Below are 57,531 nucleotides of genomic sequence, written 5' to 3' on the forward strand. Positions count from 1 at the left end.
TATACATAGCTAATTTTTGCGTGGGCCCTAAATGTTTTACAGCACCGATAACATGCTTTACTTAAAAACAGAGAGTGGCAATATAGATTTAGGCATAGTAGTTTCAGAATGAGACTATCTAATGTTCTAACTGTCTCAGTGAAAGAAAAAAGGAAAATATTATTTGCTTTTCTATATACACCATTTTTTAAAAGGTTAAAAAAAGATCAACAAATGCCAGATAAATAAATATTAATATAAGGTTATGCCATATGATCACTTTAAAAAAATGTAGGAATTACAGTTTGTTTGTTTTTTCAGATGAAGTGTTTTCCACTTGTTCATACACATCCTCTTTACCATATAGTTAAGCAATTTTGAAAATATGCTCAATTTAGGAGAAAAATGGTCATTGGGGCTCAGCATATGCCCATGTAGTTCAAAAGGATTGTCATACTGTAAAAAACAACAACACATATCATATTATAATAATGCAGTAACACAGTGTGATAGCGTCAAGGTCGTTCCTACCTTGGATAGTTTACTCCAGTGTCCACTTTCATCAGTCATGAAATGAGACTGAAATCTGTTTGATAGCTTTATATGGAGCAGGATGATGCATGAGACCTGCATCATGTCAGAGAATGTAAGGTGACTGGACGATGACCTGTCAAAACAAGAACAAAACTTGTTTGAACATTAGAGTTGGGCAATATTGAAATTTTCTACTCATGATATATCTTTAAGAAAAATCATATACAATATCATCGGAGATGATATTGTATATGATAATAACAATATCATCGGAGATGCAAAGTGCACATACAAACAGATGTGGACTGGAGAAGCAGCTGTTGTCATGCTCTTAAATGGCCACAAAGTTGCCCCAGTGTATAGGCAATAAATGCTATTTTGCACGAGGCCATGCTGAGACCAATAAATCAGATCAATGGATCAATGGTAATGGTTATTTTTATTCAATAACACGTTTATCAACATTGATATATGGAATAACACAGGCCTATATTATAAAAGTCAGAAACTCACTGTGGTGAGATTTTGCAGTTGCAACCAAACAAGCAGTGGAGTGGCATGTTTCCAAATCAAATCAAATCAACTTTATTTATGTGGCACTTTTCATACAACAGTAACACAAAGTGCCTAACAGATGTTAAAAACAACAAAGAACAAAACAGGAAACACAAAAGAAAAGATACACACACACACACACACACACACACACACACACACACACACACACACACTAGCTATCACTAAACAGACATGGCCGAGCACTGAGCCCCGAGAGCCACAACAATCACCAGCAGACAGGAGGCTCCACACCGAGGTGCAGTGCCCTGCAGCCACCCAGGTCAGAGTTATCCACGGGACGGCACCCCCATCGGTAGACCAGGAACAACTCTCAGAGTGGTAGGCCCCCATGAGGAAACACTGGAGCTAAAAACTGAGGGACTAAATCAGTAGGATAGGATAAAAGGTATAAAATGAACCAAATAAACAAAAAGCTATTTAACTCATAAAATTAAGTTAAAGGGAAATTTCCCTTTAATAGCTAGGTAAGAATGATCTAAAACAGAGACATAAAATGCAAGAAAACTAAAACCTGTAACTAAAACAACAAAAAATACAGATTAATTGAGATAAGAACGTAAAAAGAGGACGGTTAAGAGCATTTTAAAAAACGAAAAAACAAAGAAAACAAACAAAAAAGGAATTTAAAATAGATAAATAAAGAGGTCAAATAAGCAATCCATTACTTTTAAAATATTACCGTCACTGTTATTTCTCCGTGTCTTTTGTTTCCATTAATTGCATGTTTGTTGAAAAATGTTGTAGTGTTACTGTAGCTGCCTCAGCAGAATCAGTGAGAGCTGTTGGGCTCTCAGAGCAGCGCTTTGCTCATGCTGAGTTGTCCCATGGTATGTGCGCTCTTCTTGAAGTCAGCCAGAAGTCCCTCTCCAAAGCCTCCGTGATCTCAGTCACCAAAGCAAAAGCCACAGCTGCAGCCCGTCTGACTCCCCAATAACTTGTTTGCTGACTCAGGAGACCCCTGGGCCAACCAAGCGCGAGGCCTTGTTCTTCAACTTGCCGGCCTCCTTCACCTCTGCTGTCCACCACTGTCCACTGCTGGGTTGTTAAGTTGCCTGCAGGCACTGACAACTTTCCAACAGCAACTCCAAAAAGCTGCCTCCACAGTTGAAGTTTGACCATAGCACACTCAGATTTCATGTCTCCATCCTCCCCTGGGATGCACTAGAAACTCCTCTGCCAGTGGGAGAACTGGATTCTTCCTGGGGTAAAAAAAAAGGAAAAAAAAAAAAAAGGCTTGAACCGACCATCATCCAGGCAAAGCTCCCAGACCAGCTGGTGGTACTCCCTGTGATTTCTTTTTTTATTTTAATGTGAACTGTGTCATCACTACATGACATCTATGATTGCTGATGGAGCATGTGAAGTGGAATTTCATGTTCTCTGGCATATAATATTGATCTAATAGTTGCCAAACTTAGCTCAGCTAGTATTAGGTCGTTAGCATCTCATTATCTAGCAAAGAGTTGCCAAGGAACACCATTCAGTTAGCCTAACATCAACAGGTGTTGGCAGAAAATGAGATTTTTTTTTAGCTTATTTACTGAACCAACCGACTCACATCTGTTTTCTTCCTTTTCATCCAGTTCATCAGAGACTGTTGTTGGTGCTGAGCCTGCTGGCATTTCATTTTTCAGCCACAAAATCTGCACGTGTTTGTTTGTAGAATGCAAATTTGAAATGTACGCTGTGCACACGACATTTCAGGACCATAGACAGTCACAGATCACTGGCGCACATTCACACTCGGCGCTCTGGTGTGGAGCGCTAACAGTGACACGCATGTATGTGTCGTTCCCTCACGAACCGCCGTGAACTGTACGGTGACGCGCACCCACAAAGTCAGTGGAGAGAGCGGCGCTGGGGAGGACCAATCACACGTTACCAAAATAACGGTAGAGCCAATCGATGAGCAATACGAGGGTAGAGGCGGGACGTATGGTAGACAGCAACGATTGTGAACCCTTTGTGTACCATATTGAGCAGACGCCGACAGCGAGTGTTTATATTGGTAGGGACATTACAGAAGGGGCTGAATATTGGTACCCAATCCTACGCCTATGGTCTCATGTACTCACAAGGATTTCCATTCTTCTATGTGCAGTCTCTAATGCCCTTCGCCTGTCCTTTTTTATACAGATTTTAAGGTACAGATCTGTGACTTACTTACTATATTGCAAATATTGAGTACAAATGGTCACGTCATTTTTTAAGCCACTGAGAGGAGACTTGGCGATTTGGTTCTCTTGCTCTCTCCTGTGGCTCTCTTTCTCTCACACACACACATAGAGTGATAGCGTGAGCAAGCAAGATGTTTATTTCATCTGCAGTGCTCAAGACTGCTACTATTTAGTGGCATTTTGTGACTATGGAGCACCAGTGCCACCCTCAAATACAGTTATCATATAAAGTGGAGAGCTGTTTGTGTTCTTCCAGCTCACAGTGAATAAATACTCACGTTTGAAGACGCCACAGCAACAGTTTAAGTTTGAGCTAACTGCTTATATCTGACTGTTGAGCAGAAGCTTTAAGTTCACAGCAAAAACATCAACACTTCTGGCCTGAGATGAGCTGATGCCTCAACATAAAAGCACCACTGTGTCTGCTTTGATTTATTGAATTATAACAATGCTTTATGTAACTTTATTATACCAGTATTTTATTCATGTTTATTATAACAGTACTTAATTTAACTTATTACAACAGTACTTTACTAAACTTTATTGTGACAGTCGCTACTTCATTTACTTTTATTGTAACTATAGTTCATTGACTGATTTCGTCTGGTTGAGCCATTGTACAGCATTTTTTTCTCTATGTACAAAACAAACTCTTCATAATCAGACCCTTCACACTAAATGATATGTATTTGTAAAGAGGACTTTCTAGAACCTTAAAGCATGAAAGACCATGCAAACATACAGAGAAGTCCTCTCAGATATCTGACTGGACCCAATGAAGCAGACGATTACAAATGTTTGAACCTTACATATAAAAAACTGTATTATATAAACATGATCTAGTGAAGTTTGTAAAGATCTGAAGTATTTTCAGACAGCAAGCAGTGGATTTGCAAACTGCAATGCTTGTTGGTGCTTAGTGTAACAGGAGGGCCTAATCTAACAGCGGTGGGTGGTAGGCCTTGATGAAAGATGTATCTACAGCAGGGCTGTCTACTTGCTTTGTTGTTTAATAGAGTAACATGACTTTTGCTGCAGTCAGTGGTTTAATGCTTGTGCTCACTGTACATAGCAGATACTTTTTCAAATGCTGTCTGAATGTCTTGTCTCGTAGTCCGTACACAATAGGACTGAGAAGCCTGGGAAGGATCTGGACAATGATATAGGAAGCAAAGACTATTTGTACACGATGTTTAGGAAACCAGTAAAAGAGAGCCTTTCTCAATGTAGGGGCTATATAGGTTAGCATACACAACAGTAGCTGAAAGCCATGGAGAAGGATTGTATTCCTGGCCTTCTTTGTGTCTCCTTTAGCTGATTTAACTGATTTAGCAGCTAAGAAGATCATGATGTAGGTGTAGAGGAGAGTGAGCCAAACACCAGTCAGGTAAATCATGTAAGAAACATCCCTCTTTTTTAAGTGTATAGGATGTCGAAACAGATTTTCATGTTTGCAGAACATTGTGGAATAAAATAACTGTACAGGCTCTGTTGCCAGAAGAATAAACAAATCTGGCAGGGCTGAGGCTGAACTCATGACCCAAATCCAACCAATCAGAACATAAGTTCTTCTGATGGTGCAGAGCTCAGCGTGTCGCAGTGGTAAACAAATAGCAATGTAGCACTCCACTGCCATGACAGCCAAATTTAATGGAGTGTTGAGGGTGGTGAAGATAGATAAGGTAATAATAAGGCAACATAAAGAAGTATTGATTCTGTAGAAGACGTAACTGAAGACAAACAAGCTGATAGTTGAAGTCAGCTGGATCATGTCGTTCACCACCAGGTGGATAAATAGGATGTAACGGGGATTCACATAAAATATCTGAAAGAGGAGAGAAGAAAAGAAAGGAATCAGTCAGTTGAAACATCTCATCTTTCTTCAGCTTCAGCTTCAGTGGGAGATATTGCAGTTAATAAAAGCTTCCAGACATTTGACTTTTTTGACATCTTGCTTGGGTATCTGTAACCCTGTCACGTGTGATGAAACTGTCACAGTTTCAGTAGTGCTTCCAACACTAGAGTTAAGATAAAAATATTCACAAATGAGAAAACACTAATGGTTGTTGATAAGTAGTGTTAACATTTGATTGAACACTAAAGTAAAACTCTCGGCGCATACTGCAGCAGAAGCAGAGCATCAGAAGTGTCTCTGACACCAAACTCAGAGCGGACCGGTGGAACTGGAAAATGCATATTTTACATCAATAGAATCTATTTTATCATTATTTTGAGTCACATTGTTGAAAGAATTTAGTCGTCTGTGTTCAAGCAGGATAATAGCAGGTCTCTATTGTGCGTCGGGCTTTCTAGTTCCTTGTCGGAGATTTTTTCTTTTTTAATTACTACTTACGTTTTTCAAGTGATTTCCCAAATTTGTTGTTGAGTTGTGATATGCCAATTGCTTTTGGCAAATCTGGCACTCTGCTTTCTGGGGGTTGTCGGGGCATATTTTGAAGTGCAACCGCACATCTGATGACCTCTTGTACATGTCTGCCAGCTCTGAGTGCGCTCGTTGTCAGTATCGGTCTGGTGGGGGTTAGTGTTGCGTTTAAGGCGGAAAATGGGGGAAAAAAGCGCAGAAGCTTAGAATTTTTTTTCTTCCATAGTCGAATCCCGTGCCATCAAACGAAGCTTCGAAGCTTAGAATTTTTTGGGGTCAGCCCTATTGATTACCATGGCAACAGCATTTGGGTCAGCCCTATTTCTTTCTATCTATCTATCTATCTATCTATCTATCTATCTATCTATCTATCTTCTCCTAAGAACAATAATACGATAATATTATTATATAGTATAATACAACAATAATAAAATAAGATAAGCCTTTATTGATCCCCAAAGAAAATAAATTAATGCTAAAAAACAGAGATATTAAGAAAATAAATGGAGATGTATGAAACTAGAAAAAGGACAGAAGTAAAAATAGAAACTATACAATTAAAAACAAAACAACACTGAAAAAGTGACAGTAGAGTTCAATTGTCAGTAGCAAAAATTTCAGCAAGGTATAGTGATATGTCAACAGCATACAACAAAATGATGTAAAATAGATAATGACACTTGGTGTTAATCTGTATTAAAGAAATACTTCACTCCTGAAATGACCTTTTAAACAGTTGCTTTAGATCAGCATTATTGTAGTTGACTAAAACTTTGCTAAAATTTAAAATTAGGTGTGGGGGAAAAAAACATTTAACAGAACTGAAATAAAAATTAAATCTGTACTTTGGAAAAAAAAATTGAAAAACTAATTAAATGATATTGTGTACTTAAAAAAAACCCCACTAAAATAAAATAAAGATGAAGATATAGACAAAATGTCTGTAGCTTTAGTCTTTGTCAATTTGGTGAAATTTGTCCATACAACGAGCGTGAAGCCACATGGGTGCAAATGTTTACTGAGATTGGGATGTCTACATAACTGTGAGTCAATTGCCTTCAAAAAAGTGTTGTGTTTGTAACTGTTCTTAACTTCTTAAATCTTACCTCTGAGAAATACCCCCATACTTTAATAAAGAAAACTAATTTTGAAATAAAAATAAAAAAGAACAAAAACTTGAATTAAACATTTTTAAACGATGACGACTGAACCAAGCAAACCCATGAAGAAAACCAACTGAAACGAAACTGCCTTTGAAAAAAAGAAAGAAAGAAAGTACAGGTCTAAAAGAACTCTGGTTCAGTTTCACCAACGTCACACAATAACAAACTGACTACCAGCTGAGGCAGTGGTGAACCAACAGCTCTGTGTTCAGTGAGGTCAAATTACTTAAGTTTCACCTTTAGTTCAGTTCACCGTCAGAAACGGCTGTCAGTTTGTGAAGTACTGAGCATACGACCCGATAAAGGAGACTTGGATGATACTGCATGAGTTGTTTGAGAGTCTGTAACGGGATGTTTTGATGTAGTTTTGCTACGGTTAAACACAGACACTTATGACTTCAGTTCATCAAGAATTTTCTGTGTTTATGGATTTTTTGTTCATGCAGGCATGCGAGAAAAAGTTTATTTTTTATTGTTTTTCCTCCCAAAATTCAATGTATTATTGGTTGAGTACCTGTTGTGCAAATGGTCATTTGTGGATTGAAGTGTTCTTTTAGTGAAGAAATATATAACATATATAATAAAGTAAATAATGTGATAAAACATAACATATTAACATAATATAATATAATATAACATAATATAATATGTTATAGTATGACTACAGTATAGTAAATAATAAACAATAAATAAAGTGTAATAACAAAATATACAAATCAGTCCAACAGAGGTTGCAGCAATAATGATTATGATATTAATAACAACAAAAATAATGAAGAAGTCTGACCTGGTGTTTTCTGAAGGTGTGAATCAGAGTACCATTGATATAGTTGATGATGAGGCCGAGAGCCACAACAATCACATTTTTGGCTACAGCTGGAGCAGCTTGGATGATACTGCATGAGTTGTTTGAGAGTCTGTAACGGGATGTTTTGATGTAGTTTTGCTACGGTTAAACACAGACACCTATGACTTCAGTTCATCAAGAATTTTCTGTGTTTATGGATTTTTTGTTCATGCAGCCATGTGAGAAAAAGTTTATTTTTTATTATTTTTTCCCCCAAAAATTCAATGTAGTTGAGTACCTATTATGCAAATGGCAGCAATAATGATTATGATATTAATAACAACAAAAATAATGAAGAAGTCTGACCTGGTGTTTTCTGAAGGTGTGAATCAGAGTACCATTGATATAGTTGATGATGAGGCCAAGAGCCACAACAATCACATTTTTGGCTACAGCTGTGTTGTAGGCGTCTCGATAGCTCAGACCAGTCGACACGTTATAGCCATGAGATGAGGAATTCATTGATCTGATGAGCAGCCCGTCGGCCTCTGTTACAAAGATTTAAAATGTTTTTAATATGGCATTACTGCAATTTTAAATTTTATTTATTTGTTTTCTATTTTGAGAGTTTTCCCATGATTGCAGGAATACCATGGGTAACAATTCAAGGAATTATGTACAGAGAATAAAGTAAATATACAACCATGAACTCATCTGTACTTTCTCTGGAGAAAGCATTTGTCTATATACATAGCTAATTTTTGCGTGGGCCCTAAATGTTTTACAGCACCGATAACATGCTTTACTTAAATACAGAGAGTGGCAATATAGATTTAGGCATAGTAGTTTCAGAATGAGACTATCTAATATTCTAACTGTCTCAGTGAAAGAAAAAAGGAAAATATTATTTGCTTTTCTATATACACCATTTTTTAAAAGGTTAAAAAAAGATCAACAAATGCCAGATAAATAAATATTAATATAAGGTTATGCCATATGATCACTTTAAAAAAATGTAGGAATTAAAGTTTTTTGTTTTTCCAGATGAAGTGTTTTCCACTTGTTCATACACATCCTCTTTACCATATAGTTAAACATTTTTGAAGATATGCTCAATTCAGGAGAAAAAAGATCACTGGGGCTCAGCATATGCCCATGTAGTTCAAAAGGATTGTCATACTGTAAAAAACAACAACACACATCATATTATAATAATGCAGTAACACAGTGTGATAGCGTCAAGGTCGTTCCTACCTTGGATAGTTTACTCCAGTGTCCACTTTCATCAGTCATGAAATGAGACTGTAATATTTAAATGTTTTACAATGATAATGAAATGCTTTACTTTGAAAGAGGAAATATAAGCAGAGTAGATTATCTCATAATGAGACTGTCACACTTTCCCAACACGCAAAAGATCATTTATGTGAAAGAGAAAAGGAAAATGTCATTTGCTTTTCTAGAAACACCATTTTCTAACAAGTTCAAAGTAAGATCAACAGATGCTACATAAATAAATATCAATGCAAGATTATGCTGATTGATCACTTTTAAATATATAGATATTAAATGTTTTTTCTTTTCAGATGAACTGTTTTCCAGTTTTTAAATCGCATTGTTTTTACCATGTATTAAATTGCATTGAAGATTTGCTCAGTTTAGTTAGAAAAGAAATTACTGTGCTTCAGCATATGTCCATACCATTCAAAAGAATTGCAATACTGTAAAACACAAACAAACATTGTAATATAATGCTGCAGTAACACAGTGTGATAGCGCCACAGTCTTTCCTACCTTGGACAATTTATTCCAGTGTCCACTTTCATCAGTCATAAAATGAGACTGAAATCTGTTTGATGGCTTTATATGGAGCAGGATGATGCATGAGACCTGCATCATGTCAGATAATGTAAGGTGACTGGACGATGACCTGTCAGTCAAACAAGAACAAAACTTGTTTGAACATTAGAGTTGGGCAGTATTGAAATTTCCTACACATGATATATCTTTAAGAAAAACAATACATGATATTATTGCCAAAACAAAAAGAGAGGGATGCAAAGTGCACATAGATATGAATAGATGTGAACTGGAGAAGCATGGCCACAAAGTTGCCCCAGTGTATAGGCAGTAAGCGCTATTTTGCACGAGGCCATGCTGAGACCAATAAATCAGATCAATGGATCAATGGTAATGGTTATTTTTATTCAATAAAACGTTTATCAGCATTGATATATGGAATGAGAACAACACAGGCCTATGTTTTGATGTGTAAACAAACCATCTTGCAGCAATTGTTTGTGACTTGCAGTTATTTCCCCATGTCCTTTGTTGCCATTAATTGCATGTTTGTTGAAATTTGTTGTAGTGTTACTGTAGCTGCCTCAGAAGAATCAGTGAGAGCTGTTGGGCTCTCAGAGCAGCGCTTTGCTCATGCTGAGTTGTCTCTTGGTTTGTGAGATCTTCCTTGAAGTCAGCCAGAAGTCCCTCTCCAAGGCCTCCCTGATCCCCGCCCATAACTGGCTTTTGCTTTTGTGACTGTCACGGCTGCAGCCCGTCTGGCTCCCCGATAACCTGTCTGTCTATTCATGAGACCCCTGGGCCAACCAAGCCCGATGCCTGGTTCTTCAGTTTGAAGGCCTCCTTCACCTCTGCTGTCCACTAGTGGGTTGTTAAGTTGCCTGCAGGCACTAACAACTTTCCAACAGCAACTCCAAAAAGCTGTCTCCACAGTGGAAGTTTTGAACATGGTCCACTCAGATTCCATGTGCCCATCCTCCCCTGGGGTGCACCAGAAATTCTTCGGCAGGTGGAAGTTGAAGACCTAGCAGACTTTTTGAATTCACTCTATTACACATGGGTTTAACCAGGTCTGGCCAGCAGCCTCCCAGGCTTCTCTCCTTACCCAGAGTGTCCAAGACATACGGCCGCAGATCTAATGATATGACCACAAAGTTGATCAACATTCTCTGGCCCAGGGTGTTCAGATACTTGGTACACTTTTGAATCACCATGTGCTCAAACCTTGTGTTTGTTATGGCTAATTGTTAACTAGCTCAGAAATCTTATATTTTAATTAACAAAGGCTGTGTAGCCTGAAGCATATTTTTACACTTTTACACGTACACAAATTGCATACTATGTCCAGTGAAATATTAAAGTATGCAAACACTGGATAATACGCTGGCATAAATAGCTCACAGTGGGTTGGTGTGAGAAACTGTAGACTAACCAATGATGCAATCTGACTGCCCCCCCAGTTTAAAGACTTGAGTAAAGAAGCATTTTGGCTCCTGTGAGGCTGAAGGGAAAAGGGACTTTGACAAGAGCCAAACTGTGTGCGAGTAAATTAATCTTTTAATTTAATTATGTGTCATTACAAATACCTTAACTACGTTTTAAAAGTCACACAGTGAGGAGAAATAAATCATGTATAGAATTCAAAAAAAAAAAAAAAATTGAAGCATAGAGATACATTGCTAATGATTTAATAATGGAATCGTTGCTCTCTGCTTCAGAATCAAATCGTGAGCCATGCTAATTATGACAAAATTTTCCATGAATGTTTAAGAAAATTCAACAATGAAGTGATAACATTTTACGTCACCTTCCCTGTGACATTATAATGTTCATCCAAACCACATTTCTAGCCATTATACAACACCATATCTCGGGAACAGAGGGGGAGACATATTGTCAGTTACTGAATTTGTTAATTTAGAATTTGTTGCATCAGTGCAGCAACATCCACATTTGAAGAACTGTCAACTGTCTTGGCTCCATGTGAGTGTTGACAGATGTGGATGTGAACTGCAACTGCAGCCTGACTGGTTTAAGGAGTCACACGTCCGTGAGGTGGTAATACTAGTTTTATAATGTTAGTGCTCTGTATGCAAGATCTAATAATCTGCAAATAATCTCCTCGTTTGTATGATGCAACCACATTTTAAAACAGGATAAAACTCTTGTGTTCTTAGCAGGCTTTTATAATTGCTCAGTGTCGCAAAGTGTTGGTCTTTTTTTTTTTTTTTTTTTTTTAATCTATGTCATACATTTTTCAATGTGGATACAACAAAAGTCTGACTTTCACTCACCAACAGCACGAGGGGAAACATTAGTTTTTGTGATGTGGCATCTTTGGATGGCTGTTCACTGTACACAGATACTTTTTAATGTACTTCCTGAAAGTCTTGTCTCGTAACCCATAGACAATAGGACTAACAAAGCGAGGGAGGATTTGGTTTATGATAAAGACAACAAAGTTAATGGCTGCTACACCTCCTGGGAACAAGTATATGAGCATTTGCCTTAACATAGGTTGCACATAGACCATCATACACAACAGCACCTGAAAGCCATGAAGGATGATTGTGTTTTTTGCCTTTTTGGCGTCTGCATCAGCAGCTCTGGCCGCAAACAAAATTCTGAAGTAAGTGTAGAACAAAGTGAGCCAGACCACTACCAGAAACAATATGTGGGAAGCATCCCTCTTCTTTAAACTGTAGGTGCTCCTAAACACGGTATCCCTTGCGCAGAACACTCTTGAATTTAAGAACTCTGGAGGTTCAGTGGCCAAAAGGATGAAGACATCTGGCAGGACAGACAGTGAACTCATTGTCCAGACTATTCCTATTACAATATATGTCCTTTTCACTGTACATATGGAGCTGTGGCGGAGAGGAATGCAGACAGCAATGTAGCACTCTGCTGCCATAAAGGCTAAGTTCAGAGGGGTGTTTTGAGTGGTAAAGATTGCCGGCAATATAAAGAGGCAGCACAGGGAGACGTAGATGGTGTGGAAGGTGTACGTGAAGATGAAGAGGCTAATGCTGGTTGTCAGCTGGATGATGTTGTTGATCACCAGGTGGATGAAAAGGATAAAGCGAGGGTTCATCTTGAATATCTGAAATAATGGGCAGAATCGAGGGTTAGATTTTAGTGTATTACACATCTCTTTTTGCAGACACATTAATCAAAAGAATGTTCTTACACCAACACAAATATTTTTAACAGTAATTACTTGTATTTCTCTCCTTTGTTAATTGACTTCAGCGTCTTGTCTACCATCAGTGTTTGTTTTGTACAACTTAAGTGTCATTCACATTTATCTTAAAGGGATAGTTCACTCTATAATCAAAAACAAATATTTTTCCTCTTACCTATAGTGCTATTTATCTGCTATTGTTTTGGTTTGAGTTGCCGAGTGTTAGCGATATCAGTGTCATAGAGATGTCTGCACTCACTCCAGTATAATGGAAGTAGATAGATAGCACAAGGCTTGTGGTGCTCGAAGCACCAAGAAAATACAGCAATGTCTCTTTCCAAAAATCATTTCTGGAGAAAGGCATTGCTCTTACATTGGAGAGAAGGCAGACATCTCTACGGCTGATATCTCCCGACACTCCAACATCATCACACCAAAACAATCTCAATGAATAAAAAACACCACAGGAAAGAGGAAAAATATTTGTTTGTGATTTAGGGGTGAACTGTTCCTTTAAACCACTGGTTCCCAATCCAGGGGTATACAGTTGGCCTATATCTCAGCATTTTAATTATCTGTGAAGAAAACAAAGTTTATTTTTATTATTAATAATAATTAATAAGAACTATTATTAATAATAATAATAATAATAGTAATAATATATGATTTTTATTTGTAAAGTTTCAGTTATTATTTAAGATATAAACTTAAAAAATTTCACAGGACAAGGGTACAGTGAAGACCTAAATTTAAGGTTCATTCTCACTGCTGTGATGCAGAAATGTGGGACGGATTTGCGGAATATTTGCGCAGCGCTTACATGAGCTAGAAAATGAATTGGTGATGCAAAAACTATTTTTAAAAAAAAAAACTAGAATAAGAAGAACACCTTTATATAAGCGTTAAACCAACTGTGTGGAAGAGTAGCAGGTATAAAAAAATTAAAGAAAGCTTCAAAACACTATACACTAATATTTCTTTCTTTTGTTTAAGTAATTAACTTTCCCCTAAGCTGGAACAATATTTTACATACGTGATGCTTGTTGAATGTGTGGACCATTGTGGCATTGATGTAGTTGATTGAGATGCCGAGGACAACAACGATCACATTCTTGCAGACAGCCATAACAAATGTGTCCCTGTAATTCACAGCTCCTGTCATGTTGCTTTCCCCTGGTGTGAAATTCATGTCAGCAGCAGATTAACTTCAAAAGGAAAAAACAAACAATATATGATGGAAAAATACTGCATGTATCACTGTTGTATTAAATATGTTTATGTAACATATAGCATTAAAAACAAACATTCTCACAACTGTGCATGCTAAAACAATCTGATTTTCTGGAAGAAGTTAAGTGAAGCAAACAAATCAATACTGACCTTTGTGAATTATGATCTGGAGAAGAATCTGCCTTCATATGATAGAGCTACTGCAGGATAGTTTTATTTATACAGCAGGTTCATGTGCACGCTTCTGACCTGAAACACACCCACACTATTTGCATGTGTGGTTTGTATTTTAGATCAAGCCTCGTATTTAGTATGTTTATTACTTTTACTATGTGTATACAGTTTACCACAGTGTACAACATTAGATGATTTTACAACATGATGAGCTCAAAGAACATCTTTTCTATTACAAAATAAAAACTCCTTGCTGCAGAAAACAATTTGCTGTTTTGAAACAACCCATCACTTTTAACTCTGTCATCATCCTGTCATTTCCATTATTTTTGATCTCTGCAACAGAATAGGAACGATTGCAACATCAGAGGATCACACATGAGCATACAACTTAGACTAAATCATATTAGGGCTGGGTGGTATACTGGTTCGTACCGAAAACCGGTATTTATTTTCATTATGATATGAATTTTTCATATACCGGGATGGTTAGAGTGAGAGCATAGAGGAAAGTTTAGAGGCGAGAATAGCTACTAAAGAGAGCCCTGAAAGCGAAGCAACTGTACACGTTGCTGAAGAAGAACATGATGACCCAGAAGAACTCATACCAAAAAGAGCAGTGTTTCCCCTATATGCAGCTAGCAGCGACGCACTGCTGTTTACAATTGACCTATGGCTAAGCCACGCCCTCCTCCACTCACTCGGACAAACTATCAACATTCAGTGACCGACGCTATGGCAGGTGTCACAGTACACGGCATTTTACAGGAGGCAATTGATGATTTTTGACATAACGATCAGATGTCATTGAGAAGAAACCAAAAGGGCCGAAACTACACATTGGAGGAATATATTCATCATTTTATTGTTGAGAAGGTCGATGAAAAGCTTAAATTACAAGCCAAAATTTACAGGTCACAGTGTACGCTTGTGAACCACATCTGGTTGCCGTCATCATCAAAGACAACAAGTTAAAGTGCCACTGAAGTTAAGGTTTTTGGCTCAGAATATGAGAAAAGGATAACGGCCTTTTTACCATCTTTACCAAGAGTGTCTCTCCGTTAGTTTGGTGCTACAGTATTTACACTGAATCATTCAGCATAACGTTTGCCAACCTTTGTTATCTCTGCCATTACAGATAAGTTAATGAAGCTAAGCTCCAGAAGTTAACGTTAGCTTAACTAGAGCCCTTTGGACAACAGCTAACAATGATGTACGATCACCAAAGTACAAAACTAGAACAAAATAGGCTAATGAACTCCCAGCAAACAAGGTGACATGATGAACAACGCAGCTAGGAGCTAACGTTAGGCTAACTTTAGCTAACGTTAGCTAGAGATGTTAAAGATAACTTTATATTTCTTTCCAGCAAAGTGACAATATGTTGCCTCAAACACAATGTTGACTTACCTTAGAACAGATGTAGACATCATTGTTAATCTTATTCACGTTGAGTTGATGTTGTGGTCTAACGTTACCACACAACTTTATCCAAAGGAGACACTTTTCTCGGTTGAGATGTGCTTTAAAGTGTAAAAATACACCTGGTCGCCAGGCCTCTCAGGATACCTTGTGTCAGAGTTGCATGTACCCCATGCACACCGTTTGACCATTTTTAAACTTCAAATCTCTGAAAAAGCTCATAAAACTGAACAAACTGACTTTCTGTAATGCATTTCAATGGACGTCCAGGCAGAGAATGTCCGAGTGTATGGGAATGGCTATACGCACTGTGATTGGCTCATCACATTTGAGGGTGGGACTTAGCCATAGGTCAATTATCCTCTGCTCTCTGTATTGCGCATGGCAGAGTTTCGCCCCGATGTGCACGCTCACACACACACACACACACACACACACACACACACACACAGGTGAGCACACTAGAGCACGGCTCGGGCCACATTTTCCTGACAGAAGCCGACCCGAGTCCGAGACAGTTATAACCGAGCATGGCACTACTACTGTAATGGAGCGGAGCCTGTGTTGTGTTCAGTTGTTGTCACGTAAATAACAAATTCCAGCACTTGAATAGGCCACAACACAGCAGCATGTCAAGTGGGCTGAACCTGAGCAAAATCTTGTCAAATACCGTAAAACTGATGTGATTTTAAAAAAAAAAAACAAAAACAAAACGTGATAGGAAAATTTTGTCATGCCGCCCAGCCCTAAACCATATAACCTAATAACTGCAGTTGAGGAAGTCAAGTGAATTACAGGGGCAGAGCAGTACGTGATGGTGTTTGCCACATTAGAGTTGGGTCGATTCCTGGTTTTGCTGGTCTGGTATATGAACTCAAACCGATTTGATTTGTCATTGTGACACATTCTGGCAAATGAAAAAGTAGCCTACATCAGCAGTCTGTGCTGACAGCATCATGGTGCTAAATCTAACTTGTATTGCATTAATAATAATAATTAAATAATTAATAATAAGCCATATGACAATGTGATTAACACAATATTATGTTTATAAATACATTATTGGAGCCACTAGAGTCTGACAGGCTGTGAGCCGAGCATGCGCCATAAAGATCAAATTTCTTTAGAGGTGGGAAGGGGGAAGAGTGGCGCATGTTATGTTTGTTTCCAAGAAAGTTCATGTATTTTTCTATGCCTTTGCGCTGGCAATAGCCATGGCCAGAGGCATTATGTTTTTGGGTTGTTTATAAATCCGTACATCCCATTCTTGTATGATACGATCGTAAGTCTTTCACTACTTCTATTTGCAAGGAATTTATGTCATCACTCAATTTTGACCAAATGATATTTTCTGTCTTGTATAGTGAAGTGGCCAACACTTGATGAACAATAAATGTAACTTGACTTCACTGATATCTGGATCAGTATGTCAGTGTCATGTCGGTGTCGTGGACATGTAGTTTTATAAGTATTTAATTACACAGATGTGTAACAGCTATGTGTTTTACACTGTCTGCGTGTTACTTGGGAGGAAAGATTGGAAGAGAGTAAAGCCTGAAGACGTGTTGTTTCCTTTTTCTTTCACTTTAATTGAAGAGACCTTCTCAGTGAAGTTTTACTGTATACTGACTCTACACAGATACCTTTTCAAATAATTCCTGAAAGTTTTGTCTCGTATGCCATAGATGATTGGACTGATGGATCGAGGCAGGACCTGTACAATAATATAGTAAGCGAAGAGGTAGTCATTGTAATTCTTCGGGAACCATCCCCTTAGGACAGTTAATAACTGGGGGGCCACATATGTCATCATACAAAGCAGCAACTGAAACCCATGGAGGATGATTGTGTTTCTGGCCTTTGTAGCATCTTTGCCAGCTGTTTGTGCAGTGAACAGAATTCTGAAGTAAGTGTAAAAGATAGTGATCCAAACCAGAACTAGAAACACTGAATATGTGATATCTCTCTTCTTGATGATGAGGGGATTTGGAAAGACAGTTTGTCTGAGGCAGAAGACTCTGGAGAGAAAGAAGTCCAGTGGCTCTGTGGCCAAAGTGATGAAGAGATCAGAGATAACAGACAACGTGCTAGTAGCCCAGATTAAACCAATCAGCATCAAGGTTCTCTTGACTGTACAGAGCTGCACATGGCGAAGGGGGAGACAGATGGCGATGTAGCACTCCACCGCCATGCAGGCCAGGTTCAGAGGGGTGTTTTCAGTGGTGAAAAGAGCAATCAGGATGAAGATGCAGCAGATGGAGACATTTATTTTGTAGATGGTGTAGCTGATGACAAACAGGATGACAGTCAGTATCACTTGGATCATGTCGTTGACCACCAGGTGAATAAAAAGGATGTAGCGTGGATTCATGTAGAATACCTGGATGGGAGGAACCACAGTATTTGCAAGGGTCGGAAAGGTTTAAAAACAGAGGGGAGATTGTTTCAGGGTTGACCTTATCAAATATTACATTGATGTTCGTGGTAACTTTTGGCCCATTTATGGTTGGTGTTAACGTGATTTATGTCTGCACATATTATCTGGATGTTGACTTTTCCACCTATTGCCAAGCTTTGAGATCTCAGTATTTTAACTGGCTTTGCAGGGCTGGCTAACTTGTCAGCAGACAAACAGTGTCCCAGATCAAGGAAAAAAATGCCACAGATGAGTCTCATTCACTTTTTGTGCAGAAAGACTTTCCAGCTGCTGTCACAACTAGAGGTGTACCCAGTGGTTGGCGGGTGACCGGAATTGTCCAGTTTAAAGCTTGATTGGCCATGACTGGTGACGAGCCAGTCAGTCTCAAATATAGCAGATCCTGTGCTGATCAAATTTACATGCATGCGCCACACAATTTTTCACGTACACAGCTGCACAGTAACTGTGACAGTAACTAACTATAGTCACAGCAGCTGCAGCCTATTCTCATTCCCAGGTCGTCAAATACGGACTCTTTTCACCTCCCCTCGTTTATGACTTTTCAGCAGTTGAAGTTATTTCGACTAGCAACAAATTTTATTCACTTATTTAGACAGACCGGAAAAATTTGTGACTGTTTCCCGTGCTGCACCATGCTGCACATGGTTTGAAATAGGGATGCACAGATTTATCTGCTGAACATTGGTAATATCTGCTGATATTCGTCTTGGTAACTGCCATCAACCTATCAGCAAATGAGATGGAATTCACTGATGGCAATGGCTGATGTTTTTCTGTTGTGTCATATCAACTTTGCGCAGACTAAAAAGCAGGGCTTGAAACTAATGGTCACAAACTTAATTTATGAGCAGGTACAAGAAGGACACAGTGACTGTGTGGCAAATGGCTCTGTGATCTCTAAAAGCAACTGCGGAAAATCTTGGTCAATGGAAATTCTACCTACTCGTCAACCAAATGATTGGTTGATGGGAGATAGAAAAATCTGCATGTTATTTCTAGGTTAATTAATTCACCACAGTGCACTCTACCTGGTGGCGTTGTGTGTCCAAGAAAGCGTTCTTTCCTGCCTCTAGGGTTGTCATGAGAACCCATACGTCTGTACCTGTTTTTTCGGTACCGTAAGTACTGGATACAACTTTGCCCTCAGCGGGCTGTGTCAATTCTTGTCGGAACTGACGGGGGCAGTATACGCATGTCAGTCGGTGTTGTGAACCGTTTTTGCTAGAAACAATGGCTTTTACAAGTGCTGCTGGAGACACAACACCTGGGCTTGTCCAAAAGTCAGATAGTAGGAGTTGTGTGTGGAGAGGGTTAGGGTTAGGCCTCATTTACACCGCAAGCAATGCGTTCGTGTCGCGCTCGTGAACAGTTGCTATTTACTCGCGTTTTCATTTCGGTGATCATGTTAACAGGTCAGAGCATTCACACCGCACTTGTTCTACACGTTCCTCAAGTCGCACTGCTTTTGCGAGCAAGCTCGAAAATAGAAGAGACGGCAATATTTTTGCGCTTGTTGTGAGCGAATGGTCGCGGTATTCAACAAAAAAGTTTGCATGTGTTGTGACCTCTCTCGGCCACCGTAGACATCTCCCCCTTAACCAAGTGAGACCTGACAGGCACATGTTTTATGTACTTACCCATTTGTAGTGCCAAATATTGATTCTTCAAACGTTGGAAGAATCACTGGCGCGCGAACCTGTCCACCCTGGGTTTTGGGTCCAAACTCACTTCTTCTTTGGGGTTTATTGGAGATTTGCAAACACGGTGCACTACCGCCACCAACTGTTCGGGTGTGGTTTGTATTTTGACGGGACAGCAGCGGCCGCTGCGCGACACGTCTGTTCAGTTTTGGTGTGAATACACGTGTGCTGCCACACTGGTATTGGTATCGACTACTGAAATTCTGGTATTGTGACAAGCCTACCTGCCACAGAGCTCAACATTCCTCTGCATAGTTTTCAATATGTAGACAAGGGTTACATTGGTTATATACCTGTTATTGTTATTTATTGCCGTCTCTTCTATTTTTATATTTATTTGCATGCCTAGTTATTTAAGTTTTTTAAGTTTAATTTTGAAATCTTTTGATCTGACTCTTTCTCCTTGACTGCTGTAACACTGAAATTTCTCAATTATGGAATCAATGAAGGTGTATCTTATCTCTCTCTTATCTTATTGTCACCACTACAAAGGTCAATGAGTGAATGTTTTGGATGAAAGACGTGTTGTTTTCTGTGTTGAATATACTTTGATATTGCAATGTGACTCCACTCAGTGACGGACTGTAGCTCTACTTGAACTTTGTTCTATTTGTACTTGTTGAGAATCATCCCTAATGTTTAGCTGTATGTGTTTTTGTTTAAATGCTTAAGGATGGCTGGTTAGCTTTCATCAATGCACTTCCAGGTCCAACAGGCAGACCGGGTGATGTCACAAATCCTACATCCACAGTTTTGGTCTTCTGTGGTTCCTATAGAGCTGATGATGATTCATTCATTCATTCATTCATTCATTCATTCATCTTCCAACCGTTTCATCCTCTTGAGGGTCGCAGGGGGGGGCTGGAGCCTATCCCAGCTGACATCGGGCGAGAGGCAGGGTTCACCCTGGACAGGTCGCCAGACTATCGCAGGGCTGACACATAGAGACAAACAACCATTCACACTCACATTCACACCTACGGACAATTTAGAGTCACCAATTAACCTGCATGTCTTTGGACTGTGGGAGGAAGCCGGAGTGCCCGGAGAGAACCCACGCTGACACGGGGAGAACATGCAAACTCCGCACAGAAGGGCTCCCACGCCCGGGATCAAACCGGCAACCCTCTTGCTAGCTGATGATGATGTACTTATTCATTTTCTACCTCAAATCTAAGAGAAATTACTTATCGCTGGTAGCATGGCATTAAAGGAATATCAGACCTGGTGTTTGCAGAAGGTGTGAATGAGGCTCGCATTGATGTAGTTGATGGAGATCCCGAGAACCACAACAATCACATTCTTGGTCACAGCTTTAGAGAAGGAGTCTGCATACCGACCTGTCACGTTGGCAGATGACTCATTCATCTCTTGAAAGCCAAAGTTTAACCTAACAGAACATAAGACAAATGCTTTTGAATAGAGGAAGCAGCTCAAGTCAACACCTAAAGAGTTACGTTTAGGTTAAGTTTCTGTTACAGACAACCAAGTGGTGTCAGTAATCACTCCAATGTCAACACATCCAATGAAATCAATGTAAAAACAGTTGCTTGACTGAAATACTGTTGATTTGCCATGAATTATTTTAGTTTTGTGCATTTTTTTAAGCTGTGTTACAAACATAACTGACACTCTTACAATTAAGACTCATGCACTTTATTTGTAACATCGGACAGCATCCACTTTTGGTCTAATTCCTCACGACTTTTTCTAGCACTCCAAAAAAACTTCAAGTGGTTTTTGATAGCAGACATATGTAGGTCATTTGCCTGGAAATATTACACATTTGGGTAGAACAATCTGTGAGTAAAAGAATGAAAAGTTAAAAAAAAATTACAATTGTAGTGATTCTCCCTGAGCAGTAGTAGTTTCATCTGACGACAGAATGAAAATGTGCAACAATATTTTTGGCAAACACTTGATATCAAACAAAAGCCAGAGACTGTATCATATTAAGTTGCTCTGAAAACTTACTCTCTAGCTAACTCACTGTCTAAGCCTGACCATTAAAGCCTCGCATCTTTTCTCAGTTTTTTCTTTTCATACTGCTTTATACTACAATTAGAAGGGAAAATGGTACTTTTTACTCCACTACATTTATCTGTTATCTTTAGTTACTTTACTTTTTTTTTTTTTCTCAGAAAACATTCAAAGAGTTTATAAAATATGGTATTTAGTTATAATGATTAGTCCATTAATCAATTAGTTGGTTGACAGAAAATTAACTGGCAACTATTTTATGTTTAAAATCATTTGTCATTTATAACAATTTCATGGTTGTGAAGATTTGCTGCTTTTCTGTTGAATAATGTTAATAATTGTAATATATTAGTAATAATGTTGAGGTTTGGACTGTTGGTCAGACAAAAAAATTATTGTGAAGTTGTAATGTTTGGCTCCGGGTCATTGTTATGTCATTTCTCATTATTTCCTGAATTTTTTACAAACCAATCAGTTGATTAATGGAGGAAAAAATCAGCGGATGAATCCATAATTACAATAATCAATATTTAATATTTAAAAATGAGCACCACCTCAGCCAACAACAGTAAAATCCTGTTGTCAGATTGACTAAAAAGCATGAATCATAATAATCTAATGATATACTGTAATATATAATAACGTACGAGTCACAGGCAGGGCTCAACAATAAGGATTGCCCGATTGCCCGGGGCAAGTAAAACTCACGGTCGGGCATGTAAACTAACAACTCACTTGCCGGATCGGGCAAGTTGCTAAAAATAGTAAAAGTTAATAACTAATTGATAAAATAAATGTATTTTAAAACGTGCTCCTTCTGCTCTGATGCAGCGGTCTCTCTGCCTGAAGTCACAGGCACACGCTGTGTAACAATGTCCTGCTCACAGCCCCCATTGATTATTTTACACGATGGACGCTTCATATAATAACATAACAACATACTATTTCATCGTCATCGTGTCATTTCTGTCTCTACATGGTCACGCGTTAACAATTCTCCTCTGCTCTCTGTATCGCGCACGGCGGAGTTCCGCCACACACACATGTGAGCACGCTAGACCGGCTCAGGCCGCATTTTCCTGACCAAACCTGACCCGAGCCCGGTGCAGTTTGTCAGCTGACGAAGTTATTGAAATGGACAGTGTGTAAGTAACCAACAGACTGCTGTTAGGCACAGACAAACATGCTGCTCGCACAGCAGCTCAATAAGGCACTCATGCAGAGCTTGTGTTGCGTTCAGGCGTTGTCACGTAAATAATAACTTCCAACACTTAAATAGGTCATAGCACAAAACAGCAGCATGTCAAGTGACTTTTTACTTTATTATATTCAATACAACTGTATGTTCCTAAATCTTGAGACACCTCATATGTAAGCTAGACAGACATTTCACCTGCTCATTACTGTGCACACATGTACTGTATGTACTTAGTCCTAAAGAGCCCTTCTGGTGCCAGTAGATACACAGAAACATCCCAGCAGGCTGTGCTTTGCAAGCATACAAAAAAGTTTCACGCATGTGAAAATTATTTTTCATGCGTGTGCTTCACCTCCGCTGCTACAACTCCATTCTAGGGGAAACACTGCTGTGTGCGTTTTGTGCAACAGGTAGATGTGGTAGTCTACTGGTAGAGTAGAGAGAGAGCTAAGTAGCGTTGAAGTAGAGTAGAGCAGGGCAGAGAGATGGAAGCAAAATAGATTAAACCTGGTGTTAATACAGCAGGAGAGGGGTGAAAAATAAATAGAGGTGGGCATGGCTCAAGTAGGGCGCAAAATTATAGACGGAGAACAACTGACAAATTTTTCACTTTAAGCCCTGACACTGTCATATTTGTGTAGGAATTAAGCTACAATACATGACATATGTTGTTTTAATTAATAAATACAGTGTGAATAAAGATTACATAACATAAAAATAACTGCAGTCTTTGTTAATTGATCGCCGCTTAAATTAAACAATTTTTATAGGGCAAGTAAAAACTGACTTCGGGCAAGTAGATCTCTGACCAACTTGTCCGACCGGGCAAGTGGAAAAAAAACCTTAGTGTTGAACCCTGGTCACAGGAGATACTTCTCTGCATTGAGTACTTTTACTCTTAATACTTAAGTACATTTTGTTGATTATACTTACTTTTACTTTAGCAACATTTCCAGTGCAGGACTTCTACTTCTAACAGAGTATTTGTACAGTGTGGTGTTAGTACTTTGACCTAAGTAAACCATCTGAATATTTCCCCCAGCTCTTTCTGCACTGAATAATGATAAATGTGAAACGAGTAATGTTGCACATAGACTGTAAAAAAAATAACAGGCTTTGAAAATAGTCTTAACATCTTCCATTGATACCACATCTTGTGTTTTTTAATCAGCTTAATCATCTGGAGAAACTGTGTGTCAGAGAAGATTAATTCTGCACACAGATATTTTATGATAACAGCATGAGAGACAGAATAACTCACCTCAGGCAGAAGATCAAAGCATCAGTCTAAAATATAAAAATCAATGCATTAATGTCGATTCCAGTGAGTAAAATATTAACACTAATGGAATGAAAGTGTGATAATGGAAAAAAGAATAAAAGATGATGAAAGAAGTTTATCATTAATTTAGATCTTTTGTTGTGAGTTTTATCAATGCAGGATTTTTGAACTTGTTCTCGGTAGATATAAACAGTTATATAATTTGCAAAGAATTTGTCATTGTCTCATCCAACAGTCAGAAAGGTGTCCTACAAATGTGAATGAGGAATTTGAAAAAAAAAAAAATACAACAGGAAAAATTAATTACCTACAACAATCCATTTTTAAAAAGTCATCACAAACAGACCTATGTACATGTAACCAACAACAGAGCTGGTGACTGCCCGATGATAAACAGAATCAGTTTTACAGTTACAGGAAAATGAATTAACTGACAACGACACTTCAGTGTCAGAGTTTGGAATACTTAATGTGACATTTTTGGATATTTGACTACAGTGTGCAGCAGATGGTACTTACCTTAGTTAATGCATTGAGACATGGACACCAACAAAAGGGCTCCAGTAAATCTCAGACTTTATATGGGGTGTGTTCAGGATTCAGCAGTGTGTGTATGTTTGTTGAGGTGTTAGATACACATGTCGTAGATAGGTGTGTGTATTTGTGTCTACAATTACAAGTGTGACTGTGTGTGTGTGTGTGTGTGTGTGTGTGTGTGTGTGTGTGTGTGTGTGTGTGGTCACATTTTACTGTTGGGGTCATGTAAAAATGTTAAAGCGCTGCCTTGTCTTGAGATCAATCAGGGTATCTACAGGTATAAACAAGTTAAAGCTATAGTGCGTAACTTCTACAGGTCCGTAAATGTCCGTTTCACCCAAGCCACTACTAGAGGAGATGACACAATGCTGATTAAGCCGATCGGCTCCTCTAACATCTCGCAGTGTTTTTCAATATATATCATTTTTAGTATGCGTGTTGACTGGCGACATTCCCGCGCTGGCGCACAGGAAATGCTTCCTCACAACAAGAAGGGAGGGGGAGGAAGAGTGGAGAGTGTCATATAGGGGTAGAGCGCAGGTAGAAAGAGAAAGCAACATGGTGGAGAAGCGGCTGAGACACAGTTCAGAAGTGGATCCTACCACAAAGGCAAGTGTTACTCTGTGTACGGTGTGTGGCGACTGCTGAGTGTTACTCTCTGTATATGGAGGTGCCGCCGGCTTATTACTTGTAATAACGCATTATCCGCTGGGAGGCGACAGAAGTTACGCACTATAGCTTTAAATTAAAGACTTTTTAAGGCAAGGTGAGACAAGTTTATTTATATAGCACATTTCAGCAACAAGGAAATTCAGAGTGCTCTACATAAAACATCATAAGCATCAAGACAAAATGCAAAAGAAGCACATTAAAAAAAGGTAAATTAATTGATTAATAAAGTGATTTAAAAAATCTTAGAGTTGCAGCAGACCTGCAGTTATCTTGGTTTTTTCCCCCCAGATATGTGGTGAATAAAAACTAAATGATGTTTGGACTCTAAGCCATTCAGTGCTTTATAAACCAACAGTAGTATTTTTAAATTGCCAATGTAAAGGCCTCAGAACTGGAGTTATGTGATAAGTCTTTGTGAGGACTTGAGCAGCAGCATTCTGAATCAGCTGCAGCTGTCTGATTATTTTTTTTTAGGGAGAACTGTGAAGACATCGTAGTCTACTGAAGACAAATGCATCAACATGTTTTCAAAATCCTGCTGAGACATAAGTAATTTTAATTCTTTCAGTGTTCTGAAAGTGACAGGAGGCTGACTTTGTAAATGTCGTATTAATGTGGCTATTAAAAGTCAGGTCTGAGTCCATGACTACACCAAGATTTCTAGCTTGTTTTGTTAAACTAGTTTAATTGAAGAAAATTTTGACACATCAAATTGTTTATTTGTTTAGTGCACTTAGTCACAGCTCGTCTTGCACCATGGTCCCCTGGTGATATGGTTATTAAAATTAGTTTGTCTTCTGCATAATTACGGTAACCTATTTTATTGTTTTCTATAATCTGAGCCAATGGAAGCATGAGAATGTTAAACACAAGTGGCCCCGATATAGAGCCTTGGGGAACTCCATATATCATTTTTGTATGCTCAGATGTATAATTAGAAACCTATAGAAACAAAGTAGTCCCTTTCCTTTAAGGAGGAGTTAGACCAGTTCTGTACTGTGCCAGAAAGTCCCACTCGGTTTACAGTCGGTCTAATAATATGTTTTGGTCGACTGTGTCGAAGCGGCACTTTGTTAATACCACTTTAAATGAAACTCAAGACCAAACAGGTAATGGACACCAAAAGTGAAATTATACTCTCTCCAAGTAAACATATTAATGTCAGTTAGAAATAAACAGCAAGTTAAGCTCTGTTTATCTCGGGGTACCGCCATTCTGCATGTCTATGGCCCCTCACAGTGCACAAGTTAAAGGAGCTGAAGGGATCACATTTCACTGGAGTTGTGCATTGTATGATTCCATGTGACAAATAAATATTGATTGATAGATAGTTTAACAACACAGACTTGTTGTTCAATCTAAATGTGTGTGTGGGGGGGGGGCAACAATAGGGCACGCAAAGGTGTTGTGTCGAAGTCTGTTCCCCTGCCAAACAGTGCTTCCCTCCTGTTAAATTGATGTTTCCTGTAGTGCCTCCTCCTGACTAAAATGCATTTAAGACCTATCTGATTTGAATATAAGACGATTTACAACTTTGCAAGACCTTTTATTAGTAAATGTGTATTTAATACATTTAAACACTTTTTAAAGACCAACGGCCACCCTATCAAAATAAAGCAATAGCAGATAGTAGAGGACACTAGATATTGGGAAATATTTCATTTATTTTAAACATCATTGGTTAAAATGTCTTTGGTTTAAATGTCCAGAGTGTAAGATTTAGGGGGATTTAGTACTGTCTAGCAGTGAGGACTGCAGATTGCAACCAGCTGACACTTCTGCAGGTGAGACTTCCTAACGTGTCCATTATTCAGGAGGTTTTTACCAGGAGCCAGATTTTCTGAAGAGGTCTCTTCCTCTCCAAAAAAACAGGCCAGGCGATTGACAACACTGAACATAGCAGTTTCACTTATGAATCAGTGTTTCTCTGACGCTGTTAGGCATGTCAGAGATGGACTATTAGTATAGCACCTGCTAATGTGTGCTCACTTTTGTTTTTATCAGATAACTTAAGATTCTTACATTCAGGAGGTTTTAATGGGAGCTGCAGAAGTCTCAAACGGACCTGCTGATTTTAAATGATAAAGTCAAAGTCAAAAGTCAAAGTGCCTTTATTGTCATTATATTGAGAACAATACAACAAAATTTAAAAGTGCTGCTCTGTTAGGTGCCAGATTCACATATCTCATCTCAGATCATACATACATAGATAAATAAATAAATAAATAGATAAAATCAATCAATAAAACAAGAATATTGCACATGGAGAAGAAGAGTCAATTATTTGTATTGCATGGAAACACTGAATAAAGCAGTTTAACATAAAAAAAAAACCTCGTCATAAAGCGGCTGCTAACGACGGTGGCTGACGTTAATGTCAATGTAGTGTTTTGCTGCAAAAATGGCAGGTAATCATATTCACAAACAAATAGCCACCTGTACCTCCTCAAATGACAAAACACAGGCCACAGCAACTTGACAACAAAATGAACTGAAAGAGTTTTGCTTTTGCATGAAACCAGCAGTAGACAAACTTCATTTAACCCTTTTCACTTGACATCACAAATGCAAAACACACCTTCAGTCACAAGCAGAGCAGGAATTTCACGAGGGCCATGGCTCTCGTGCCCTCCTCATTTGGCCCTGTGGCCTTGAAAAAAAAATCTCCCTGAGAAAAGTAACCCAAGCACTTTTAAGTGAGTATTCTACATTTCCCTTCTGGGCAATGGACCACTGGGCGCTTAGCCTACATTGTTTTGTCTCCAAAATTAAAGTTATGGACCACTTGCCCTTCACTGAGATCCAATTCTCCCATCACAGCTGTCACTTTGACCAGTAGAAACACAGAACGATCTGCTGCCGTAGACAATCTAGGGCAACAACACCCCAGCATTTTTAATATTTCCTCTAGGGATGTTACCACACAGAGTAAAAGGAGGAAATGATGGTGTGAAACAGCAGAGGCACTTTGTCAACCCGCTGAGTTAACGTTACTGTCATTAGCATCAAGCTAGCAAACAATGGTACATCCTCACGGCCGGACATAAAGTAATAACATTAACAAATAGCGGCGGGGCTTTTACTCACCACAACTGCAGAGGCTCCCAGCGTCATTTGAAACAGACTACATTATAGACGCTCCGTTATTTATTAATCCCTCTGTGTGTTTATATATTTACTTTTTATCCGCTCCGTTGTCTATGTAAAGTTAACATATCGCACTGTCATTTCAAACTCAACACTTGTTTCAAATTAAAAGCCCCTTATAACCTCGGCTAGAGAATCCCTCCATTTTCTAAATAGGCTTTTATTCTGAAACATTTGTCAGAACTTCCTGTGGAAGATACAGTAACTTGACAGTTTACGTGTGGCGCTTCAAATGTAGCTCCTGCCATCTGCTGACACTTTTAGGTGACTACAACAACATGTCAGCTGGCACATGAACACACACAGTGACTCAAATAATAGTGAAAGTGATAAAAATAGGACAAGAATAACCCGATGACATCACACACGCCGTGAAAGACGACCGGGGATAATTGGTGAGTACCAGCGTGTAGCGTGTACCAGGCATAATGCAAGTCCTGAGTCTGAAATATGTCTGTCAGCGAGTCCTGCTCCACCTATTTAGACTCCACCGTAGACAACGGCAGCATTTCTCCGACCACGTAGCGAGCCACAAGCTCCGTGGCTTCTTTCAGACTGATAGGTTTAACGTTATCTCCGTTATTAGAACCAAACGACAGCCGTTGCTGTTTCGGAGCTGAAGGACCAGTGTTCTAAAAGTAACGGAAGTAATTGATGTCTTGTTTGAAAATGTACTTAAGTATTTGATTACTCAAACAGCAAACTAATGCGTTAGGTTACTTGTTACTGCAAAAAGTAATCAAAGTACTCTAATGCGTTACTTTGTAACGCGTTATACCCAACTCTGAGCTCAACGCGATGACAAAGAAAGGAACTGAAAAAGCTAAAAAATGTATGGAACCTAAAAACTAAAAGTAAGTAACTATTGTAATTGTGTGAGATGGATTTACAGTCACACAATTCAAGTATGATAATGAAAAGAACAAGAGATGTCTTTATTTAATATTTATCCACATAGTATTTGTACAGTCTATACACTTGCCACAAACTCATAAATGCTAACTTTAAAAGTAAATACAAATTCCAAAATAAGATCTAGTTATTTAAACAGGATCCTCGGTAGCATTACATCTTTTGTTATCAATACTTTTTAAAGCTTTGAGTTTGAAAGATGCTGCGCTTTAGCCAATCACAATGGAGGGGGCGTGGCCGAGACGTGCAGGTGTCCCCAGGAAATGTGTACCTACAGAAACAGCAAGCTCCGCGTCCATAGCGACTGCTCCACCCAAAACGCCGTCTCGTCAACGTGATTTTTTTTTTTTTTTTCCAGCGGATGTCTTAGTTACAACATGACTGAGCTAACTGGAGTAGTTTCATGTCGTATCCGACAACGGGAGGCTTTAAACAGATGACATCCTGATGTTAGTTTTGCTAACTGTCCCTGTCAGCTGCAGCCACTGATGCTTTCTAGACATCGTGATTTCTGAAAACTGAATAAATACCACACAAAGCAACACAAAACTGCTTTGCTAGCTCAATCATGTTGTAACTAAGATATCTGCTGGAAAAAATATTTTATTCATGGACTGTTTATTGAGTTATTACCTTATTTTTATACAGTCTGTGGTTATTACAGACACCGCTAACGGCTAACGTTAACAGCTAACGGTTAGCCCAGCTAAACGTGCACACAGAAATAGTAACGTTTGTTCAGTTATTGTGTTTATAGACTTAACAAACATCAGATTAGTCTACGCGGTGATATAGTGACATGAAAAATGTCATAAATAGCTAAACTCTGCTGGTTTTCTACCCGAAGTATTTGTAAACAACACAGCGATTCCCTGGGGGCACCGCCGGAAATGAAGGGCATGAGCGATTGCCGAGGCCCCTGCACTTCCATTAGTCGAAAAACTCCGGGCTGTGCCTCCAGAGGTAAAGGAAGGGGGAAAAAAAGTTTGGGTTTTTTTTACTGATGGATTTCCAGTTTGTCAGTAGTGTGGAATAAACTGTGGCGTCCTGAATGTTTTATGAACAGACTCTTTTAGTGACTTACCACTCAGAGGGAACTCATTCAGCGGCTCCTCTGGCAGCAGCACAGCATCTCTCCCTCTCCTCTCTCGTCGTGCACACACGATAGTCAGTGTCATCAAGTGATTTTGTCATCAGCGTTTGGTAACGTAAACTTAGGTGAGGAAATCATTTGTTGATTCATATATATATATATATATATATATATATATATATAGATCCCAGGGGACATTTTTTGTTTTTGGGAGCTGTGTAAATGTCTAATTTGTGGTAGATTTTGTTTAGTTCATCTATTAATATTGTATACAGAATCTGAATCTCACTCTGAGTTACTGTTGTTGTTTACACACTAAAGAAATTAGAAATTAAACCCGTTTCACATGTTGCTTCATCAGATTCGCTCATATACATATCTATATGTACATATATGTGTGTGTGTGTGTGTGTGTGTGTGTATATATATATATATATATATATACACACACACACACATATATATACACATGTATGTATGTATGTATGTATGTGTATATATATATGTGTATATGTATGTAGTCATATATGTATGTTTTTTTGGTAATTTGTCATATCGTCAATTGTTAACACAACACATACCTTTTCAGATACCTCCTGAAAGTCTTGTCTCGTATGCCATAGATGATGGGACTAAGAGATCGTGGCAGGATCTGTATTATAATATAACAAGCAAACATGGAGTCTATATGATTCTTAGGGAACGCTTGCCGCAGAGCTTGTTTTAAAGGGGGTTCTACATATGTTACCATACAAAGCAGCAGCTGAAACCCATGGAGGATGATTGTGTTTCTGGCCTTTGTAGCATCTTTGCTAGCTGTTTTAGCAGTGAACAGAATTCTGAAGTAGGTGTAAAAGATAGTGATCCAAACCACAACTAGAAACGTTGAAAACATGATATTTTTCTTCTTGATGATGAGGGGATTTGGGAACACAGTTTGTGCAACACAGAAGACTCTGGAATGAAAAAAGTCCAGTGGTTCTTTGGCCAAAGTGATGAAGAGATCAGGAAGAGCAGACAATATGCTCGTTGCCCAGATTAAACCGATCAGCATCAATGTTTTGTTGACCGTACAGACCTGTGGGTGGCGAAGGGGGAGACAGATGGCGATGAAGCACTCCACTGCCATGCAGGCCAGGTTCAGACGAGTGTTTTCAGTGGTGAAAAGAGTAATCAGGATGAAGATGCAGCAGATGTAGACGTTTATTTTGTGGAGAACGTAGCTGATGACAAACAGGATGATGGTCACCGTCACTTGGATCGTGTCGTTGACCACCAGGTGGATGAAAAGGATGTACCGAGGATTTATGTAGAATATCTGGAAGGTGGGGAAAAAAAGCACACATGAGGGGAAAAATTAGTTGAAAAACCTGGAGGTTTGAGGTCAGAACTCTAAGCTTGAAATAGGGACACAGTGCTCACCATGTTGGGGGTTCAGTATTTGCCAGTTGTCAATCATTTACATTTGACAGTGACCTAACATAGCTCGCTGCTTGATACCTTTGAGAAAAAATTGTGATTTGGTCATGAAGATTTATCAGTGGTTCTGCTTGTTCGCTGTTTCAGTTACCCGGCTCAGCTGCTAGCCTGGTTCCATACCTCAAATTTTTTGTTTTGGTTTTTGTGCTGAACTGTCATGGTGGGGGGTCACATTTTGATGCATGCAGTGGCACACGGAGTACACAGGATGTGGACTGATGTACATAATGTGGGACCAAAGCTCACAACCAAGAGTTCCCTCTGGAAACTTTTGACCGCGCACAATTCTCAAAATTTAGCATAACATGCTGACTGGCGCACAAGTCAGTTACACTATGGCGACTTCAAATCAAACACTCGAGCAGAAAGACCCACGGCTTCACGCAGCTAAAACAGCCACGGAGAGAGAGTTGTGTAAAAGATGGGCATAGTGTGTCCATGTTGCTCTACTGTTATAGGGTTTGCATGCAACCACACCTTTGACGGCATCGCCCAGACATGACAATCACTTAAATAAGGAAAAAGCAACCTGTATTTTGTTGTATTGAACAAGAAATACTTTTTAGTTTTATTGCCTGTTTAGACTTGTTGCCTCTTGGAAAGATGTTGGTACAGTGTTTAAAAAGTTCCCTTTTTATATATATATGTAATTACAGTAGTTTACAAAGTTGCTAGTGGGCAAAATGCTGCCTTAGTCCTCAGCAAGAGTCGTGTCCATCTTTGACACTTACTCTACAGTTGAAAATCAACGACAAAAAAGTATCCCTTTATATGTGCTTTGCTTCTTTCTGTTCTGAACCGTGATTTCGAGCTGTGGCTTTTGTTTACTATTACATGCTTAGTTCCTAAAAGTCTGTGCCCACTGATGGCAAGTTGGAGAAACAAACCAATCTTCTGGAGATGTCATCTTCCTGTCACTTGCTAGCTGCCTAGATGCATAATTGGAAAATAGACAGAAAAATGGGCAGAAAAGTCTTTATAAAACTGATATAGCTGTACAGGTAAGTTGACTCACAGAAATAATTACTTCAAGATTTCTTCTACAGTCCAGAAAAAGCATTAAGTTATCTCCTGTTACCAACCACTACTGCAGCTTCAGTGTTTACTGAAAGTGTTGCGATGGATGTGTCACCTGCTCCTGATTGGTTAGGACAAAACAAAGCAAAAATAATCCCACACAGTAAAGAATATGAGTATGATGTAAAGTCAAATTTCTGAAGTTCAAGGAAATGGCAGTTTATTCTGATTATCAGACTTACAGTTGTTCACATTCAGATTTTTGATTGAACTACACTCAAATCTAATCCAAACTGTAGTCTTACAGGAAGAACGTCTCTATTTAAACATATGTAGAATTTAAAAGACCTTCACATTTGTCTACAGCCTCCTGTAGAGCTGCTGAGAACTTCTTTAGTAACTCATTGTTAGTTCCTACATGTCAAATGAATGTCAGACCTGGTGTTTGCAGAAGGTTTGAATGAGGCCTCCATTGATGTAGGTGATGAAGATCCCGAGAAGCACAACAATCACGTTCTTGGTCACAGCTTTAGTGAAGGAGTCTCGATATGGTAAAACCACGGTCACATTGGTAGATGATGTGTTCATCTTTGGTAACTGAAAAGAAAAGATAAATATTCCTCAATTATAAGTAGATGTTCTCAGCGATTAAAGACAATGGGCCTTATTTCAAGGATCTATAGCTCATGGTCTAAAGTGCACAGCGCAAGTGCATTTAGGGTGTGTCTAACTCCACTTTACTAGTTCAATTGTGCATAATTTGGGCACAAAGTAAGGAGCCAAGGGGTTGTGTTTAGTCCCTAAATTAATAATAGGAGTGCTTTGGGCGTGGCATTAAATTAACCATCTCCCATTCACTTCAAAAGCCAGGTATGCATGCACCTGGTGCACTGCTATTTACATGACACATTTGACAAAAAAGAGAAGCAGATTACTGCATTAAGTGATGTCACTGCAACACATATCTTGGGACATTATTGCAGCAAAACAAATAACTGTGGTTATAAACTTAATAGAAAAAGACAGGACAAAGCTTTTAGCTTCCTAAACTATCAGTAAAATTACTCAGTTCCTCATGTGTAAATGTGCACAGTGTCTCTCTTAATGTGGAGTCTGAAAGCAGCTCTGCAGCTCTGCTCTGATCTCTGCTATGTTCACATTTTACAAAATGTCATGATGTGTAGATTCAACCACCCTTAAGATATTTGCTTCCCTGTGTGTGTAACAAGCAGAGTGCCTGTGCATTGTAAACCCACCTGTATAGGAGCATCTAACTATCTGAAGAACGCGTCCTTTAATTAGCGGCATAGTACTGCATTATTCTGACTTAAGACCTGGTGGTTGTTGGTCATAAGCACAATTGCTTTCCACTGCTTGAAAATAGCAATATGCCAACAATGCACCTGACCATACCTCATGTTAAGACCTATATGCCCATGGCTGCACAGATGGGCGCAATTACATTTGCTACTTATGAAACATACTGTAGGTACCAGCTGTGAAAATGACCACTGTGTTGTCTTTAAACTAGCAAGAGTTGAATCGGAATAGAGGAAATCAGCAGTCATTGAAAAAAACAGAAAAACGGAAACTAAGAATCAAAATGTGTACAGCTTTGAATAAGAACAGGTTCCTGTTTCACTGTCAGGAGCACAATAATGCCCTTAACACGCTGGAATTACCAGGCCTCTTCAGACTTCACAATAGAGAAAGGACAGTAGACTGGAGCCACATATTTGAGCCTTACAATTAAGGTAACACAGTCTGTTCAGTCTAAATTTGCCTATCAACATTATTAATTGATCTAAATGAGCATTAATTAATGTTTTAGCAGAAGGTGGCTACTCAACAGGGTGCTTTGTTTGATTGGTTGGTACTTTATCCTGTTGGTGGTGAAAGCAAACAAATTATGGAAGAGGCACCAGGTTGCAGACATACGGCACACATTTTAGTTGATGAAATGTTAAAGCAAGTTTTTTATTCCGCATATAGGCTACTCCTTTTTACAATTGGAAAATTTGTATCAATCACTTAAGGCATACAACAGTTATAAATAAAAATTAAAATGTAAAACAAAATTAAATGTTATTCATTTCTATACATTTTTCTATTGTCTGAGACTCAGGGAGCCACTGGGTGGGGGTTAACCCTATGGGCCCGAACGACACAAAGTGCGTCCAAATTTACACCTGTTGTTCTCCATGGATTTTCTCCGCAACCGTTCATCATAGTGAGAAAACCATCATCACGTGAAACAGTGGAACCACAGCTTTCTGACAAGACCAAGCACTTGATGGTAGTTCAATGTTTTGACAACGCAAAAAAAAATGTATAAAGTTACACGAAAATTATGTATAACAAAGCTTTTATACAGCTTTGCACACACATTACTCTTAAATGGATTACTCGCCAATGTTGTCGCACAGAAATGCCACGCATATTATATGAAACCGCAGGACCGGAGCTTTCCGATGACACCAAACACATCATTGTGCTGTCATCCCATCACGCTGTAAATACAGATCAATTGTCTACAAAATCAAAACCTGACGAATTTCTTTACAATCCGTTATACAGATCTTGTTATCAGTCACTTCATATAGTGAGGAATAATATTACTATTTTTCTATGATCTTAGATGTAAATATTGCATGTTTCTTTCGGATAAAACACATTTTTGACTTCTGAATGAGTCAGTGGAATTTTTTGCAATAATGGAAAAATACTGGCAATCATGTCCGCCTGGCACAAACCACATGTTTTGGACAACTGTCCCATGTCCCAGCATAATGGTTCTTTTATTGCCAGATTCCAGAGAGTCTCCCCTCTTCATATATGGCAGAATATGTCAACTTCCAACTTGCTATGGTGAGATACATGTCAAAATGTAAGAATTTAGTAACACAGATTTTTTTTCCCCCATTGATATAAAAATTAAATAAAATAAAGGCACATAGTATGACATGTAATGATAGCAAATCTGGATAGCCCGGATAGCCCACAAGATATAGCATGTGTATGTAGCCTTTATAATGACTGTGATATGAGCTTTAAAGTAAAGGCAGTAAAAATACCCCCAAAAAAGGCCTAGGGCCCACAGGTTTAAGAGCTGCATGTGGCTCCAGAGCAGCAGGTTGCCTCTCCTGGTCTATGGTTAGCATTGATGGAATATCAGCTGAACAAACTATGGACTGATAAATCACAGTGTAAACCTCTTTAACCACTGAGTGGACTGCAGAGGGGCCAAAGAAAAATAGACTAACTCAGTATTTAGAGCCCAGTGGCATCGTTGCAGTTCAGTAATGGTCGAGAGTCACTGAAGCTTTTCTGGACTGGACAACAAATTTCACATCCAAATTCCAACAGTATTCTCTATCATGCAACACTGTAGGGACATCAACTAAATTGAAGTTTGAAACATACACTTATCATCTTTTCTTTAGGCCATAACAATTTCACTTGTATCTTTGATGAAATATCCATTGCTTATCAAAAGAAAAACATCATTATAACAGCTGATATATAACTTTTTAATCAGTCGTGTGTCTTTATATTTCCATCATAACATTGACAGTAAACAGAGATAAAGACAGGAAGGGTGATAAATCCATAATGCCGTTCATGTCTAGTTTTTAAAAACCCCTGAAACCATAGTTTACAAATCATACTTCCTTTGTGTTTCATCATCTAACATCAGAAGCTGAGACATCAGACTCACATCTGGTGTTAGCTCTACAATTACTAGAGCTTCATTACAGCCAAAGGTAGATAGTTTAAACAAAACAGTTTCCCAAATTATTCAAAGGAACAAGACACTGTCGGACATTCAAAGCTGGTGTTGTGAGTTCAGTGTTCTTATGGATAATCTTGCATTAATCCACGCAGTGACAACAGTGACACAAGAAAGACGTTCTCACTTCATCGTCTGATTAAAAACTATAAATTAATAAGTAACTATTGTAACTGAATTAGAAACGTTAAAAATCATACAAATAAAATGTGACAATAAAAAGAACAAGATTTGTCTTCATTTAAACATTTTCCACTTAGTTTTCTTGCAATCTGTGCAGTTACCAAACACTCATAAAATGTTCATGTGAAACCTGAATAAAAATTACAAAGTAATATTTTGTTTTTTTAGACAGGATCCTCAACAGCATGACTTCATCTGTTATTAATACTTTTTTAAATAGGATTAATCATAAAGTCATGTCTTTGAACTGTCCCTGTTTAAGTTTAGAACAATTTTACTTTTCGTCCATTGAACTGATTTAAAACTGTGCTGTGAGAATCAGGGAAGTGAAAATATCAAATGTCAGCAGGTAGAAAAGGATCACATTGAACAATCCTAAAAAACACAGGAGAAAAATTCACCACGGACAGGCCTGTGTAGTGGAGTCAGAACACAGTTCAAAGCTGTCAAGTAGTTCACAGCAGGTAGTGCTTACCTCAGTTAATGCTTAGAGACCAGGACACCAACAATATGACTCCAGGAAATCACAGACTTTAAATGAGGTGTGGTGGCAAATGACCCTGGACTCCCTGTGTGTGTGTGTGTGTGTGTGTGTGTGTGTGTGTGTGTGTGTGTGTGTGTGTGTGTGTTAACATGTTGAGGTGTTCATGCAACCAAGAGTAGTTGGTGTGTTTTATAAAAAGTTGCAAATCTACAGTGGCCCCATCATAAATATGGGAAACTAAATGTAAAAGTGTCAGCTTCAATAAACAAACACAGCTTTCACATGTTTATGTAATATTCAACATATTGGTGACTAGATTGGGTGATTAAACAGCACATTCTCACTCTGACTGCGTCACATATCAACTTTGGATCATTGACTTTCCATGTTGACATATGACCTGCAAGGTACCCTGGGTGCATTTGTTGTAAATGTTCTGGGGCACCATGTCAACTTCGGCCAGTTAAACATCGACTCCACTCGTCTGTTCTCGTCAGTACTCGTTTTTTCACTTCAACAGGTCATTTTAAACATGGGTAAGTCCATATTTCAATTGTTTTTTATAACGTAATAAGTTAATGACAATTTGTCATTCAATGTCCATGTATTGAGCATGTTGGATAAACACTGAATGAACGGGCATATTGTTCTGACCATTTTATTTATGTAGTTATGTCTGTAGGCTCTGTGACACAAAATTAAAATTGTAATGAAATGAGTAGGGTATTGAAAAATGTGTTCGGTTATGCACTGTTGTATTATTTTAAATTATAAACACAGTATTTTCTCCTCATGTTCCTCAGTGCGTGCTGTTGTAGAGAGAGTCCTTGCTTTCTACTTGTAGGAAGCAAGGACTGTAGATCCACCGAATGTAGGTCCACCCAATCAATCAAAAAAAGGAAGGATCATGGTGTTTTTCATCACCTTGTGTCTGAACTACACCAGGACAGTGGTCGCCATGGAGATGTAAAAGGATGACTTTTTTTGTGGTTGTCTAATGCTTAAGTCACAGCCCAGGCCTCGGTATTCAGTTTCGCAATGAGACTGGTTTGGATTGAATTGTAGTAGACAATATTTAAAAAAACAAAAACAAAAAATCAATTTCATAAATTAATTCAGAAATACCAAACTAGCAGTAAACATCAATTGTAAGCATCATTACACTGTTGATATTGTAACCAGTTCTGGGTATTAATGTGTTTGAAATGAATCTGAGTCACTTTACTTTCAGGTATATGAACATGTTTTTCAACAAAACCCTTTTTTCATTTACGTTGTTCACATTTCAGATTGGGACAAATTTCTTTTTTCATTGAACAGATTTAAAACAGTTTTGTAGGACTCAGAGGTTTTTGAGGAAAAACATTTCAACAATCATAAAAAGGCAAGTGAAAAATAAAAAGTATACACAAACAAGCCTGCATTAGCAAAACTATGATTGAAAGGGTCTGTTGTTAACTTTTTATCTGTATGAACTATTTTTATTGCCAATGGGTGAACCGGTTGAAACGCAACATTAAGACTGAGACTTTAATTTTATATCATGGCACGTTTCAGCAAATTACGTTGCCTACATTTGCAACCTGTGCTGATGGTGTCACAGTGCTCAATCTCATATTGCATTAGTAGTAAGCAATAATGACGTGATGAATGTGATATTGTGTTTATAAACAAACTAACAGAGCCACTAGTGTCTGACCAGCTGTGTGCAGTTTACTGCCGAGTGTGAAGCTTTGCAATCATCAGATACTAGTCTTCTGTCAAAATGTTCTTCTGAGGAGATTTTAGTGAGTCAAGAAGGACATCTGATAAAATTCGCTGTACCCGTCTGGTACGGGGTTTGGCATTGACCGTTTGTACACCGGCCCAACCCTAAGCATTAGTTAATGAATTGTTTTGCCATATTTTTATTCCGTACACAAAAAATTACAATTCAGTCGTGGAAATTAAATTTCGACCAAACGTGTAGTTTCTAATTTGGACAGAGTAAAGTCAAAGAACTCATCAGTTTTAGGATCTGACTCCAAGTAAAGGTTTCAGCATTTTCACATTATTCTCCAGGAGCTGATTCTTTCTGTGGGGTGATTTTCCACAACACATACTTTTTCAGATATCTCCTGAAAGTCTTGTCTCGTATGCCATAGATGATGGGACTAATAGATCGCGGCAGGACCTGTACAATAATATAACAAGTGAACAGGGAGTCTAAATAATTCTTAGGGAACGCTTGCAGCAGAGCCTGTTTGATCAGGGGGGCCACATATGTTACCATACAAAGCAGCAGCTGAAACCCATGGAGGATGATTGTGTTTCTGGCCTTTGTAGCATCTTTGCCAGCTGTTTGTGCAGTGAACAGAATTCTGAAGTAAGTGTAAAAGATAGTGACCCAAACCAGAACTAGAAACACTGAATATGTGATATCTCTCTTCTTGATGATGAGGGGATTTGGAAAGACAGTTTGTCTGAGGCAGAGTACTTTGGAGAGAAAGAAGTCCAGTGGCTCTGTGGCCAAAGTGATGAAGAGATCAGAGATAACAGACAACGTGCTAGTAGCCCAGATTAAACCAATCAGCATCAAGGTTCTCTTGACTGTACAGAGCTGCACGTGGCGAAGGGGGAGACAGATGGCGATGTAGCACTCCACCGCCATGCAGGCCAGGTTCAGAGGGGTGTTTTCAGTGGTGAAAAGAGCAATCAGGATGAAGATGCAGCAGATGGAGACATTTATTTTGTAGATGGTGTAGCTGATGACAAACAGGATGACAGTCAGTATCACTTGGATCATGTCGTTGACCACCAGGTGAATAAAAAGGATGTAGCGTGGATTCATGTAGAATACCTGGATGGGAGGAACCACAGTATTTGCAAGGGTCGGAAAGGTTTAAAAACAGAGGGGAGATTGTTTCAGGGTTGACCTTATCAAATATTACATTGATGTTCGTGATAACTTTTGGCCCATTTATGGTTGGTGTTAACGTGATTTATGTCTGCACATATTATCTGGATGTTGACTTTTCCACCTATTGCCAAGCTTTGAGATCTCAGTATTTTAACTGGCTTTGCAGGGCTGGCTAACTTGTCAGCAGACAAACAGTGTCCCAGATCAAGGAAAAAAATGCCACAGATGAGTCTCATTCACTGTTTGTGCGGAAAGACTTTCCAGCTGCTGTCACAACTAGAGGTGTACCCAGTGGTTGGCTGGTGACCGGAATTGTCCAGTTTAAAGCTTGATTGGCCATGACTGGTGACGAGCCAGTCAGTCTCAAATATAGCAGATCCTGTGCTGATCAAATTTACATGCATGCGCCACACGATTTTTCACGTTGTGCACACAGCTGCACAGTAACTGTGACAGTAACTAACTATAGTCACAGTAGCTGCAGCCTATTCTCATTCCCAGGTCGTCAAATACGGACTCTTTTCACCTCCCCTCGTTTATGACTTTTCAGCAGTTGAAGTTATTTCGACTAGCAACAAATTTTATTCATTTATTTAGACAGACCAGAACAAATTGTGACTGTTTCCCGTGCTGCACCATGCTGCACATGGTTTGAAATAAGGATACACTGATTTATCTGCTGAACATTGGTAATATCTGCTGATATTCGTCTTGGTAACTGCCATCAACCTATCAGCAAATAAGATGGAATTCACTGATGGCAATGGCTGATGTTTTTCTGTTGTGTCATATCAACTTTGCGCAGGCTGAAAAGCAAGGCTCGAAACTAATGGTCACAAACTTAAATTTTCTTAAAAATCTTGGTCAATGGAAATTCTACCTACTCGTCAACCAAATGATTGGTCGATGCTGTATGTTATTTCTAGGTTAATTAATTGGCCACAGTGCACTCTACCTGGTGGCGTTGTGTATCCAAGAAAGCGTTCTTTCCTGCTACAGAGCTCAACATTCTTCTGCATAGTTTTCTATATGTAGACAAGAGTTACACTGCCACCACTACAAAGGTCAAAGAGTGAATGTTTTGGATGAAAGACGTGCTGTTTTCTGTGTTGAATATACTTTAATATTGCAATGTGACTCCACTCAGTGACGGACTGTAGTTCTGCTTGAACTTTGTTCTATTTGTACTTGTTGAGAATCATCCCTAATGTTTAGCTGTATGCGTTTTTGTTTAAATGCTTAAGGATGGCTAGTTAGCTTTCATCAATGCACTTCCAGGTCCAACAGGCAGACCGGGTGATGTCACAAATCCTACATCCACAGTTTTGGTCATCTGTGGTTCCTGTAGAGCTGATGATGATGTAAATATTATTTTCTACCTTAAATCTAAAATAAATTACTTATCGCTGGTAGCATGGCATTAAAGGAATATCAGACCTGGTGTTTGCAGAAGGTGTGAATGAGGCTCGCATTGATGTAGTTGATGGAGATCCCGAGAACCACAACAATCACATTCTTGGTCACAGCTTTAGAGAAGGAGTCTGCATACCGACCTGTCACGTTGGCAGATGACTCATTCATCTCTTGAAAGCCAAAGTTTAACCTAACAGAACATGAGACAAATGCTTTTGAATAGAGGAAGCAGCTCAAGTCAACACCTAAAGAGTTACGTTTAGGTTAAGTTTCTGTTACAGACAACCAAGTGGTGTCAGTAATCACTCCAATGTCAACACATCCAATGAAATCAATGTAAAAACAGTTGCTTGACTGAAATACTGTTGATTTGCCATGAATTATTTTAGTTTTGTGCAGTTTTTTAAACTGTGTTACAAACATAACTGACACTGTTACAATTAAGACTCATGCAGTTTATTTGTAACATTGGACAGCATTCACTTTTGGTCTAATTCCTCACGACTTTTTCTAGCACTCCAAAAAAACTTCAAGTGGTTTTTGAGTGTAGGTCATTTGCCTGGAAATATTACACATTCAGGTAAAACAATCTGTGAGTAAAAGAGTGAAAAGTAAAAAATCTTACAATTGTGGTGATTCTCCCTGAGCAGTAGTAGTTTCACCTGACGACAGAATGAAAATGTGCAACAATATTTTTGGCAAACACTTGATATCAAACAAAAGCCAGAGACTGTATCATATTAAGTTGCTGTGAGCTGTAAATTCACCACTTGTAAGCAGAAAGTAGAAGATAACTTACTCTCTAACTAACTCACTGTCTAAGCCTGACCATCAAAGCCTCTCATCTTTTCTCAGTTTTTTCTTTTCATACTGCTTTATACTACAATTAGAAGGGATAATGGTACTTTTTACTCCACTACATTTATCTGTTATCTTTAGTTACTTTACAAAAAAACAATTATTGCAGAAAACATTCAAAGAGTTTATAAAATGTGGTATTTAGTTATAATGATTAGTCCATTAATCAATTAGTTGGTTGACAGAAAATTAACTGGCAACTATTTTATGTTTAAAATCATTTGTCATTTATAACAATTTCATGGTTGTGAAGATTTGCTGCTTTTCTGCTGAATAATGTTAATAATTGTAATATATTAGTAATAATGTTGAGGTTTGGACTGTTGGTCAGACAAAAAAATTATTGTGAAGTTGTATTGTTTGGCTCCGGGTCATTGTTATGTCATTTCTCATTATTTCCTGAATTTTTACAAACCAATCAGTTGATTAATGGAGAAATATGGATGATGAATCCATAATTACAGTGATCAATATTTGATATTTAAAAATGAGCTCCACCTCAGCCAACAACAGTAAAATCCTGTTTTCAGATTGCATGAATCATAATAGAGTCACAGGAGATACTTTTCTGCATTGAGTACTTTTATTCTTAATACTTAAGTACTTTTTTCTTTTTTATTATACTTACTTTTACTTTAGCAACATTTCCAGTGCAGGACTCTTCCTGCACTGAATAATGATAAATGTGAAATGAGTAATGTTGCACATAGACTGTAAAAAATAACAGGCTTTGAAAATAGTCTTAACACCTTCCATTGATACCACATCTTGTGTGGTGAGTTAATGTCAGAGAAGATTAATTCTGCACACAGATATTTTATGATAACAGCATGAGAGACAGAATAACTCACCTCAGGCAGAAGATCAAAGCATCAGTCTAAAATATAAAAATCAATATTTTACTCACTGGAATTGACATTAATGCAAAAGTCATCACAAACAGACCTATGTACATGTAACCAACAACAGAGCTGGTGACTGCCTGATGATAAACAGTATCAGTTTTACAGTTACAGGAAAAATGAATTAACTGACAACGACATTTCAGTGTCAGAGTTTGGAATACTTAATGTGACATTTTTTACAGTGTGCAGCAGGTGGTACTTACCTTAGTTAATGCATTGAGACATGGACACCAACAAGAGGGCTCCAGTAAATCTCGGACTTTATATGGGGTGTGTTCAGGATTCAGCAGTGTGTGTATGTTTGCTGAGGTGTTAGATACACACATGTCGTAGATAGGTGTGTGTATTTGTGTCTACAATTACAAGTGTGATTTGACACAGTATCGGCGACCGGCCTCTAGCCGCTGTAAAAGGATGGCATTTTTTGTCTGTCTAATGCTTAAGTCACAGCCCACGCGTCGGTATTCAGTTTTGCAATGAGACTGGCTTGGATTGAATTGTAGTAGACAGTATCAAAAAAACAAAAAATCAAATTACACTCAAATACACTTTAGTGTCGACGATGCCGCTGTGCGCCGCTGCCAGTGTGTGTTGGGGGCGGCACTTGATGGCCACAGCGCTGTGCTGGCGACAGTGTGTGTTGCACTTAAGTATCATTACACTGTGTTGATATTGTAACCAGCTTGGGTATTAATGTGTTACAATTTTTTTTACAACAAATGTGATACAAGTGCAGAATCTGAGTCATTTTACTTTCAGGTATATGAACATGTTTTTCAACAGGACCCTTTTTTCATTTACATTGCTCACATTTCAGATTGGAACACATTTCTTTTTTCACTGAACAGATTTAATACGGTTTTGTAGGACTCAGGGTTTTTTTTTTTTTTTTAATTTTCTAAAGATATTTTTGGGGCATTTTTGCCTTTATAGATTGGACACTTAAGCGTGAAGGGGATGGAGAGAGAGGGGAAATGACATGCAGCAAAGGGCCACAGACTGGAGTCGAACCTGGGCCGCTGCGGCAACAGCCTTGTACATTGGGCACCTACTCTATCCACTAAGCCACCGACGCACTGGACTCAGGTTTTTGAGGAAAAACATTTCAACCCTCATCAAATGGCAAGTGAAAAATAAAAAGTATACACAAACAGGCCTGCATCAGCAAAACTGTGATTAGCATTTCTTAAATTATACTCCAGGAGCTGATCCTTTCTGTGGGGTGATTTTCCACAACACATACCTTTTCAGATATCTCCTGAAAGTCTTGTCTCGTATGCCATAGATGATGGGACTAATAGATCGCGGCAGGACCTGTACAATAATGTAACAAGCAAACAAGGAGTCTGAATGATTCTTAGGGAACGCTTGCAGCAGAGCCTGTTTGATCAGGGGGGCCACATATGTTACCATACAAAGCAGCAGCTGAAACCCATGGAGGATGATTGTGTTTCTGGCCTTTGTAGCATCTTTGCTAGCTGTTTGTGCAGTGAACAATATTCTGAAGTAAGTGTAAAGATAGTGACCCAAACCAGAACTAGAAACACTGAATATGTGATATCTCTCTTCTTGATGATGAGGGGGTTTGGGAAGACAGTTTGTGGAACACAGAAGACTCTGGAATGAAAGAAGTCCAGTGGCTCTGTGGCCAAAGTGAAGAAGAGATCAGGAAGAGCAGACCACAAAGTTGTTGTCCAGATTAAACCGATCAACATCAGTGTTCTCTTGACCGTACAGATATGCGGGTGGCGAAGGGGGAGACAGATGGCGATGAAGCATTCCACTGCCATGCAGGCCAGGTTCAGAGGGCTGTTTGCAGTGGTTAAGAGTGCAATCAGGATGAAGATGCAGCAGATTGAGACATTTATTTTGTGGAGAACGTAGCTGATGACAAACAGGATGATGGTTTGCGTCACTTGGATCGTGTCGTTGACCACCAGGTGGATGAAAAGGATGTAGCGTGGATTTATGTAGAATATCTGGAAGGTGGGAAGAAAAGCACACATGAGGGGAAAAACTATTTTAGGAAACCTAGAGCTTTAAGTTTGAAACAGGGACACCATGCTCATGTTTTTTCGGGCTTTTCAAATACTTGTGCCAGTTGTCAGTCATTTGCGTTCAACAGCGACCTTACTTAGCTAGCTGCTTAATACCTGAACACAATAACATTGTGATTTCATCATAACAACATATTAATGGTTCTGCTTGTCTGGTACATCAGTCCCCCAGCTCAGCTGCTGCATCCACTTTCATCTGTTTATCCAGGGCTGGGTCAAGGAGGCAGCAGGCTGAGCAAGGAACTTCAGACCTCCCTCCTCCCAGAAATACTTCATCACTGTTGATGCGGCACTAAACTGCCTATCCATCTCATATGCAGACACAGCTTTTACTTTGGTTGTACAGGGACCAGGTGGCTTGTAACACAACCCTGGTACCCTGTAAACATGCAGTACCCCCACCAGGACTCCCAGGGGGACACTGTCATAAGCCTTTTCCACGTCCACAGATCACATGTAGAGTGGATGGGCAAACTCCCATTACCCTTCCAGCAACCTGGTTCACTGTTTCGTGGACAGGACTGAATCCACATTGCTCCTTCAGAATGTGAGGTTCGACAATCGGTCAGAGCCTCCTTTTCAGCACCCTCAGCTGCAGACCTTTTGGCCAACCAGTATCTGTCTGCTGCTTCAGGAGACCCCTGGGCCAGTTAAGCCCAAAAGGCCTCTTTCTTCAGCCTGACGCCCTTCTTCACCACTGGTGTCCACAAGTGGGTTCTTTAGTTGCCACCAGGACAAGCACCAACGACCTGACCACAACATTTAGCAGCCACCTCCACAATGTAGGCTTTGAACATGGACCACTCAGATTCTGTGTCCCAAACCTCCACCTGATGATACAACCACAAGGTGGATCATCAATTTTTGGCCCATGGTGTTCGATACCAACTACGGGTCAGGTGCTCCAAATTGCTGTTTGGTGCACAAACAGTAGTCTGAGACCTATTCTCAGCAACTCACAGTCACATTGAGGTGACCCTCTCGTTTCCTGGGGAGAACTCCCAACACATCAGTGTTAAGTTGGGGGCTTGTGAGTTTTTCCACGCCCACTTGGTGCCTCTCACTCTGGTCAACCCCAGAAAAGTTTCAAAAGTGCTACACACAGTGCTGTGTGTAGAGGTGAGCCCAACCAGCTTTGCTTCCTTCCCTGCCAGATAAATGATGTTCCACATCCCTGGAGTCAGTCTTGGGTGTTAGGGGGCAGCACGCCTTGGTTCCCGCCCCTGCCTGCCACCTGGCACACACTGCAATGTGCTGGGCACTGCGAACGGGCCCCATGACCCAAGGTCATATTTTGGTGCACGCAGTAGTACACAGAATACCCAGTATGTAGATTGATGTACATAATATGGAGCCAACGTTCAGAAGCAAAAATTCCCTCTGGAAGCTTTTGGCCATGCACAGTTTACAAGATAAAGCTTAATGAGCTTATTGGCGTGTGAGTCAGTCACACTTTAGGGACTGCAAATGAAACTCCCGAGCAGAAAGACCCACGGCTTCCAGGTCAGATAAAACAGCAACAGAGAGGTGTTTTGTAAAAGATGAAGATGGTGTGTTGGCGTTGCTCTACTGTTGTAGAATTTGTGAATTGAAACACATCCAACATGTTAACGTACCTTTGACAGCATCACCCACACATTCCTATGATCTGGATGAGGACAAAGCAAACTGTATTTTGGCTTAAAGAGCAATAGATGTTTTTCAGTTTTATTGCCTGTTCAGGCCTGTTGCCATTTGGAAAGTGTTTGTATTGTGTGATAAGTCAGTGTTTGAAATGTTCTTTGTTTTTATAATTATAACAGTGGTGTGATGGATACGTCACCTGCTCCTGATTGGTTCGGACAAAACAAAGTAAAAATAATCCCACACAGTAAAGAATATGAGCATGATGTTTCTTTTTCTTTTTTCTTTTTTCTATCTATATCTATATTTATATCTATGTATCTAAATATATATACATATATATATATATATATATATATATATATATATAGATATAGATATAGATACATGTATATATGTATATATATGTGTGTGTATATATATATATATATATATATATATATATATATATATATATATATATATAGCGGCTGATATCTTCCTCAGTAATTCATTGTTAGTTCCTACATGTCAAATGAATATCAGACCTGGTGTTTGCAGAAGGTTTGAATGAGGCCTCCATTAATGTAGTTGATGAAGATCCCGAGAAGCACAACAATCACATTCTTGGTCACAGCTTTAGTGAGGGAGTCTCGAGACTGTACAACCACAGTCACATTGGCAGATGATGTGTTCATCTTTCGAAGCTGAAAAGAAAAGATTTTAAAAAAGCTTCAGAGATAAATAGATGTTCACAGCAATTATAGACAGTGGGCCTTATTTCAAGGATTTCAACTCCACTTTTCTCGTTAAACGGTGCATAATCTGTTCACAAATAAGGAGCAAAGGAGCAGAGGTTGTATTCAGGTGCGTAATGGAATGATATTAACACTGTGGAATCAACAATTGGAAAGCTTGCAGTTTTCTGCAGAGAGTAATGCAGTAAGAGCAGTGATGTCACTGCAGCAAATATGGTGGGACATTATAGAAGCAAAACTAAAAGCTGTAGTTTGAAACTTGACAGAAGAAACAGAACTAAATTTTCAGCTTTTAAAATAATTAAGTTCCTCTTCTCCTTGTTCATAAATGTGCGTAGTGTCTCTCTTAATGGGGAGTTTGACAGCAGCTCTGCTCTGATCTCTGCTATTTTCACAGATTTTAATCATATTAATATTTTCTTTATTAATGATGTATTTTTTTTAACCTTTCACAACATCCATGCCCCTGTGTGTGTAAAAAAGTAGAGTGTACGTGTGTTTTGAACCCTCCTCTGTAAGCAGATCTTACTATCTGAAGAATGTACCGTTTATGTCGCAGGAAAATACTGCACCATTCTGACTTTAGACCAGGTGTTTGTTGGTCAGTAGCACAATCACTTTCCACTGCCTCAAAATAGCAATATGCCAACAGTGTGCCTGACCACACCTCATTTTAAGAACTACATGCCCGTGGACACACAGATGGGCGCAGGAACATGGAATAAATCTATGAGAAAATCAATTTAAATTGAGTAACAGTAAGCATGATAACGTGTAGGCTATTTGTACTTCTCTCTCAATTTTACAATCTCAAAGAGTATCAGCACCAACTAGTGGGTTATTGTTTGAGACTTCTTCATTAACATACATCATTCAAAAATTTGTAATCTCCTGCCACAAAAGCTTGATCGGGTCCAGTCAGATGGCTTCGAGGACTACACTATATTTAAATGGTCTTTGATACTTTTAGGTTGTAGAAAGTCCTTTTTACAAATACCTGTTGTTTTGTATGAAGGGTTTGTTTTGTATATGGAGAACAAATTGCTGTACAACGGATCAACCAATCTGAAATGGCAGAAAGAGACAAAGATCCCTCTGAGCAACAGCTGAATCAGAACAGAGAAAATCAGCAGTCATTGTAAAAAATAAACTGGGAGCTTAGCATCAAAATGTGTGCAGCTTTAAAGAGGAACAGGTTCCTGTTTCACTGTCAAGAGTATGCCTGTAACAATTACCAGGCAATGTGTTGGTTTAGCAAAGCTCTTCTTCAGACTTCACAGTAGGAACAGAGGGGTTAGCACTGTTGGAATATCAGTGCAACACACTATGGACTGGCAAATCACAGTTTAAACCTCTGCAGAGGGCCTGAAGAAAAACACGCTAACTATTTAGAGCCTAGTTCCATGGCCGTAGTTCAGTAATGATCAAGGGTCACTGACACTGTTCGACTGGAAAACCAATTTCACATCTAAATTCCAACAGTGTTCTCCTCTGTGATGCAACACTGTGGGGACATCAAATAAACTGAAGTTTGAATCACTTAATTATCTTGTGTTTCTTGGGCCATAACACTTTCACTTGTATCTTTGATGAAATATCCATTGTTTATCAAAAGAAAAACATCATTATAACAGCTGATATATAACTTTTTATCAGTCGTGTGTCTTTATATTTCCATCATAACATTGACAGTAAACAGAGATAAAGACAGGAAGGGTGATAAATCCATAATGCCGTTCATGTCTAGTTTTTAAAAAAACCATAGTTTACAAATCATACTTCCTTTGTGTTTCATAATCTAACGTCAGAAGCTGAGACATCAGACTCACATCTGGTGTTAGCTCTACAATTACTAGAGCTTCATTACAGCCAAAGGTAGATAGTTTAAACAAAACAGTTTCCCAAATTATTCAAAGGAACAAGACACTGTCGGACATTCAAAGCTGGTGTTGTGAGTTCACTGTTCTTATAGATAATCTTGCATTAATCCGCGCAATGACAACAGAGACACAAGAAAGACGTCATGTTAACCTGTGTGTTCATGTTAAACCTGAATAAAAATGAAAAAATAATATTTAGTTTTTTAGACAGGATCCTCAACAGCATGACTTCATCTGTTATTAATAGAATTATTATGGGATTAATCATAAAGTCATGTCTTTGAACTGTCCCTGTTTCAGTTTAGAACAATTTTACTTTTTGTCCATTGAACTGATTTAAAACTGTGCTGTGAGAATCAGGGAAGTGAAAATATCAAATGTCAGCAGGTAGAAAAGGATCACATTGAACAATCCTAAAAAACACAGGAGAAAAATTCACCACAGACAGGCCTGTGTAGTGGAGTCAGAACACAGTTCAAAGCTGTCAAGTAGTTCACAGCAGGTAGTGCTTACCTCAGTTAATGCTTAGAGACCAGGACACCAACAATATGACTCCAGGAAATCACAGACTTTATATGAGGTGTGGTGGCAAATGTCCCTGGACTCCCTGTGTGTGTGTGTGTGTGTGTGTGTGTGTGTGTGTGTGTGTGTGTGTGTGTGTGTTAACATGTTGAGGTGTTCATGCAACCAAGAGTAGTTGGTGTGTTTTATAAAAAGTTGCAAATCTACAGTGGCCCCATCATAAATATGGGAAACTAAATGTAAAAGTGTCAGCTTCAGTAAACAAACACAGCTTTGACATGTTTAATATTCAACATATCGGGGACTAGATTGATTAAACAGCACATTCTCACTCCGACTGTGTCGCATATCAACTTTGGATCACTGACTTTCCATGTTGACATATGACCTGCAAGGTACCCTGGGTGCATTTGTTGTAAATGTTCTGGGGCACCATGTCAACTTCGGCCTGTAACGTGCATTGTGTGTTTTCAAAATACACTTCTGTTTTTACAGGAAATGCACAATTTGCATACAGTCTCTTTCAAAAGAAATGTGCCATGTTGGGTATGTTGTTTTTTTCCTTCAACAACAACTGTACATGGTTCCTTGTAGCCAACACACCCACATGGTTGGGTTCAGCATCAAAAGCATGTGGTTAGGTTTAGAATGAGATACCAGAGTTTGGCTTTACACCAGGGCCACACCGGATGCGTTAGTGCCGCGGAAGTCCTGTGAGTGTACTCGCAGGTGCTTGACTGTCCACACAGGCAGCGCATTTCTCCTGCGCTCTCTGTGCCAGTTAAACATCGACTCCACTCGTCTGTTCCCGTCAGTACTCGTTTTTTCACTTCAACAGGTCATTTTAAACATGGGTAAGTCCATATTTCAATCGTTTTTTATGACGTAATAAGTTAATGACAATTTGTCATTCAATGTCCATGTATTGAGCATGTTGGATAAACACTGAATGAACGGGCATATTGTTCTGACCATTTTATTTATGTAGTTATGTCTGTAGGCTCTGTGACACAAAATTAAAATTGTAATGAAGTGAGTAGGGTATTGAAAAATGTGTTCGGTTATGCACTGTTGTGTTATTTTAAATTATAAACACAGTATTTTCTCCTCATGTTCCTCAGTGCATGCTGTTGTAGAGAGAGTCCTTGCTTTCTCCTTGTTGCAACGGCGGCTCCGACGACAGAGAAGGCGAATGTAGGTCCACCCAGTCAATCAAAAAAAGGAAGGATCATGGTGTTTTTCATCACCTTGTGTCTGAACTACACCGGGACAGTGGTCGCCATGTCTTTTATATAATTTAACTTTTATATTTTTCCGCGAGAATAATCAGCACAGATCTTCACCCTCAGTGAGAATGGACTTTAAGTTGGTGGTTGTTGGAACCATCCACCAACCCTCTTGCCCACGCTACTGATTTTTTGTCCCATCAACAAATGTTGTTGTCCCGCTGCATTTCTTCCTGACGCTGCCAGTGGCAGCAGTAACGGCGACTGGCCTCTTATCATGGAGATGTAAAAGGATGACTTTTTTTGTGGTTGTCTAATGCTTAAGTCACAGCCCAGGCCTCGGTATTCAGTTTCGCAATGAGACTGGTTTGGATTGAATTGTAGTAGACAATATTTAAAAAAAACAAAAACAAAAAATCAATTTCATAAATTAATTCAGAAATACCAAACTAGCAGTAAACATCAATTGTAAGCATCATTACACGGTTGATATTGTAACCAGTTCTGGGAATTAATGTGTTTGAAATGAATCTGAGTCACTTTACTTTCAGGTATATGAACATGTTTTTCAACAAAACCCTTTTTTCATTTACGTTGTTCACATTTCAGATTGGGACAAATTTCTTTTTTCATTGAACAGATTTAAAACAGTTTTGTAGGACTCAGAGGTTTTTGAGGAAAAACATTTCAACAATCATAAAAAGGCAAGTGAAAAATAAAAAGTATACACAAACAAGCCTGCATTAGCAAAACTATGATTGAAAGGGTCTGTTGTTAACTTTTTATCTGTATGAACTATTTTTATTGCCAATGGGTGAACCGGTTGAAACGCAACATTAAGACTGAGACTTTAATTTTATATCATGGCACGTTTCAGCAAATTACGTTGCCTACATTTGCAACCTGTGCTGATGGTGTCACAGTGCTCAATCTCATATTGCATTAGTAGTAAGCAATAATGACAACGTGATGAATGTGATATTGTGTTTATAAACAAACTAACAGAGCCACTAGTGTCTGACCAGCTGTGTGCAGTTTACTGCCGAGTGTGAAGCTTTGCAATCATCAGATACTAGTCTTCTGTCAAAATGTTCTTCTGAGGAGATTTTAGTGAGTCAAGAAGGACATCTGATAAAATTCGCTGTACCTGTCTGGTACGGGGTTTGGCATTGACCGTTTGTACACCGGCCCAACCCTAAGCATTAGTTAATGAATTGTTTTGCCATATTTTATTCCGTACACAAAAAATTACAATTCAGTCTTGGAAATTAAATTTCGACCAAACGTGTAGTTTCTAATTTGGACAGAGTAAAGTCAAAGAACTCATCAGTTTTAGGATCTGACTCCAAGTAAAGGTTTCAGCATTTTCACATTATTCTCCAGGAGCTGATTCTTTCTGTGGGGTGATTTTCCACAACACATACTTTTTCAGATATCTCCTGAAAGTCTTGTCTCGTATGCCATAGATGATGGGACTAATAGATCGCGGCAGAACCTGTACAATAATGTAACAAGCGAACAAGGAGTCTGAATAATTCTTAGGGAACGCTTGCAGCAGAGCCTGTTTGATCAGGGGGGCCACATATGTTACCATACAAAGCAGCAGCTGAAACCCATGGAGGATGATTGTGTTTCTGGCCTTTGTAGCATCTTTGCCAGCTGTTTGTGCAGTGAACAGAATTCTGAAGTAAGTGTAAAAGATAGTGACCCAAACCAGAACTAGAAACACTGAATATGTGATATCTCTCTTCTTGATGATGAGGGGATTTGGAAAGACAGTTTGTCTGAGGCAGAAGACTCTGGAGAGAAAGAAGTCCAGTGGCTCTGTGGCCAAAGTGATGAAGAGATCAGAGATAACAGACAACGTGCTAGTAGCCCAGATTAAACCAATCAGCATCAAGGTTCTCTTGACTGTACAGAGCTGCACGTGGCGAAGGGGGAGACAGATGGCGATGTAGCACTCCACCGCCATGCAGGCCAGGTTCAGAGGGGTGTTTTCAGTGGTGAAAAGAGCAATCAGGATGAAGATGCAGCAGATGGAGACATTTATTTTGTAGATGGTGTAGCTGATGACAAACAGGATGACAGTCAGTATCACTTGGATCATGTCGTTGACCACCAGGTGAATAAAAAGGATGTAGCGTGGATTCATGTAGAATACCTGGATGGGAGGAACCACAGTATTTGCAAGGGTCGGAAAGGTTTAAAAACAGAGGGGAGATTGTTTCAGGGTTGACCTTATCAAATATTACATTGATGTTCGTGGTAACTTTTGGCCCATTTATGGTTGGTGTTAACGTGATTTATGTCTGCACATATTATCTGGATGTTGACTTTTCCACCTATTGCCAAGCTTTGAGATCTCAGTATTTTAACTGGCTTTGCAGGGCTGGCTAACTTGTCAGCAGACAAACAGTGTCCCAGATCAAGGAAAAAAATGCCACAGATAAGTCTCATTCACTTTTTGTGCGGAAAGACTTTCCAGCTGCTGTCACAACTAGAGGTGTACCCAGTGGTTGGCGGGTGACCGGAATTGTCCAGTTTAAAGCTTGATTGGCCATGACTGGTGACGAGCCAGTCAGTCTCCAATATAGCAGATCCTGTGCTGATCAAATTTACATGCATGCGCCACACGATTTTTCACGTTGTGCACACAGCTGCACAGTAACTGTGACAGTAACTAACTATAGTCACAGCAGCTGCAGCCTATTCTCATTCCCAGGTCGTCAAATACGGACTCTTTTCACCTCCCCTCGTTTATGACTTTTCAGCAGTTGAAGTTATTTCAACTAGCAACAAATTTTATTCACTTATTTAGACGGACCGGAACAAATTGTGACTGTTTCTCGTGCTGCACCATGCTGCACATGGTTTGAAATAAGGATACACTGATTTATCTGCTGAACATTGGTAATATCTGCTGATATTCGTCTTGGTAACTGCCATCAACCTATCAGCAAATAAGATGGAATTCACTGATGGCAATGGCTGATGTTTTTCTGTTGTGTCATATCAACTTTGCGCAGGCTGAAAAGCAGGGCTTGAAACTAATGGTCACAAACTTAAAATTTCTTAAAAATCTTGGTTAATGGAAATTCTACCTACTCGTCAACCAAATGATTGGTCGATGCTGTATGTTATTTCTAGGTTAATTAATTGGCCACAGTGCACTCTACCTGGTGGCGTTGTGTATCCAAGAAAGCGTTCTTTCCTGCTACAGAGCTCAACATTCTTCTGCATAGTTTTCTATATGTAGACAAGGGTTACACTGCCACCACTACAAAGGTCAATGAGTGAATGTTTTGGATTAAAGACGTGCTGTTTTCTGTGTTGAATATACTTTAATATTGCAATGTGACTCCACTCAGTGACATACTGTAGTTCTACTTGAACTTTGTTCTATTTGTACTTGTTGAGAATCATCCCTAATGTTTAGCTGTATGCGTTTTTGTTTAAATGCTTAAGGATGGCTGGTTAGCTTTCATCAATGCACTTCCAGGTCCAACAGGCAGACCGGGTGATGTCACAAATCCTACATCCACAGTTTTGGTCATCTGTGGTTCCTGTAGAGCTGATGATGATGTAAATATTATTTTCTACCTTAAATCTAAGAGAAATTACTTATCGCTGGTAGCATGGCATTAAAGGAATATCAGACCTGGTGTTTGCAGAAGGTGTGAATGAGGCTCGCATTGATGTAGTTGATGGAGATCCCGAGAACCACAACAATCACATTCTTGGTCACAGCTTTAGAGAAGGAGTCTGCATACCGACCTGTCACGTTGGCAGATGACTCATTCATCTCTTGAAAGCCAAAGTTTAACCTAACAGAACATAAGACAAATGCTTTTGAATAGAGGAAGCAGCTCAAGTCAACACCTAAAGAGTTACGTTTAGGTTAAGTTTCTGTTACAGACAACCAAGTGGTGTCAGTAATCACTCCAATGTCAACACATCCAATGAAATCAATGTAAAAACAGTTGCTTGACTGAAATACTGTTGATTTGCCATGAATTATTTTAGTTTTGTGCAGTTTTTTAAACTGTGTTACAAACATAACTGACACTCTTACAATTAAGACTCACATGCACTTTATTTGTAACATCGGACAGCATCCACTTTTGGTCTAATTCCTCACGACTTGTTTTCTCTATCAAAAAACTTCAAGTGGTTTTTGATAGCAGACATATGTAGGTCATTTGCCTGGAAATATTACACATTCAGGTAAAACAATCTGTGAGTAAAAGAGTGAAAAGTAAAAAATCTTACAATTGTGGTGATTCTCCCTGAGCAGTAGTAGTTTCACCTGACGACAGAATGAAAATGTGCAACAATATTTTTGGCAAACACTTGATATCAAACAAAAGCCAGAGACTGTATCATATTAAGTTGCTGTGAGCTGTAAATTCACCACTTGTAAGCAGAAAGTAGAAGATAACTTACTCTCTAACTAACTCACTGTCTAAGCCTGACCATCAAAGCCTCTCATCTTTTCTCAGTTTTTTCTTTTCATACTGCTTTATACTACAATTAGAAGGGATAATGGTACTTTTTACTCCACTACATTTATCTGTTATCTTTAGTTACTTTACAAAAAAACAATTATTGCAGAAAACATTCAAAGAGTTTATAAAATGTGGTATTTAGTTATAATGATTAGTCCATTAATCAATTAGTTGGTTGACAGAAAATTAACTGGCAACTATTTTATGTTTAAAATCATTTGTCATTTATAACAATTTCATGGTTGTGAAGATTTGCTGCTTTTCTGTTGAATAATGTTAATAATTGTAATATATTAGTAATAATGTTGAGGTTTGGACTGTTGGTCAGACAAAAAAATTATTGTGAAGTTGTATTGTTTGGCTCCGGGTCATTGTTATGTCATTTCTCATTATTTCCTGAATTTTTACAAACCAATCAGTTGATTAATGGAGAAATATGGATGATGAATCCATAATTACAGTGATCAATATTTGATATTTAAAAATGAGCTCCACCTCAGCCAACAACAGTAAAATCCTGTTTTCAGATTGCATGAATCATAATAGAGTCACAGGAGATACTTTTCTGCATTGAGTACTTTTATTCTTAATACTTAAGTACTTTTTTCTTTTTTATTATACTTACTTTTACTTTAGCAACATTTCCAGTGCAGGACTCTTTCTGCACTGAATAATGATAAATGTGAAATGAGTAATGTTGCACATAGACTGTAAAAAATAACAGGCTTTGAAAATAGTCTTAACACCTTCCACTGATACCACATCTTGTGTGGTGAGTTAATGTCAGAGAAGATTAATTCTGCACACAGATATTTTATGATAACAGCATGAGAGACAGAATAACTCACCTCAGGCAGAAGATCAAAGCATCAGTCTAAAATATAAAAATCAATATTTTACTCACTGGAATTGACATTAATGCAAAAGTCATCACAAACAGACCTATGTACATGTAACCAACAACAGAGCTGGTGACTGCCTGATGATAAACAGTATCAGTTTTACAGTTACAGGAAAATGAATTAACTGACAACGACATTTCAGTGTCAGAGTTTGGAATACTTAATGTGACATTTTTTACAGTGTGCAGCAGGTGGTACTTACCTTAGTTAATGCATTGAGACATGGACACCAACAAGAGGGCTCCAGTAAATCTCGGACTTTATATGGGGTGTGTTCAGGATTCAGCAGTGTGTGTATGTTTGCTGAGGTGTTAGACACACATGTTGTAGATAGGTGTGTGTATTTGTGTCTACAATTACAAGTGTGATTTGACACAGTATCGGCGACCGGCCTCTAGCCGCTATAAAAGGATGGCATTTTTTGTCTGTCTAATGCTTAAGTCACAGCCCACGCGTCGGTATTCAGTTTTGCAATGAGACTGGCTTGGATTGAATTGTAGTAGGCAGTATCAAAAAAACAAAAAATCAAATTACACTCAAATACACTTTAGTGTCGACGATGCCGCTGTGCGCCGCTGCCAGTGTGTGTTGGGGGCGGCACTTGATACAGCTGTGCTGGCGGCAGTGTGTGTTGCACTTAAGTATCATTACACTGTGTTGATATTGTAACCAGCTTGG

General features: G+C 38.9%; 6 protein-coding genes and 1 pseudogene across 6 annotated transcripts; all 7 read right to left on the reverse strand.

The window, feature by feature from the left end:
- Nucleotides 1-4,278: 4,278 nt before the first annotated feature.
- Nucleotides 4,279-8,124, reverse strand: LOC125887825 (odorant receptor 131-2-like). Its single transcript, XM_049574908.1, has 2 exons — nt 7,969-8,124; nt 4,279-5,094 (listed from the first exon to the last, which is right to left on the reverse strand). The coding sequence occupies exons 1-2, from the start codon at nt 8,122-8,124 to the stop codon at nt 4,279-4,281; spliced, it is 972 nt and encodes a 323-aa protein (XP_049430865.1).
- Nucleotides 8,125-11,716: 3,592 nt separating this feature from the next.
- On the reverse strand, nt 11,717-14,000 carry LOC125887830 (odorant receptor 131-2-like). The gene is made up of 3 exons (XM_049574921.1): nt 13,967-14,000; nt 13,620-13,759; nt 11,717-12,505 (listed from the first exon to the last, which is right to left on the reverse strand). The coding sequence occupies exons 2-3, from the start codon at nt 13,746-13,748 to the stop codon at nt 11,717-11,719; spliced, it is 918 nt and encodes a 305-aa protein (XP_049430878.1). The 5' UTR covers nt 13,749-13,759; nt 13,967-14,000.
- A 3,027-nt stretch (nt 14,001-17,027) lies between these two features.
- On the reverse strand, nt 17,028-20,920 carry LOC125897144 (odorant receptor 131-2-like). The gene is made up of 2 exons (XM_049590237.1): nt 20,777-20,920; nt 17,028-17,792 (listed from the first exon to the last, which is right to left on the reverse strand). The coding sequence occupies exons 1-2, from the start codon at nt 20,918-20,920 to the stop codon at nt 17,028-17,030; spliced, it is 909 nt and encodes a 302-aa protein (XP_049446194.1).
- A 10,018-nt stretch (nt 20,921-30,938) lies between these two features.
- On the reverse strand, nt 30,939-33,457 carry LOC125897153 (odorant receptor 131-2-like). Its single transcript, XM_049590248.1, has 2 exons — nt 33,308-33,457; nt 30,939-31,691 (listed from the first exon to the last, which is right to left on the reverse strand). Exons 1-2 carry the CDS (start codon nt 33,455-33,457, stop codon nt 30,939-30,941), a joined length of 903 nt encoding a protein of 300 aa, XP_049446205.1.
- A 5,919-nt stretch (nt 33,458-39,376) lies between these two features.
- Nucleotides 39,377-41,806, reverse strand: LOC125887840 (odorant receptor 131-2-like). The gene is made up of 2 exons (XM_049574930.1): nt 41,663-41,806; nt 39,377-40,165 (listed from the first exon to the last, which is right to left on the reverse strand). Exons 1-2 carry the CDS (start codon nt 41,804-41,806, stop codon nt 39,377-39,379), a joined length of 933 nt encoding a protein of 310 aa, XP_049430887.1.
- Nucleotides 41,807-44,592: 2,786 nt separating this feature from the next.
- Nucleotides 44,593-47,758, reverse strand: LOC125887852 (odorant receptor 131-2-like; annotated as a pseudogene).
- Nucleotides 47,759-52,818: 5,060 nt separating this feature from the next.
- Nucleotides 52,819-55,248, reverse strand: LOC125887862 (odorant receptor 131-2-like). Its single transcript, XM_049574949.1, has 2 exons — nt 55,105-55,248; nt 52,819-53,607 (listed from the first exon to the last, which is right to left on the reverse strand). The coding sequence occupies exons 1-2, from the start codon at nt 55,246-55,248 to the stop codon at nt 52,819-52,821; spliced, it is 933 nt and encodes a 310-aa protein (XP_049430906.1).
- Between the last annotated feature and the right edge of the window lie 2,283 nt (nt 55,249-57,531).

This window comes from Epinephelus fuscoguttatus, linkage group LG1 (assembly GCF_011397635.1).
Source record: "Epinephelus fuscoguttatus linkage group LG1, E.fuscoguttatus.final_Chr_v1".
In the NCBI taxonomy this organism is placed as follows: domain Eukaryota; kingdom Metazoa; phylum Chordata; class Actinopteri; order Perciformes; family Serranidae; genus Epinephelus; species Epinephelus fuscoguttatus.

Coding starts and splice junctions, on each gene's coding strand:
- LOC125887825 (XM_049574908.1), bottom strand. CDS start 8,124: ATGAATTCCTCATCTCATGGCTATAACGTGTCGACTGGTCTGAGCTAT. Junction 5,095..7,968: donor ACACCTTCAGAAAACACCAG/GTCAGACTTCTT, acceptor CTCCTCTTTCAG/ATATTTTATGTGAATCCCCG.
- LOC125887830 (XM_049574921.1), bottom strand. CDS start 13,748: ATGACAGGAGCTGTGAATTACAGGGACACATTTGTTATGGCTGTCTGC. Junction 12,506..13,619: donor ACACATTCAACAAGCATCAC/GTATGTAAAATA, acceptor CCATTATTTCAG/ATATTCAAGATGAACCCTCG.
- LOC125897144 (XM_049590237.1), bottom strand. CDS start 20,920: ATGAATGAGTCATCTGCCAACGTGACAGGTCGGTATGCAGACTCCTTC. Junction 17,793..20,776: donor ACACCTTCTGCAAACACCAG/GTCTGATATTCC, acceptor CCTCCCATCCAG/GTATTCTACATGAATCCACG.
- LOC125897153 (XM_049590248.1), bottom strand. CDS start 33,457: ATGAACACATCATCTACCAATGTGACCGTGGTTTTACCATATCGAGAC. Junction 31,692..33,307: donor AAACCTTCTGCAAACACCAG/GTCTGACATTCA, acceptor CCCACCTTCCAG/ATATTCTACATAAATCCTCG.
- LOC125887840 (XM_049574930.1), bottom strand. CDS start 41,806: ATGAATGAGTCATCTGCCAACGTGACAGGTCGGTATGCAGACTCCTTC. Junction 40,166..41,662: donor ACACCTTCTGCAAACACCAG/GTCTGATATTCC, acceptor CCTCCCATCCAG/GTATTCTACATGAATCCACG.
- LOC125887862 (XM_049574949.1), bottom strand. CDS start 55,248: ATGAATGAGTCATCTGCCAACGTGACAGGTCGGTATGCAGACTCCTTC. Junction 53,608..55,104: donor ACACCTTCTGCAAACACCAG/GTCTGATATTCC, acceptor CCTCCCATCCAG/GTATTCTACATGAATCCACG.